Source organism: Primulina tabacum, chromosome 6 (assembly GCF_025594145.1).
Source record: "Primulina tabacum isolate GXHZ01 chromosome 6, ASM2559414v2, whole genome shotgun sequence".
Lineage (NCBI taxonomy): Eukaryota > Viridiplantae > Streptophyta > Magnoliopsida > Lamiales > Gesneriaceae > Primulina > Primulina tabacum.
The window spans coordinates 42,754,929-42,826,194 of NC_134555.1; the positions used below are offsets into that span (position 1 = coordinate 42,754,929).

At 32.4% G+C, this 71,266-nt stretch overlaps 8 protein-coding genes, 2 long non-coding RNA genes and 1 other non-coding gene across 16 annotated transcripts; 9 read left to right on the plus strand and 2 right to left on the minus strand.

Annotated features, from left to right (window-relative positions):
* The first annotated feature begins 11,250 nt into the window (after positions 1-11,250).
* On the plus strand, positions 11,251-14,655 carry LOC142549732 (protein DA1-related 1-like). 2 transcript variants are annotated; one of them, XM_075658836.1, is made up of 12 exons: positions 11,251-11,494; positions 12,069-12,197; positions 12,290-12,380; positions 12,460-12,631; positions 12,710-12,833; positions 12,927-13,010; positions 13,113-13,232; positions 13,355-13,567; positions 13,662-13,724; positions 13,800-13,915; positions 13,982-14,040; positions 14,116-14,655. In XM_075658836.1, exons 2-12 carry the CDS (start codon positions 12,087-12,089, stop codon positions 14,448-14,450), a joined length of 1,488 nt encoding a protein of 495 aa, XP_075514951.1. In that variant the 5' UTR covers positions 11,251-11,494; positions 12,069-12,086; the 3' UTR covers positions 14,451-14,655. The 2 variants fall into 2 exon arrangements, with proteins under 2 accessions (XP_075514951.1, XP_075514952.1); XM_075658837.1 differs by having other exon boundaries at positions 12,713-12,833.
* Positions 14,656-14,858: 203 nt separating this feature from the next.
* Positions 14,859-17,620, plus strand: LOC142549731 (serine/threonine receptor-like kinase NFP). Its single transcript, XM_075658835.1, has one exon. It carries the CDS (start codon positions 15,201-15,203, stop codon positions 17,046-17,048), a length of 1,848 nt encoding a protein of 615 aa, XP_075514950.1. The 5' UTR covers positions 14,859-15,200; the 3' UTR covers positions 17,049-17,620.
* On the plus strand, positions 17,504-19,032 carry LOC142549736 (UPF0603 protein At1g54780, chloroplastic-like). The gene is made up of 3 exons (XM_075658842.1): positions 17,504-17,920; positions 18,305-18,497; positions 18,657-19,032. Exons 1-3 carry the CDS (start codon positions 17,513-17,515, stop codon positions 18,902-18,904), a joined length of 849 nt encoding a protein of 282 aa, XP_075514957.1. The 5' UTR covers positions 17,504-17,512; the 3' UTR covers positions 18,905-19,032.
* A 987-nt stretch (positions 19,033-20,019) lies between these two features.
* Positions 20,020-22,615, plus strand: LOC142549734 (uncharacterized). 3 transcript variants are annotated; one of them, XM_075658840.1, is made up of 8 exons: positions 20,065-20,362; positions 20,436-20,528; positions 20,708-20,786; positions 21,106-21,184; positions 21,376-21,415; positions 21,500-21,634; positions 21,749-21,886; positions 22,061-22,615. In XM_075658840.1, the coding sequence occupies exons 1-8, from the start codon at positions 20,115-20,117 to the stop codon at positions 22,350-22,352; spliced, it is 1,104 nt and encodes a 367-aa protein (XP_075514955.1). In that variant the 5' UTR covers positions 20,065-20,114; the 3' UTR covers positions 22,353-22,615. The 3 variants fall into 3 exon arrangements, with proteins under 3 accessions (XP_075514956.1, XP_075514954.1, XP_075514955.1); XM_075658841.1 differs by having other exon boundaries at positions 20,020-20,362; positions 21,500-21,974; positions 22,061-22,298; XM_075658839.1 differs by having other exon boundaries at positions 20,041-20,362; positions 21,500-21,886.
* An 88-nt stretch (positions 22,616-22,703) lies between these two features.
* LOC142549733 (UPF0496 protein 1-like) lies at positions 22,704-24,312 on the minus strand. The gene has a single exon (XM_075658838.1). It carries the CDS (start codon positions 24,291-24,293, stop codon positions 22,923-22,925), a length of 1,371 nt encoding a protein of 456 aa, XP_075514953.1. The 5' UTR covers positions 24,294-24,312; the 3' UTR covers positions 22,704-22,922.
* A 3,554-nt stretch (positions 24,313-27,866) lies between these two features.
* Positions 27,867-27,938, plus strand: TRNAD-GUC (transfer RNA aspartic acid (anticodon GUC)). The gene has a single exon. It is a non-coding gene; the product is annotated as a tRNA-Asp (tRNA).
* A 994-nt stretch (positions 27,939-28,932) lies between these two features.
* Positions 28,933-31,980, plus strand: LOC142548268 (uncharacterized). Of its 3 annotated transcripts, none has more exons than XR_012820950.1 (3): positions 28,933-28,948; positions 31,346-31,630; positions 31,748-31,980. It is a non-coding gene; the product is annotated as an uncharacterized LOC142548268 (long non-coding RNA). The 3 variants fall into 3 exon arrangements; XR_012820949.1 differs by having other exon boundaries at positions 28,942-28,957; XR_012820948.1 differs by lacking the exon at positions 28,933-28,948 and having other exon boundaries at positions 31,312-31,630.
* A 5,700-nt stretch (positions 31,981-37,680) lies between these two features.
* On the plus strand, positions 37,681-38,151 carry LOC142549737 (small polypeptide DEVIL 4-like). The gene has a single exon (XM_075658843.1). It carries the CDS (start codon positions 37,850-37,852, stop codon positions 38,024-38,026), a length of 177 nt encoding a protein of 58 aa, XP_075514958.1. The 5' UTR covers positions 37,681-37,849; the 3' UTR covers positions 38,027-38,151.
* Positions 38,152-55,595: 17,444 nt separating this feature from the next.
* LOC142548270 (transcription factor CYCLOIDEA-like) lies at positions 55,596-58,301 on the plus strand. Its single transcript, XM_075656589.1, has 2 exons — positions 55,596-58,107; positions 58,209-58,301. The coding sequence occupies exons 1-2, from the start codon at positions 57,107-57,109 to the stop codon at positions 58,222-58,224; spliced, it is 1,017 nt and encodes a 338-aa protein (XP_075512704.1). The 5' UTR covers positions 55,596-57,106; the 3' UTR covers positions 58,225-58,301.
* LOC142548271 (uncharacterized) lies at positions 57,523-60,513 on the minus strand. Its single transcript, XR_012820951.1, has 3 exons — positions 60,422-60,513; positions 60,140-60,232; positions 57,523-57,647 (listed from the first exon to the last, which is right to left on the minus strand). It is a non-coding gene; the product is annotated as an uncharacterized LOC142548271 (long non-coding RNA).
* Positions 60,514-64,782: 4,269 nt separating this feature from the next.
* On the plus strand, positions 64,783-68,242 carry LOC142549738 (translation initiation factor eIF2B subunit delta-like). The gene is made up of 7 exons (XM_075658844.1): positions 64,783-65,358; positions 65,441-65,572; positions 65,838-66,187; positions 66,407-67,151; positions 67,240-67,336; positions 67,426-67,480; positions 67,795-68,242. The coding sequence occupies exons 1-7, from the start codon at positions 64,887-64,889 to the stop codon at positions 67,858-67,860; spliced, it is 1,917 nt and encodes a 638-aa protein (XP_075514959.1). The 5' UTR covers positions 64,783-64,886; the 3' UTR covers positions 67,861-68,242.
* Positions 68,243-71,266: the final 3,024 nt, after the last annotated feature.

Consider the following 71,266-nt stretch of genomic DNA (forward strand, 5'->3'; position numbering starts at 1 on the left):
GATGATAAATATAGATACAAGTGAGTTGAGTCGAGATGATTATTGTTTATATCTTTATTTTAAGCATTGATGTTGTTGAGTCAGATCGTATTGTGTCTGAAATTTGAAAAAGTGAATTATTTTGTTCCCGAGCTGGGCTTGAATTGGAGTTTGGATATGAGTTCTATAGAAGTTTTTTTTCCCTTGTTTTTAGAATGATTTGAGTTCTATGTTGTAAGGTTTGATTTATTTATGGTAAAAACTTGTGGGAAACGGTCTCATGGGTCGTATTTAGTGATATTGATATCTTATTTGGGTCATCCATGAAAAATATTATTTTATTATGCTAAGAGTATTACTTTTTATTGTGAATATCGGTAGAATTGACCCGTCTCACAGATAAATTAAGATCCGTGAGACTGTCTCACAAAAAACATACTCTTTATTATTAGCAACGGTTGATTCAATTTTTATAAAAATATTATTGGATATAGAGAAATGTGCATCTTATACTTACTATATACGACACTTGAGCCTTATAAAGACAAAAAATTCTTCGATGTCATGGTACATATTTTTATTCATTATCAAATTTATCTTTATAAAGTTTGATAATTATAATATTAGCCTATTTCATAACTTACAAAAAAAATATTAAACTCCAAAAAACTTTTTTGATAAAAAAAATGTATGAGCACGTAACTAGTACATCAGAGTACTAGTACGAATAACAACAATGATATTGATTTTATGACTACAATATTAAACGTGCAATAATCCTAGTTAATATTTGATTACTATGTCCACATTCACAATCTTCTTCCTCCAATGTCGCATTGGGATATATAATATTTGAATATGATATAACAATTTAATGTGCGAAATGCAAATATATATTTTATGATAATTTAAAAGTAAATACATTGATTTATAAAGAAACGTAAAATGGAGGGGGAGTAATTCCAGATTCATAAGATTGAAAATGACATGACACATGAGGAAAATAACAAAATTAATTATGTAAATCTGGAAATTTTTTATTTTGATATTTTGTGGGATCAAATACTTAACACTTTACAAGAATATATGATCGATAGTAATCGTGAATTCAAATATTTTAAACTAATATTATAGTGTCATGTTCAATCGATATCCAAACAAAAACATTTATTAATTTTCAACAATTTATTCATATAATTTCACTCTGATTCTTGAAATTTATACGTACCGAACATGTGATCTTTTCTGTAATACAATTATGTGATTGAACATTTGCAATTTTATCAGAAATTATAATCAATGATAAAAGAAACAATTTTAATATTTAAACATACAATAGCTCATACGTCATCTACCGCTCTCCCAGTTGAGACATTTCTTTTTTTTTTTTTCAACATACTCTAATAATTAAAAGCAAGTTTTAGTGCAATAATTTGGTTTTTTTTCCTTGCAATTTAAGCTATTTTTTTGGTTAGAAAGCTGACATTATCCACATATGTAACGTCATGTCATGACAATACTCAAACAAGAAAATGACTAGAAATGTAAAATAAACCATCCGATTAAGTCCGACTTCAGGATAAACATTGTTATTTTTCATTCATACAACGTGAAGGATTTAGATTATGGATTTAAAATCTTTTAATCTAAATGCTCCACAGAGATTTTATTCCAAGTTTGATTAATTTAATGTGATGTCACCGTATTATCCTTAACATCTTGTGTATCATTAGACATGGTATGCAGTCACCTAATACGATCCTTACACAAAAAATGTGAATGTTTTTTATTTTATTTTAAATGTAACTAAATTTGGAACGTCTTTACCTTCTTTTTTCCCCTTTTGACTTGACCAAATTGTTTCCTTTTCTTTTCGAGATGCTCCTTTTTCTTATAAATTTCAACACACACAATCCATATACCTAGCTTTATTTTTCTGTGATCATGCAGCCATTTGGGACCCTATTTGTTTACTTTAGATTTTTTTGTGTAATAAATTTTATGTTAGGATCGAAGATAACAGTTTAGGGATGAATAAACTGTTATACAAACTATGTCAAATAATGCTAATCTTAAGTTGTATTAACAGCTCAAATCAATATTCCAATCAGACTGAGTAATATAACCTACTAAAATCAATTTCTAAGGCAGAAACAACTAAAATTAATTAGTGAGTATGATATATATATATATATATATAAATAAATAAATAAATAAATAAATACAACAGCTCAATTTACGTTAGTTGACTTATCAATACATATAACAATCTCAACAACACAAGTAAGTAATTAAAGAGACAAGAATTTGTTTATGGAAGTTTGAAGGTTAAACTTCTATGTTTCCACTTTTTTTGTTTCTAGAAAGATTCCACTAAAAGATTTGATCAGTACAACAACTTGTACAAGCCTATTTCAGCTCGGTTCAACAACTTTAATGAGCTGAAACTCCTATTACTCTTTACTTCAACTTGATATGTTCAGAAAGATACTCTGATAGTTACAATTGATTCTCACATTACACAATGCTCATGTATAAAAGATAAGTGAGAATACAAAGTACAGAATATTTATCCATAATAGATCTGATGAAAACATGGTGTGTGTACAAGAACAACTTAAAGATGAATATTTTGAGAGATGCTGTATGATTTGAATGTTTGATGAAGTTTGATAAAATAGTAGTAGTTGCGATATATCATGTCTTCAATATTGATGCATTCCTTATTTATAGGTGTGTGTCAATTCCCAACATTAATAAATATATACAATATTCACATATATAATGGGTAACCGAAAATTATGCATACAATGTCACTTGTTCTCATCGTGTTGCTGAATATAGTAATGACCAATTCAAATTTCTTAGACACTAGCTGAAAGTGTTAACCAACAAATCTCCTCTTTTTTGTCCTTGCAGACAACTTTATTATAAATTTGGACATAGTATGTTTGTCTTCAGATAATGTTGACAGAATGTTACACGAGTTGATCTGTTTTGCTCGAACATCTTGGTTCAAATCATATTGATGAAGAAACTTTATTATATTAGATCAAAACAGTTGAGCAGCTCGATTTGCTTGTTCAATAAATCTTATAACAGTGTAGTTGATCAACACTTGTATTCTTGATCAATTTAGTTTAATGATCTACAATAATATAACCTTAAATCATATTAATTTAGTTTATGACCACCAAAACTTAAATATAAATTTTATCTTAACAATTTACAATCTCGCCAATGCAAATCAATAAAAATTATATATTTCGTTTTCTATACATTGGTGATTATAATTTATTTCAAATGATATTCGATTTCTCTGTCCTCATTTTCTAAATCAATTTTGCACAATTTTTACACAACCAATAGAAAATTATGTTTGAAAATAATTGTTTCTCAGAATGTTTATTTTAAACGTAGAACTAATTTTGAATGAAATGAGTGATTATATGAGGAGAAATTTATTTTTTTTAACATAGATAATATCGATATATTATGATTTGTGCCAGGAATACTTTTATATACTAAAACGATTCTAAAATTCTATGGGAATAAAGACTAGCATCTACGTACGTACAATTATTATGGAATATTGGGATAGATATTCTCCATGCATGTATTCTTCTATTCTATAAAATTATGACTGTAAGAGATATTATCCAGTGAACTGTTGATTTTTACATATATTTTTTAGTCGGGATATGTTTTTGTTACAATTGAGACCCGAGTCGAAACCTCATCTCAAAATATGAGATCTTAATCTCAGATGAACGATAGACGTGAATGATTGATTATTATGCTTCATAATTGGTGAAATATATCCAGCATCAATATCTGTGTGTCTACATCAGATATCCGAAATGTTAAGCTAAAATTGGACTTTCAAATAAACAACAGATTATTTGGATAAATTTTTTAAAAAATATAATATATGTGGTGGTGTAAACATATAATATTAAATTAAAATTGGGATTTCAAATAAATTCGGGAAGAAAAATTTATAAAATTATGTATCATTGAAAGAAGGTCTTTTTTTTGGCATTAGTTATAATTTTAAGTGGAGAAAGTGATAGAGAACTCTTACGTTGGCACGTCAATTTAAAATTTCTGTAAGCTGAAATTACATTATCATCCACATATCTATATATATATATATATATATATAGATATATATTACATGCATGATGGTCATCAAACTTGTCATACTTTATAATTGTATATATAAGAAAAATATACGTTAACGAGTTTACTCTTAAGTACTATTATTTTAACTTGAAATTTAAGAAAAACGACAATTTTAGTATTTTTGTATGTATCTGTATCTTTGCGATTTTGGTTATCTACGCAATCAAATTTCATCTTATGTTCGTCATCTTTGATTTGATTTATGGGGAAAAAAAAAATTCGTCACATTGATATATGCAGTGTCACGTCAACACTCACGATGATAAATGATCAGATCAGCCAGAAATCCAAATCTATACTAAGTATAAATTTAAAAAATATAGATGATCAAAATCGTAGTTTACATTTGAAATTTATAGATTCTTGAAATGTCATTTGAAGTAAAGATCTATATATATATGTATGTACATATATATGTACACAATTGAAATAAATTCATGATCGGTTGTACATTAAACGAAACTAATCGCAATTAAGTTCACTAAAGGTACATTCTACCTAATGATGTAAAATATTAACCGACAACTTTACAACAATTGAAGTCAGATCCCAAGATAAGATGTAATTTAAGCAACATAAACCCTTTTACTTAACTTAGTATTTCAGGCTCCCCATCTATTGGTCCAAAAAGTTGAAATTTGCACACGTTGGGAAGTATACCATGGGGAAAAAAGTACTAAAATAATGTCAAAATCAATTGATTTCAAAGGTGCCATTCGTGTCACACACGAGTTGATTAATTATTTTGTTATTTTATTGGGGAAAACCAAATTAAAGGCTACTGGTAATTTTATTATTTATTAATATTAATTATTGTGATCGGATAATCAGTCTGGGCCAGGATTACGTCTTAAATGACTTTGGGCTCGGAGCACCAAAATTTAAACAAAAAAAATTTGTGTAAGACGATCTTACAATTTAATCTGTGAGATATATCTTCTATTTGGTTCATCAATGAAAAATATTACTTTTTATGTCAAAAAAATTTTTTTTTATTGTAAACATGGACAAGATCCGTGAGTCTATCTCACAAGAGACATACTAAAATTTATTATAGTGTTACTGTAATATTTATCAAGTAAAACAATTAGCAGCTCGTAAGATGTTCGGGTTAGTAGAGTAAATAAATATTTAATCAATAGTTATGTATTTGGTTTTCTTGCCGATATTTTTTCGTGTTAGTATGTCACACAAAGTTTGCTTAATTCAATTTACCCGACTAACACGATTTGCATGCTACTTTATTAGCCTGAAAATTTATCCGTACATAGCGAAAATTATTAGTTGCATGTTTCATCGTCATAATAATAATAATAATAGTAAACTAAAACAATTAGTGCATTTATCTATTTCCAAATGTAAATTTATATTAGTACAATTTGATAGGATCGATTTGAGGATAATCGTTTATCTATTTCCAAATGGAAATTTAGATTAGTACAATTTGATAGGATTGATTTGAGGATAATCGTTGAGTTCTAATAGCTTAGTTCTTGAAATATTAAACATCGATAAATTAAATTGAGTTTGGTTTTCAAATCAAGTGGAAAACATTCGAAATAATCTCTCAAATTAAACATTTTGAAAAATATTTAAAAGATATGCAAGTTGAATGTGAAAATGTTTTTGCTAGAAATATTTTATCAAACACTTGATATGCCATATTTTTGTATTTGACTAACACGTAAAATGCTTCAACAATGCACATAAAAATAGTAGCAATAATTAAATGCAATAAATAAATAGATATGAATTTTATTATGAATGTTTGGAGATTAACAACTCTTACGTCACCACTTCTTCTCCCTAGGAAGAATTTACTTGATGATTTTGATTATACAACTCTTTGTACAAATCCATTTCAATTTATCTATTGCCTAATTGAAACTCCTAGCACACTCGATTGTAGGTCACAACATCACAATTCATATAATATATAATGTCTTTTATGCCAAAACTACAAACACAATATTTAATATCTTTGTGTGAAGACACATTCAACTAAACTTTGAAGGCTCAACTCTCATGTATGTGTGTGAGTGATTGTGTGTGACAAATTTTACAGTGCATGTAATATCAAATGTATCCTCACAGTTAAACTTGATCTCATTTTAGTTAATTTCTTTATGTAGGCTATCCATGCATTGAATCTCCTTCCAAAATTTGTATTTAATATTCAATATGTTGTATATATAACATCCACTAGTGGTATATACATTAGCTACAAGAATATGATCGTTTGAAAATGTTGTGTACAGATTCTATCATTGCAACGGTCAAATTCACGTTTCTGATAATTTTCTGAAACTGAGCTGTTATCAGATCGAGATGATCAAACAGTGCTAATCTAATGGTTTGATCTAGTCTGTTATGAGCTTGCTTGATCTGAGCTGTTCCCAGCAAGCTTTTGCCAAGCTAGTGCAAGTGGAGCTGTTGGCTTTGCTTTATTATGGCTCTTGATTCGTCGATTTTTGGACAACGTGATAAATAAAAAAGTTGTAGAAATTTGTCTTAGCTTTCCATGGAAAAAAAATCACTCAATTCCAAGTTCGTATGAGAAATATATAATTGACAGATCGGGCTGCTAGCAATCTAGAATTTGTTCTTTTATTATGTGCAGAACCAACAACTTTATCAAGATTTATCAACTTCTTCTGATCTGATTCAGATTTTGACCAGAACTGCTATATTCAAATCGATTGTTGTTTCTATTTCCATCAGCTCAATCTTGTAACTAATATTTTGGCTAGATAACATTCGAACCAACTGAGCTGTTACAAAATATGACTTGTGTAACATTGAGTTTTCTATTCATTCATTTTGATGATATGTCATTTGTATCATCGATATTGCTTATGTTTCTCAACCTAACACAATTTATCATGCTATATATGCTACTTCTTCATCCATCAATTTCGATTTATCGTGCACCCTCTCCATTGATATTTTTGCTCGACTTCAAGAGTTCAATTTTTTTTTAGAAAAGTTGTTTTATCATACATTGCTGGATCAAAAAATGGTAATTGTGAATAGTGAGAGAAATAAAAAGCCATCATCATCATCATCATCATCATCATCATCATCATCATCATCATCGTCGAAATCTATTACACAATTAACGGTAATAGTTAATTAAAATATCACGGGAAAATATATCTCTCCCAGTTATTAGAGTACATCACTTTATTGTCTACACATATTAAAAGTTGTCATCTTTATATTATACTTTATTCATAATCGCGTCATTTTATAAAATGGTGTCTATATATAAATTTTTAATATAATGTTTTAATAATCATAATTTCGAAGAATATACATCATATTGTAGAAATATAAAAAATACTAGTTAAATTGTTAATTTTGAAAAGAGTGGGACCGTACCATGAGAATGTTGGTCATTTCAGTTAAATGTAAACCTTCAAAATAGAAAGTGACCCCAATTGAGAAGGACGTTACTCTTTGGAAATAACAAAATGTCCCAAAATAAAATTCGGGCATGCGCTCTTCTTGGATTATGTGCAAATATTGGGATCAAATAATTACCACATAAATTAAAATTTTTCATTCACTTTTACCTGTGGATTGTGCGAAAATGCCAGATTTGATTTGGTTGGCCTCTGGAATCATCTTGAAAACGAAATTTACATAAATTATAACAATATCTAAAACTTTACTGTTGGTTATACGTGGTCTGAATTTTCCAAACCGAAATAAAATTAAAATAAAACCAGATCAAAGACTAAAGTTTTTGTTTTGTACACAAGATACTTGTTATTATATTGTTCTCTAACGAAAAATTGCGAAATCTATTTTTCGAGGTAAAATTCTTTAAATAATTGTGTTGGGTGTAATAATTGTCCATGTTTGGTAGAGCGATCGAACCGTAGTGCTTGAGCTGCTGTGCAGTTTAAAGGATTAGAGTTGCACCATTACCACCAGCTATAGCTTTTGGTAAAACGGTAAGCACTCGGTCCTACAATTGGTATCAGAGCCAATGTCACGGGTTCGATTCTCATTGATTGCAAGGAGTGCAATTATTGAGAGGGAGATTGTTGGGTGCAATAATTGTCCCTGCTTGGTAGAGCGATCGAATCGTGGTGCTTGAGCTGTTGTGCGGTTTAAAAGATTAAAGTTGCACCATTACCACTAGCTATAGTTTTTGGTAAAGCCGATAAGCACTCGATTCTACAAATTGAAACTGTTTAAAAGTCTTGAATGAATTTGGTTCAAAAAAATCAAATGAAATCGATGATTTCGATTCTAATGAAATGAGAATTGTTCGAATCGAACCGACGATCATCCGGATATGTGACGAATCAGAGGAAAAAAAGAAGAGAGGGATGGAAAGATTTAAAAAAAAAAATAAAAATAGGGAAGATGAAATATATGGATTGATAGGTGTTCAGGGGATTGGGGCCATGAAGACAAAGACATGAAATAATTGAAAGGAGGGGCACTTAAAATGACATGTGGTGGCCAATCGAGGTGGTCCTCCACCAATCGAGGTGGCTTGGCCGGCATGGGGTGGCCGGAGCCACATGGGAGCGGGGTGGTCCAAACAGGACGAGCCCGTTCGAAGCACGACACGTGTCGAAATAAAAAGATAAGTGCCAGACTGGGGATAATTAAAAGATAGCTTGGGGATGATGTGATCAAATTAATTATCAAAAGTGTTCATCTCATTTAATATAACCACACGTATTATTTTTACTAAATATAAACTTTGCTATTATTTTTCAAATTGGAATATTTAGCGAGTATAATATAATATAATATAAAATTTACATTAGATTCATAAATATCAAATTTATTTAGTTTTTTCCATGATAAGCATTGAATTCAACACCCCCAAGTAGAAAAAATCAAAGAAGTGATTTTAATTTAATTTTATTATAAAGTTGTTCAAAAAAAGTGATTGGAATATGGGCCTGGATTTAGTCAATTTCAGTCCAGGAAAACATCTACAATGGAGCTTAAATTGGATCCATTGTTGGGCTGGATATGGATGGAGAAGGGTCCATCATCAGCCCAATAAGTATTGTTGGGCCTATATTATATTTCCCACTCCCATTGGCATGAAGAAAACTGTCGAATGGTTCTAATATTCAATCCACCAATAGTTTTTTTTTTTTTTTTTTTTTTTTAAGTTTCTAAAATTTCACCTCTATTACCAGGGATTCAACGAAAGGGTTGAACGAAATTTCACAAAAAATATATTATACAATCAGCTTGATATTTCATCGAAAATATAATTGGAAATTAACTTAATGCTTATTAATTCGATAATACTCGACGTAACGTTTATCACAAAATATACCGATTTCAAGATCAATACTTTATTTAAGTAATCGTGTTTATTCGAATATCACATACCTCGTAAACAATACATTTATCAAATTAAAAGTGCATTTGATATCAGAAATGCATGTTTCAACGTGATGAGTTTTTTTTTATAGGAATATTAAATCATAATTGTTAAACGGTTCGGACAAGATAATCATAAAACCTTGATCATGTTTATATTGTTGCATTTTTCATGCAAGTGCTGTATATATTAACTTTTTTTTTAATTTAATTTAACCACATATACATTATATATATATATATATATATAATTGAATTGAATAATTTAAAATTATAGATTTATAAATTTCAAATATATTGTAGTTATTTGGATGAATTTAACTAAGGAGAATTTTAAATTCATTGCTATATTATATTGTTATAGATTTAGGCGACAACTTTATTTGGTTAGCTATTTGAAAATATGAATATGAAATAATATGTTGGATAGATTTAGATTTCATTATAATTATTGTTATAGTCGCCTAAATCTATTTCAATTCCCAAATATAATCTTAATCTCAAAGGAAGAAGAAAAAGCACCTTTTTTTTGAGTGAAATTGTCTTGTTTAGTGGGATAGATCTTTCTAGTAAAATCAATTTGATAGTTATAAGATTAGTCCCCAAAATCTTTATGAAAAAAGAGTAGGTCTCTTGTGAGACGGTCTGACGAATTTTTATCTGTGAGACGGATAAACCCTACCAATATTCACAATAAAAAGTAATATTTTTAGCATAAAAGTAATATTTTTAGCATAAAAAGTAATTTTTTCATGGATAACCCAAATAAGAGATTTGTCTTACAAAATACGACATGTGAGACCGTCTCACACAAGTTTTTGACATGAAAAAAATATTCAAATATAACAACTTTTATGTTATTTTGGACAATGTTTAAGAAATCACAATTTTTGGATTCTACTTGAACTTTTATTTAAAAAAAACCGAGAAACTATTTTTTAATGTATTAAAACACAAAACTACTTCTGCCCATGATAAAAATCCATGTGTATAAAAATCCATGAGACTGTTTCACATGTTAGTTATGCGGACACATATACTCAATCCGACCAAACTTATAAAAAATATTAGTTTTTTATCAATTAATATTTTTTATCAGGTCGACCCGTCTGATGGATACGAGAGACAACCAACTATTCATGTGACACCAATATACTAAATCTAAGACGAGCTTTCGGGTTTGAAATTTTAGTATCATGTCATGTCCTAACTCTTAGGTATAATTCGCAACAAATCCATGTCTTTTACCAACTAAAGCTAAGAAAATACAAAACTACTTCAACTTTATGGGGAAAAAAAAGATGAAGAAACGCAGAAACTTTAATGAAATAGATGAGACGATCCCATGTGAACTCAATCTTAAAAAACTGAGATGGGTAAAGAAAAGTCAACCAAGAAAATAAAAGAAACTATGTGGATGGCTGCCTTTCTGTTTCCTGACGACACTTTCTTACGTCAAGAAACAAATAAAATATTTAAATTGATTGAACATTATCACATATTTAAATATCCAAAGTTCGAGATTAAATTATATTCTGAATTAAATATTGCGATTAATTAACAAAATTAATCTTGAATTTTAGACTCAATTATAGTAAAATTTAGTCAGTTTTTAAAAAGTCAAATAATATAATTATTCGAGAAAGTTATGTGAAATCATGGCAACAAATATTTCTTTTTGTTATTATACATTAAACAATACAATAGTGGTCAGGAAAAAAGTTCACATATTTTGGCTTAAGATGCTTGACAAGTCGTACGCGTCGTCTCTGTTGTTCTTTTCTTTTTCTTTTTTTTGAATTTTTTTTTGAATCAAGAAAGCAAGTAATGATTTGTTTCTATTCATCTGTTCTTGTTCTTCCGTGAAATGGGATATATTTTTGGTCAAATCTCCAATTCAGATGATTAATTTGATCCGGGACTAATCAGGTTTCTTGAAAATTTTCAGACTGTTCAACAGTTTAAGGTAAGTAGCTTATGACACTGAAACACATTCTTGAGTTCATGTAAATGGTGTCGTCGAAAAGAATGAGTTCACCGGCCAATCTTGAATAATAAATCTCCATATTTAGATGATCAGATGATTAAAAAGTTTGAACTTTCACTGTGGGATTGCTGTATTATTGGAATGAGATATATTTTTGGCCAAGAATTACTGTAGATGGTTGGTTTATCTTTCTTGATGGATGAGACTGATGTTTAAATTCTTGAAGCAGCGATTTCGATTGATTAGGATTATACGTATGAATTTCTTTTCTTCTGTTTTTTTCCCAAGATCACGTTCACTTGATGTCTGGTTGACCGTTGAAGACTAAACTTTTACTCTCCGGCGTCTTCGAATCTACCTCATCGATTTCCGGATGCTAACTATGAAATTTGGGAATGAGAAAATAGCCGTGTTTGCATGAATGGGGTGGAGTCGGTTCCCCTCGAAAAGAAAATATGTCTATATTTTGTGTTTAATTTTTCAGAAAATTATAGGTTCGAATAAATTTATCATAAAGCCAGCTTGTTGAACTAAATTGTGGGTCGTTCTGTAGATATAAGTGCTATACACGATGGGTTGGCTAACCAAGATTTTCAAAGGTTCTACCCACAAAATATCAGGTGGCCAATATGCTGGGAGATATGAAGATGATACTATTTTGGAAGTTCCGACTACTTCAGAGGTATTCGTTACCCTGTCATCGTTGAGCGTTACTGGTTTGATCCCTTTCCAGCATTTGAAACTGAAAATTTTCATTATAAATCTGATATACAGGAGACAGGGTCAGATTTTGACAGAGAAGAAATCGATCGAGCCATAGCAATTTCCATTGCTGAAGAAGATGAGAAAGTGAAAAAAGCAATAGGTATAAATCAAGAACCAATGGCATGATAGTTCTTTAATGTGACATTCTTGCTAAATTATCGAACCGTGTTGATTGTTAGATAAAGAAGCTCATTTGGAAGAAGATGAGCAGCTAGCTAAGGCCATTCAAGAAAGTTTGAATGTGGAATCTCCACCTCAATCACCTCCTCGAGGCCCTCGAACTCGGCCATCTGGATATGATTCTGGCAGTTTCTTTCCCCATAATCTATTTCGATATCCTTTAGGACACAGGTAACTGGTGTACTGGTTGGGATTTTGTTCTCGTTTGCTTATTCTTTCTTTTTTCGAAACAACAGTTTCTGTTTTCAGCAGAATCTGTAGTGGTTGCAATAGTGAAATTGGCAATAGAAGATTTTTGAGTGGCATGGGGGCCTTTTGGCATCCAGAATGTTTCCGTTGTGATGCTTGTAATAAACCGATTTTGGATTATGAGGTTCTGAAATTATTGTTTTGTACTAATGTCTTTTCTGATTTTCAGTCACCTATGGTCCTGCAAAACTAAATTGTTCTCTTAATTTTGTTTCAGTTTTCGATGTCCGATGGTCGACCTTACCATAAATCCTGCTATAAGGATCTGTATCACCCCAAGTGCGATGTTTGCAAACAATTTGTAAGAGCTGAAGTGATTCCATAGAGCAATAGTACACTAAATATTTCTGAGACATTTCTCGTTCATTACCTTGAATTTGGTGTTTCTTCGTTTCTGATACAGATCCCAAGCAATGCCTCTGAAGAAATTGCATATAGAGAGCATCCTTTCTGGCATCAAAAATATTGCCCGTCTCATGAGAATGATGGGACGCCTCGATGCTGCAGCTGCGAAAGAATGGAGGTTAGGATAGATATACACATTACATAATCTGAATGATGTTGAACCTGTCTTGTTGGGGCCTAGTCAGGATTATGTACATACTTAACATGGTGTACTGATGAAGAAATATTTCGTTCTTGCAGCCCGTGGATTGTAGATATTTGATTCTAGATGATGGAAGGAAGCTATGTTTGGAGTGTTTAGACTCTTCGATAATGGACACACACGAGTGCCAACCTCTGTACCTCGAAATCCAAGAATTTTATGAAGGTTTAAACATGAAGGTGGAGCAGCAAATTACAATGCTCTTGGTCGAGAGACAGGCTCTAAATGAGGCCATGGAGGGAGAGAAAATCGTAAGGGGGTTACTTTTGGATGGCGTTAACTTTCCAAAGTTGAGAAGTTTTTATAAAATCAAGTCATTTTGGTATCATCTGTATTGTTATATAGGGTCACCACAACATGCCTGAGACTAGAGGTCTTTGTCTGTCAGAAGAGCGAACCATTCGCACGGTACTGACATCCATATTGATTTTTATTCATGATTGATATTGAAGTTTATTCTTACATTTATACCAAAATTTACAGATTTTGAAGCGACCACGAATTGGTGGGTATCGAATAATAGACTTGTTCACTGAACCTTATAGGCTGATTCGTCGATGTGAAGTGACTGCAATCCTTGTCTTGTTTGGGCTTCCTAGGTAAGATTTGTGTTTTCTTTCTGTTTCTGATTCGGCTAATGCATCGAATAATTAAGAAACATTCAGGTTATTGACTGGATCCATCCTTGCTCATGAAATGATGCATGCTTGGCTTCGACTCAAAGGTTCTCGCGTTCTTTTTCTGCGATGCTGCCAGTTTTTGTATTGATTTCCGTCTCTCAAAACCGGTTTTCTTTCAGGTTATCCGAGTCTGAGTCCAGACGTTGAAGAAGGTATCTGCCAAGTGCTGGCTCATATGTGGTTAGATTCTGAAATAATTCCTGGTTCAAGTAATGATGAAGCTTCCACTTCATTTTCATCTTCTGAAGTGTCAACAGCATTACCACCTGGTTCTTCGAAGAAGGGGAAACGATCCCTGTTCGAGAAAAAACTTGGTGAATTTTTCAAACACCAGATTGAATCGAACCCTTCGGTAGCATACGGAGATGGTTTCAGACAAGGCAACAAGGCGGTCTTGGAGTTGGGCCTAAAGAGTACTCTTGACCACATTAGGCTTACAGGAAGTTTTCCCTGATAACTTTAAGTGAAATTCTTGTCATACATAAGAAAGAAAGAAGAAAAGTTAAAAGTATAGAAATAAAAAATGAAAACACAATGTAATGTACTGATCTGAGTCTTACATATATTATCACATACATGTTTATGAAATCTGAAATTGTTGTTGATTTAGAATATTACCTACAAACTTGGAAATATATGAACAAAATGGATCTTATGTTTGCCTGTTCTACTAGATTCTCATGCAGGACGATTAAACCGACAATGACTGTCCTAATTCCCAGTTGCCAGAATCCTGGAAACCTTCGGATTTCTGTAATAAAAAAAACTAACGACAACCCCGAATTCGCAAGAAAATGATATCATGATCAAATAGGCTTATGATTTTGTCCACATCTAATTAGGCCATCAACTCTGGTTTTTTAAAACCCTTGTGCTTATTTTTGTATATATAACTCAGAAGCAAGGACAAATTTGTGCCGCCTGAACTTGGATTCTTTGTTAAACTAATCTTAAAGGCTTCAAATAAAAATATCAGAACTTAACAAATATTGACGTATCAGGCAGACTATGACAGATGAGGGCTACTGTAGGCAAAGCTGGGGACAAAGCTCTCTGAGATTTTGCTTAAATAATTCTTAAACAATTCATTTATGCATCAAATAGCAACCCTTCTTCGTTTTTTATATGAACTTTTCACAAGCTGAGATTATCCTGCTTATATTATTTATACACCTTGCCTTCTTACAAATGAATCTCGAAAAAAATGTCAGTCCCTCATAATACCTTTCTGTCAATCTCTTCTCTGTTCCTCATTTTTGCAGCTTCCCTTGTTTCTGCGCAACTGCCTAATAATACAGCAGATACTGATTTTACATGGTCCGCAGAGACATCAATGTCTTGTGAAACGTATGTTACATACCGTGTTCGGGCACCTTATTCAGATCTTGCAAGTATATCTGATCTATTCGGAGTCAGCAGTATGGATATAGCGACAGCCTCTAGTTTACCATCAGAGCATCCTGTTCTGATTCCTAATCAATTGTTACTGATACCGATCAAATGTACTTGCAACGGAACATATTATTTCTCCAATGTCACCTATAGAATCACGAAAGGGGACAACTTTTACTCGGTTTCAATCAAGCCGTTTCAGAATCTAACAAAATACCATTTTGTCGAAGATATGAATCCCATGTTGGATCCTTACAACTTGACTATCGGAGTGGAAGCCGTCTTTCCATTGCTCTGTAAGTGCCCAAGAAAATCATACAAAGAAAATAAAATTCGACATCTGATTACTTACGTATGGCAGCCAAGTGATGATGTATTTTCTGTGAGTACGATGTTTCGGGCATCAGCATCAGATATTGTCATGGAGAATAATAACAGAAACTTCACAGGTGCAATATGCCTTCACGTGTTGATACCAGTAAAGTCAACGATTAAATTGCAGATGTTTCCTTCTCCGGAAACTCATGTTAAATCCAAACACCACTTGATTCTCATCACAATATTGAGCCTTGTTATGGCTCTCGTGATCGTGTTATCGGGTTTTGCAGCATACTTCAACCTCTTGTACAAGAAGAATAAAATGTTGGTTCGTAATAATTCTTCTTTAGAAACTTCTGATCTTATCCCTGCTTTCAGAGTCTCCAAAGAGGAAGCTTTTTCACCGAAGATCATACAGGATAAGCTGCTTCCAGGAGTGTCAGGCTATCTTGGAAAACCAATAATGTATGACCTGCATGTGATCACGAAAGCAGCTATGAACTTCACTGAACACTACAGAATTGGTGGGTCAGTTTACAAGGCCATAATAAATGATCAAGTTTTTGCTGTGAAGAAAACAAGAGATGCAACAGAGGAACTCCAAATATTACAGAGAGTGAATCATGCGAATTTAGTCAAGTTAATGGGAATTTCATCAGACAATGATGAGAATTTTTTCATCGTGTATGAATACGTTGAGAACGGATCATTGGAAAAGTGGTTGTTCCCAAAAGTGTCGTCTTCTTCAGACAAAGTTGAGTCCCTTAGTTGGAGGCAGAGGTTACTTATCGCCTTGGAAGTTGCAAACGGTCTCCAATACATGCACGAGCACACTCAACCAAGTGTCGCCCACAAAGATATCAGAACAAGCAATATACTTCTTGATTCTAATTTCAAGCCCAAGATTTCCAATTTCTCTGCAGCTACAGCAACTAATTGTTCCACGGTGCTAAAAGTTGATGTTTTTTCTTTTGGGGTCGTTCTTTTAGAGTTACTTTCGGGAAGGAAAGTTATCGAGATGAAGGACAATGGTGAAGTTGTAATGTTGTGGAAAGAAATAAAGGGTATCTTAGAAGTTGAAGATCAAAGGAAAGAGAGGCTAAGGAGGTGGATGGATCCAAGGCTGAAGGGTTGCTTCTGCATTGATGATGCTCTAAGCTTGGCGAATTTGGCAAGAGCATGTACTTCGGAAAAGTCATCGGACAGACCACGAATGGCGGAAATAGTGTTCAACCTCTGTGTTCTAACTGAATCATCTCCTCAGATGTATGAAAAGTCTGGGATTTCGATTTTGGAAGCCATTGGAGTTTATCCGGTTATTAGCCCGATTATGGCTCGTTGAAATGCACATAAACAAACCATGGTTTAGCGAATTATGGCTCTTTTCCTCATCATCACTCTAGTTATATGTAATGTACATAAACAAACCATGTGTACATTTTCTTGTAGAGGAAGCAGACCTTATTCTGATCAATAGTTTGTTCGCAGCAGATGTTTGATTTGTAAAAATTGTGTAATCATGCGGGGTTGAAAGGAAATTCATGGACAATTATATCCATTATTTACCAAGAAAAAACCTGTAAGCCACATAGATCGTCTGGACAAAAAAGTCCTTCGATAGCTTCATATCGAGCCCACTTGTTTCCACAACTGATAAACATTATCCTCCATCAAAATCCAGCCAACCATCCAAATTAAAGAATCCAAAAAACCCAAAAAAAAGGCACTAAATCGAAGACTAACCAGTGACAAACTCTTCTTCAACACATGACAGTTTCCACCACATTTAGTTTCTGATATTCTTCAATGGAAACCATTCTTTCTGCTAATTCCTTCTGCCCTCTTTTCAAGACACTTCTTTTCCAACCCAAACCGGCTTTCGGGCTCAAACCCATTTCTTGCACCCTCAGAAAACAGATTTCTCAATCAATCAAACAATCTTTCCGCAATCCCAGTTGGTTTTCTCATGTGAACCAGGGAACAGCAGCGCTCGCCATTTCTTTAGCACTAAACTTCTCCTGCCCGATTTTGACCGACTCTGCATTGGCCTCTGAATTTGATGTTTTGAGCGACGGCCCTCCGGCAGAATCATTCGTTGTTGATGATGCTGGTGTGCTTAGCCGTGTCACCAAATCTGATTTGAAGAGATTATTGTCGGATTTGGAGTCCAGAAAAGGCTACCACATTAACGTTGTGACTGTCCGCAAGCTCACTGTAAGTCGATTCCTTCTTGTTTTTCTTTGCGTTTTAATTAATGTAGTTGGTTATAAGTAAAACTCTGAGCTTGGAAGGCGTAGATCTGTCGAGTCTTTCCGATGATAAGTGAGGCAAAATTTTTGAAGTATGCGTAGTTTTCGAATAAAATATTTAAAGTCACGGCCTCAGATTAATTGATAGCTCAATCCCATGCGAAACTGCATGAGGAAAATCTAAAAATTTTCGTAGAAAAGAACGAATAATCACCATGGGATTGAGATGAAGTTTCTTCAGATTGAGACGGGTAGAATGTAACATTCAAGGAGATTTTTTTTACTCCAGATTCAAGGAGACTATAGCTTTTCTTTTACATTTTGAATTGTGGGTTTTCTTGGGCCCAAGAGCAAAGCCGATGCATTCGAGTATGCTGATCAAGTACTGGAACGCTGGTACCCAACTGTGGAGGATGGCAACAACAAAGGCATAATTGTGCTAGTTACCAGCCAAAAAGAAGGTGCAATTACAGGTGGACCTGAATTCATCAAGGCTGTTGGTGATTCTGTTCTTGATGCCACAGTATCAGAGAATCTTCCGGGTATCATTTGAATATTTGGCTTTTTTTTTCATTCTTGCAAGATTAGCCCATTTTTGTGTACTGCTGGTAGATTGAATATAATGGTTGACTAGATTGGATATTATTAAGATAATTCTTCAGCAGGAACTTGATTTTTTTGAGCTGATTGGATATTTGCAGTGCTAGCAGTGGAGGAAAAGTATAATGAAGCTTTGTTTAGTGCTGCAAAACGTCTAGTTGCAGCGATAGATGGCCTCCCTGATCCTGGTGGCCCTAAGGCTAAAGATAATAAAAGAGAGTCTAACTTCAAAACCAAAGAGGAGACAGAAGAGAAACGAGGTCAGTTCTCACTTGTAGTTGGAGGCTTGTTAGTGATTGCTTTTGTCGTTCCAATGGCACAGTACTATGCGTATGTCTCCAAGAAATGAAAATGGATCAATCTTTTTGCGTTTCGGAATTTTTTATTGGCTTTAGAGTTGAGAAAATGTATAAATTATTTACAGAAGTTTTCGTGGATTGATCAATCCATAGAAATGCAATGAGCTTCTGTCTCCTGTTTCCTCGATCTTTTCGGTCAAATATAATTATTACTATATTAAAAACTTTATCAAGAATGCGAAAAATCATCAGCTATAAGCAAAAATCAAATCACACAGACTAACAAATACATGTCTGAAAGCAAAAGACAGCTACAAAAGATCTGCAACAGCTTATCTAGGCCTGGTATGGTGTTCTGAGACGTAAATCGCCCATTCACCGGATACCCTGGAATTCGAAATTCTTGAAAGAGACCGGAAAATTTCATCTGTGCTGGGGCGATCTGATGGATCCTTCTTGAGGCAATTATCAATCAATCTGAATATTAAAAGGCCAAGCTCCGGAGGGTAATTTCCTTGCAACAAAGGGTCCATCAACAGCTTGAGATTCTCTAGTCCATTTTCTTGATCTAGAACTGGATCCAGGACATCTGATAACTGCAGATTCCCCTCGTACAGCTGGGAAACTTCTGATCCTGTAAGAATCTCCAGCTTGTAGTATAGGTCATTGACCATGATTTCCTATTCAAATTCAAAATAATCAAATCATATCATACCAAACATGTATTGTGCTAATTTTTGGACAAATAATAATAAACTATCAGTTAAACTCCATAGATTACTTGAAGTTTTTAAGATTAGCGAAATTTAGTATTTTTATATCTTTTAGAATAAAATTAAATAGATTTATTTATTTATAACATTTATTTTTTAAAAATCAAACATAATTTCAAATTTGATGAAATTATCAAATGAGTATTGGGACTTAACCATTACACTAAAATTTTTTTATCTGATGCACTTGAATTTATGCATGTGAAAATTCAATTTGTAATGTAAAAATTATAGCACGAACATTCTCAATCCATTCCAAAATTCCAAATTCAATGCTCGATGTACAGTTTAATGTTAAAAGCCGGATTACTCCTTCGCGTTCGTTCATTGTTTAAAATTAAAATTGGCAATTTGGAATATAATTTATTGATTTGTCATATTCCGATTTCATTCGAAATTTTGAAATAATTCGAAAATGTATAAAAAAAATTAATAATTCGAAAATTTCGAATAATAAAATGAACACAAAAATTTCAACTTTCCAGAAATGCAGCGATCAGAAAGAATTCCAGTTTCTGAAAGATTTGGTCCAACCCGCTGCAAGATGGAGATTTGCGGCCAAGTCCCGTCAATTAATCTCCGATTTCACCAAATGGAAGCCTTTAAACCCCTTACTGTCAGATGCAATCTATCCCAAAACCCTATATCGCCGGAACATTTGGGTCGTAACATGTTCATTCTCGGAATGGGTTTCGTCGGACGCTTCTTCGCTTCCGATTTGAAGAGCAGAGGCTGGTAAGACTTCTAATTGTGAACTGTGTTGTGATTTCGAATTGTTTTCAGTTGTGGGTGCTTGTTGATCGTGAAGGGCGGTGAGTGGGAGCTGCACAAGCGTCGCCAAGAAGAATGAACTCGAAAAAATGGGATATGCTTCTCATGTCTTTGATGCAAATGACCCACGGTAATATTTTGTGTTTATGATATTTGAAATTGGTTTGATGGCTTAGTTCACTTCTAGTCGAGGATTCAAGATTTACAATGTCCTGTTTTCCTTTTTTGATGGTTGGATTATTTTACAATTTTATTGTGCAATTATTGGTATTTGGCTAATGTAACAAGTTTTATGCTTGCATTGTTCAGACCTGAAATTCTAGAGATTGTTAAAAGTCATACACATCTCGTCGTATCCATACCCCCAGTGGCGGGCGTTGGTGATCCGGTAAAGTTTACTTCTGATAATAAATCTTTCAGATTGTGATTAGATTAATGGATATGTATTTAATGGTAGAATTTGACGGAAAAATATTGAACTCCTTATTTTAGGAGAATTTAGGATTATTATTACATACAAGGGACAAGAATATGATTTCTGCGGAATTCATATATATTTGAAACAAGCAAAAGAGATTCAGCATTTAGATTTCAAATGCTTCAATCTGCAAGCATTCCTCAAAGAACATACACTCAATTTCATGAATAATGATCACACCATTCTTGTGATGTCATCCGGGTTGCTAATCTGGCTTGCCTTTTGACAGATGCTGCGTGATAAAGAATTTGTGGAGAACATTTTAGAGGATGGGAGACTCCAATGGCTAGTATATTTATCAACCACAAGTATGTGAATGTCTAACAAACTATTAGTCATACACGAAAGGAAGTATAAAAATTGTCATCAGCATGCACAAGGAGAGACCTCTAGGCACACTGTCTGTTAATGTGGTTCCCTTTGTTTGCCTTTCTTTCACTCAAGTTTCCCTATTTTTTTTCGATCCAAGATTTAAGTGATTATTTATTTTGATGTATAGGTGTGTATGGAGATTGTGGCGGTGCTTGGGTAGACGAAGAGTAAGCTTCCGTCCACATTTTATTTACTCGGGTTCCAGTCAAGCTTAAATTCTGTTAAAAATTACACAAATAATCTTGTGACAGATATACTATAAGAACTACGAGTGAGCGGGTGATAGATAGGTTATCTGCTGAGGAAGAATGGCTGAGCTTGGGTCGTAATCTCGGGATTGCAGCTCATGTATTTCGCCTTGGTGGTATATATGGCCCTGGTAGAAGGTTTATAGTAATATTCAAATATTTTAACATTTTACTAACTTCGTGGCTTTTATTCAGTTGGATTAGAGTTCAATCTCTGTCGAGGATTATATCCTGTCTTTTCTTGTTTGACAGTGCTATTGATACCATGCTGAAACAGAAGCCTCTATCATTTAGTCAGAAAACAAGAATGTATAAAAACTACACATCTCGTATTCATGTGGCCGATGTATGCCAAGCTCTCAATGCCAGTGTTCTGAGACCGTCTCCGGGGCAAGTAAAAACATGCAATGTGTTCTATTTCCAGATTCGGTGAAAAAGTTGAAACACCAGTGGGAAATATAAGGAAGGATTATGAATGGTGTATATTTATTGTGATAGAATACTGATTTTACCTGCACTCCAAACATCAAAAGTAATCCTCTTCATATGTTCTGATGTATTTAGGAAAATATATAACATCGTGGATGATGATCCTGCTCCAAGAATGGAAGTTTTTGAGTACGCCCAGGATTTGGTTGAGGAGAAATTTTCTGAACATGGAGAACAATATGTTTCTATAGACAGAGATGAATCCCTTGTCAAGAGGTTAGGTTCCAGGGGCGAGAAACGAGTTTCCAATTCTCGTATGAAGAAAGAACTGGAAGTGAAGTTGCTTCATCCCACTTTTAGGTCTGGATTGCGGGCCATCATTGATGACATGGACCTTTCAGTTCTACAAAAACCTACAGGTTCTTGATGTAATTATTCAGTATTATAAGCATAGCAAGCCTGCCTGAGATCCCTCAAACATACAGAGGCAGTTCATATTTTGGGGGAGGAAGGTCGAACACAAACAGTGTACCATGTTGTCAATTGTTGTACTGATTAGACATGCTTGCTTAATGGGTACGAGTCTCATCTTGAAAGGGAGTTAGGAGAAACAATTTTTGTACCCTATATTGATTGACGTGTGAATTGCATCATGTAGTGCTAAACATGGAATTGAATTCTTTTTCTGATGCAATTCTGCGTCAGTCTCTTAATCTAAAGGCTAGCATTTACTTTGAGTACTTTATTCTACTACATTATTCAACAAGATAGCATTGAATGGTAGGAATCAGCAGGGTCACGGCATGACATAGCAGGTTAAGATCATAAATTCCACTTTGTTTTACAGTGATAGTTTGATTATAACATAATTAATCCTCAAGAAAAATAACAAAATATTTGATCATAAAGTTCCTTCATGTCAATTAAAAATGGGAGAGAGAACTCCTCTATTATTCATTCATAATGATTCCATCCTGCATCTATTTCTAGCTGCCATTTAACAGGAATACATACCGATGTCCTGATTTGAACTGCTAGTAATCATCCTCCTCAATATCACAGTCCTTGCCATCCTCGTTTCTTCGCTGCACTTATTGGCGCGTTCACTCAAATCATGGATAGTCTTGATAAAGTCATCGGCTTTTGTTTTAATCTCTTCTACCACAATCTCCACTGACTCAGCGTCTCTCATTGCAAAATCTGTGTAAGTTGACAACTCCTCGATTTTAATTTGAAACCTATCAACCAGTTTTCCGATGCTCTCCAAATCCGTAAGAACAATGGTACCAAAAATCTCCATTGAACTAATAAGCTTCCTTTGCCCCATCAAATCTTTCTCACATTTCTTCCAAAACGAGTTAAGCCAGTTCCCCATTGATCCTAAAGGGATGGCTGCTGCAGCGGCCAGAGCCGTCACGACTGGAGGTGCGGTGACTGCAGCTGCCACCACCGAGCAGATCAAAACAGAAGCAAATGTCGCTATGAATATCGCATTGGAAACCTTCCTCCACACTTCTAATCTCCGCAGCTTCTTATCCAATTTCTTATCCTTTGCTTGCAGCTTCTTCAACATCAAAACCTGCCGAGATCGAATGGAATTAAATACCTCGATGAACTCTGCGGCGAACGGATCCCCAGCCGCCCTAAAATTCCTCAGTTCCTCCAATGTTCTTGAATAACTCTTCACAGGCCCGTCTCCCGAATGACGTTCTTCCTCAAATTTCTTGAGGGCAACCTTGATAATAGACTCGATAATCTCAGCACGTTTAAGGCAGGTATCAAGGTATTTGCAGAAATCTAGAGTTAAAAGGCTATTCTCGAAGTAATCATCCACGAGCTTCAACAATTCAGGATCTTTCCATATATCTTTCTTGTCCCTGAGGATGATTTCGACCACCTCTTTATTCATTTCGAGTAAGAATCCCGTGGCTTCACCGAGCGAGTCGAGAGAAATGGCGCGAACCTCGAGCTCTACGGCCATGGAGTTGACAGTCCGGCGCGTGCGAAGCTGGAGGTTCTCGTCTAACTTCCGGAGATCAGGATCCTCGCGGCAAGCGTCTTCATATGAGTTCAGATCGGGGACCGTGGGCTCCTCTTGTCCGCTGGTGTTGAAGTTGGAATCTGAGGCTGCTCGAGGCGGAGGCGGAGGCGGAGGCGGAGGCGGAGGCGGTGGCGGGTAGCGACTGCTGCTGCTGCTGCTTCGATCATTTCTGCTGATTTGGCTGCCCATTTGAGAGAAATTTTCAAGAATCGTAAGACAGGGTCTGTCTGTATAATCCGCGTGAAGTAGCAGAAGATGAGTCGCAGAGAAGAAGGTAGCAGCCGGGAGAAGTCTTGGTCTTCTTCCTTGCAATTTCGAGGATTTCATTTAAGAATGTTTGCGACCTTAAGTATACGGCCCAAATGCAATATCTACAATCAAATCGGGCCATTTTCCTGTTACCCAACGAATTGCAATTTGTAGAACAACTTTGTATACACTGTCGAAAACAATTTTAAACTTGATCTCTCGCCCCTGATCGTAATAATAACTAGCAAACTTTTGCATGCTTACATACAATTAAATTTTAAATTTACACAAAATTTATCTCTTTAAATGTAAATTCCCGATTTTGGGCATGAATCGAGAAGAGAAAAAAACCTGATAATATAATGAACAACAATCATTCTGACTATTGGACTCTCACAACAACTTGATTTCGAATTATTTTTTCAAACTAGAATCATTAATCTAGCTAGTTTCAACTTGTACATCAAACAGGTATTCGTGTCGAGCGAAAATCACGAAGGAAGCACGGACAGTTTTTGCTACCACCTATCTCGAGAATGACTTGAGCTAAATCTTGGTGAAGAATACAAAGAGCTTGTTTGTGATGGCCAAGCAAGACAATTCAATTATTTTTGAAGAATTATACGAAAAACTTCTTGACTTCCAAGCCCCTATGCTAGGTACCCTCTTCACCTAAAATAATAATTTTGGCCCAAACTAAGACCGGACAAAAATTGGTGGAAAACCCGAGTTAATTTAAATGCTATGGAGAAAAGGGATTTGGCACATTTTAATAAAAAAATGAATTTGTGGTAATAGGAGGATCGACCAAGTCGTGGCCGTGAGGACACATCAAGCGATAGATTATTAAATTAACTTTTTTTATGGTGCGAATTTTTTTTGGTATTATGTAGGTAAATTTTCGGACTAGAGTAATAGTCTGTAAATCACATTAGTCAGATAAACTAACTACGTTGGACATGTCCTATGTGAAAAGCTCGCCCGAGAAAATTTCATTAGGGAGAATCGAACTTCTGATAAATGATTAAACATTTCGTACAAAGAGGAACAAAATAAGTGTAGAAGGTCATCAATCCCCCAAGCAAATTTCAATCAATCTATATATATATAAAAGCAGAGTTTTTGCCAAAAATAGTAATTTCCCGCCAAAATGTCATTTCTAAAAAAGGAAAGTTATATCAAGAATATTGAAATACGTGTATTGCAATAAATGATAACTTCAATTATTGCTTGCATTGATTATATCAATTCATTTAATTCAAATTCGAATTTAATTCATTTTTATATTAATTCAAATATAATTTATGTGTTCTATGTTTTTTGTTTTTTAATCAAATTGATATTAAACTCTATTGAAAACATAAATTACATTAAAAAATTTGCATTGATTATATCAATCAATTTAATTTGTGGTATGATTTTGTGTTACTATGATATATTTGATCCTAAATGCATATTATTTCGAGATTACCTTAATTTGAAAGAATTAATGCATTGTAGTTTTCTTCAAAAACCATATGTATATTATATCTCTTGAATTGTCTTCTTAAAAATTCAAATAAGAAAGCTCAAGAAAATTAAAAGAGATATATTCAAAAGAATTTCAAATGGACATTAAATTATCCTCAATAAACATGTATACTACCTTCAATAATCAAAGATGTTTGAAATCCAATGCATGTATTATATGTTTTTTTTTTTACTCGAATTCAAACTAAAATATATTGAAAACGTAAAATATATTAAAATATTTGTATTGATTATATCAATCAATTTAACTAAAAACATTATAAATAAATTTAAAATACAAATGATTGCAATGTTCAGTATCACTCATGAGGTAAATCATTCAAAAACACATTTTGCTATTTTAAGTATTTCCTGTCCAAATTACTTACTAAAAAAAGAAATATAATATTTAATTATTTTATTTAATTTTTCTAAATAAAAATTGGTTGAATGTTAAAAGTTATCACCATAACAAATTTTTCCAATGAAAAATTAAATTACCATTTAATAATCATAAATTTTTTTTAATCTCAAATGCATATTATTTCGAAATTACTTTAATTTGAAATAATTAATGCATTGTATTTTTCTTCCAAAACTATATGTATATTGTATATTTTGAATTGTCTTCTTAAAAATTCAAATAAGAGAGCATAAGAAAAATTAAAAAGATATATTCAAATGAATTTCAAATGGACATTGAATTACTCTCAATAAACATGTATATTACCCTCAATAATCATAAATGTTTAACACCCAATGCATGCAATTCGAGATTTACATAGTTTGAAAGAGTTAATGTATGATATAATTTTGTCAAAAATATCCAATGTATAATTTTTATCTTTTGGGATGTCTTATTTGAATTTTAAATTATAAATAACGTAATATTGCATATTATATTATAAACCAATTTTATTCTATTTATCTTACTGAATATATCTACTCCGAATTTGAATTCTAAAATGACTTCTCTTTCAGCATCATATATGAGTTGAATCCTTACAAGATGTAATGTTCGTTTAAATTTAGATTTGTTCGTTTTTATGAACTGCCTACATATGGAAACAACGAGACATCAAGTTTGAAATATGTCTTTCATGATCGAGAAGTAAAAAATATTATTCTTCTATTTGTACAAAATTTTAATTATTACATATTACTAATGTGATAATTTTCTTCTATATTACAAAATTTACAGATACATGATAGTATAAAATGTCCCGTAATAGAAATGATTAAACCAATTCTAAAGAAAGTACGCATCTTATTAGAAGACACCTTATAAAATTTATTGACGTTGTTTTGGAATATACATAGTAAATGTTAATACAATAACTTTTCTGATTTATACATAATTTACTTATATCACATTTTCATTTTTCTTTCGGAATAATAGGCTGTTGTGTATATTATGAAGTGATTTTGTAGATAAAATCACAACTCATTTGGATAAAGATATTGATGAAACAATTATTGTTATCATTCAAATATATCAAACATGTGTCATGTCACAAAATTGTTTGTGAATGTGAATTTAGACGAAATTATTAAAAAAGTATTTCTCATTAATTTTATTTGAATGTGATTTAAAAAAAATTATCACATGTTAAAAAATAATAATATATAGCTTTTCGAAAAATTAAAGAATTAAATATGTATTAAGGTTGGTAGTCGACATCAATACACTAAATACGATAAGCATCATGTCATTGCCTTTGGCTAACACAATCTAAAATTTTGATATATGATAGTGATTATTAGCCAAAATATTAATCTATGTATTTAAGAAAGTTTTTTAAAATTAGCGAAATTATTTTTTTTATTTTTTTATAATTATATTATTTTTTTCAATTTAAATATATATTCATTTTTTTTACTAATTTTTAATAATATCATCCCGTGCATCGCACGGGTTAAATACTAGTTTTCGGTAAAATTCCAGATCTCATTTTCTTTCATACGCATATTTCTTTTCATTTAATTCAGAGACTAGATTATTTTATGTATCATTTGTTGCCTTGCATCAATTTAATCCTTATTCAGTTTCTTTTCATTTTTATTATAAAATTGCCGGTCAGCATTCAAAGTGACATAAAAAATATTAATAATATATTTACGTTGAACCTATGTTTCAACAAAGTCGTTGTAGTATAGTGGTGAGTATTCCCGCCTGTCACGCGGGTGACCCGGGTTCGATCCCCGGCAACGGCGTCTTTACTGAAGATTATTATTATTATTATTATTATTTTAGAAAAAAAAATTAATTTAATTTGCTATTCGATTATCACCACGCATGAAATTTTTGATGAAATTTTATTTTTAAAATTATAAGATTTCAAAATTTTTTTAACAAAAAACATAGTGTATTGTGCTATAAATAATACAAGGAAATGGGGATTTTGAAATGGAATGAAGTTTTGAATTTAAAAAATAATGATATTATTGAATTAAACGAATTAATTTCTGTTTACCCCACATTATTCTGGCTTATTTTTTTTCCAGCTTTTTGTATTTCAAACACAATTCGATGAAGTAATTTTGCAAAGATAAGATAATTTAAAAATAGTATACAAATTCACGCTCACCGATTCACACATATACATAATAAAGTCAAAATTAAAAACAATAAATTTGTTTTAATTTAAGAAAATGAATTAATGTTTTAATGAAAAAATGGAACTATCATGCGGCTCGGCTCGACTCATATATATATAGACACAAATTTATCACGTGGCATAAATAATTTTAGTACACAAACATTATTTATATATAATAGCTACCGATAATTTACAATATTTGATAAAATACAACACTACAAAAAAACGGAAGTAGTAGCCGACGGGTTTTAAGACAACAATCGCTAATCAAAATAAGCGCGGTATAATGACAACCGTCGCGTTTAACGACGGTTTTTAATAGCCGTCGCCGATTTGAATCGGCGACGGTGTTTTTAGGCTGTCGCTATTGGCGACGGTTAATTATCTTTCCGTCGCTAATAGCGACTATTTTTTCAAAGATCGTCGCTATGATTCTAATTATACCGAGGTTCGCGAACATTTTCCTTATATTCGTCTCTCTCTGGTAGTAGCGAAACTCTATAAATTTTTCGAAGTTTTGGTTTTTTATTTTGTACTAACATTTTTTCGTATTTATTTCGTAGATTTGCTAGTCGGTGCGATCTACCAGCGTTACGTGGAACTGCATATTTTTGCGCACATCAGGTTTTCAAGGTTTTTTTTACAGAAAATTTAATACATTATTTTAATTTTTGCGTAGTAGTTTATTTGTGAATTTTATGGCAAATTTTATATACAACCATCGCTTCATTAAACGACGGTTTATTTAAAAAACCACCGATTAATATAACGACGGTTTTAACATAACCGTCGCTTAATAAAACCATCTGTAAGGAATGTTGCTCATAAACGTTCATGAAATTAAAATATTATAATGTGTGTATCAGAAGTTAGTGTTGTGCCCGGTGTTGGCAACACGACACACAACACGGCAGCGGAAATTAATTATCGACATACAAATATAATGGCAAAAAATTCACTAGAAAAATTATGTAAATCGTTTATACCAAAACAATACTAGTGAGAATAACAAAATCAAATTCCTTGACACTCTAAAGAATTAAAAATGCATCAAAATAAACCACATAAAATAAAATCGTATTGCTTAAAACCAAAGAGACCACTTTTCGATCAACACTCTGCGTCAGTGTTGTTCTTGAGTGTTGGCAACACCAATCAACAACGCGGTATATGTGAATCAATCACACCAGTGTGTGTTCAGAAAAATCCAGCAGCTCTCATACGTTGTAAAGTGATCACCCGATCACACAAAAACTGTAGAGCAAATATATGTTGGACTCTTGTGATTTCTTCTATGTGAAAAGACCTTCTATGTGAAAAGACCTATGTCCAACACACTTGAAAAGCTTCTCTCCACAAAAAACCTCCTCTCTCTAAAGCCCTTCTTCTCTCTCTCTACAAAGCACTCTCAGAACCCCCAGTACGGCTGTAAGACAATTCATCTTTATATCTATGTCTTGACCTAAAAGTTATTCAATAGAAGAGTCCTACAAAATATGGAAACAAGTTTTTAAACAAGAGCAAAATATATTAGAGATAAAAATTATATTAAAAACAAATCCTATAATATCTAGATATAAATCAATCAAAATCTTATAATCTAGAAATAAATCAAACAAGATTTCATAATCTAGAAAGGCAAAATCATAAAATTATCAATTTATCAAAATAATAATAGAATAAAATATTCCTTTCAAAGTTAATAATCATTTAATTTCTTTTAATTAGTTTGGCCTAACTTTGATTATGCATGAACACACAATATTTCGTCGCTATTACACTTCAATTGATAAATTTGATTTTGACGAATTAATTTGATTTGACGAAATATTTCACATAATACTCATATTATCTGTATTTGAAATCAAATACAATTATAATTGATATAGAATTTTGTCAATCCAAAAAAGTCAACGAAAAGTTACTTTAATTTATGATAGCATATGAAATACCATTTTAACTTGGTGGAGAGTAGTTATTTGTTAAGTTTTTTATTTTATAAATTAGTTAATTAATTAAAATATTATTATTTTGGGTCGTCACTCGCCTTTTTCATAAAATTTATTTCAAATGTATAGGCCGAACATTTGTCTTTCCACTAGTTTCTAAGTTATTTAATATGACTACTTTCAAGGAAGTAGAAAATTGAACTTGAGACCTAACATTTGTGGGTTCGCTTGTTTCTAAGTCATTTATTTAAGTTTTGACTAGAGTTATCATTTTAAGTTCTATTTTAACTTTAAAGTTCCAACTACGTCGAGATTAATATTGTATTTGGATTGAACGATTTGACTCGAGTAATCATTTTAAGTTCTATCTTAATTTTAAAGTTCCAATTACACTGATAGTGTGCTTGGATCGAGAGATTTTGAAACCATGTATTTTAAATACATAAATTTCATTTTCATTTGATTGTTTGGATTAATTTTATGTCTGGTGTATTTTAAATCCGTTACTCTTTAAATTTATATAGTTGTAACGACGATTGTGATGAATTACAAAAACACACAAAATATGTGTCGTTTCAAATTTATTGTTCAAACGTCTTCCCAAATCAAATATCTCTATTTAAATCAAATCATCACATCTTAGTTCAACATAATATCATTTTTATTTTATATTTACTGCTATTAGATTTTTTAAATAAAAAAATCTTTTTTTAACCCAAATATTTGGTTGATTTGGATACAAATTGTTACGATTCTTTTTTTTTTTTCAATATTGTTAGGTTATTTTAATTAAATAATGGAAAATACTAATATTCGTCAAAATATGGGGAAAAAATGATAAATAAAGGGCCGAGGTTTGAAAGCCCGGCTCTTATCTTACACAAAAACTCATGTGAGACGGTCTCGAGTCAATTTTGTGAAACTGATATTTTATATGGGCCATCCACGAATATTTTTTATTTTTTATATCAAAAATATTAATTTTTATTATAAATATGAACATGATTGATATGTTTCACTGATACAAAATTTTATAATGCGTGACGTGATGATTCTTGTCACCGTAACACAGTCGGCGGTGGGAAATCACCGAAGCCACAGTAGAGGTTAGCTCTAAAATTCAGCTCCCAAGCTCGTCGAATCGCTGCTCTTGGACGCGAATCGGGTATAAATAAATCACTCTCGCTCTAAGTTGTTACTCTGCTTGCATATCTCCGCTGTATCCGGAGAGATGGATCGCAGATTTGGTGGGAAACAACCGACAGGAACGCCGTCATTTGCATGGTCGTGCGCTGTCGTCGTTGTGTCGCTCCTTTGCGGCGCTTCCGTAGTTCATAATATCTACAAGCCTGATCTGGTATGCCTCTCGTCTCTCAAAAACTCTTCTTCACGGTTTTTTTTAGTTGTCACACGACCTGTTCGATAAAATGCCCCAAAGAGCTTTCTATTTGATTGTTGTGCTATTTTATTGCAGAGGCTGCCTCCGTCTGACACCAATAATGAGATTCAGCAGGAACAAGTGGAGAAGATTTGACCCATAGTTCTAGCTTGCAAGTGAATTTGGCAATTATGGTTTTTTTTTTTTTAGCTGGATTACATAGCTCGATTCTTGATTTTGTTTTGTTTGAGGATGTTTCTTTTTCCATGACCAAAATCTTGAACCCAATTTCACAATTTTATAGTGGATGGTGATTCTTGTTCAAATAACTGACTAAATTGATGTTTTTTTAAAAAAATTAAGGATCAATCACTACAAAAATATTATTTAGCATATATACATGTGTATTTTCTTATTGTATATGAGAATATACAAATCATGGATGCATGTATTTACCAGCATACCGGGAAATTAGCATATCGCTGCTCAAAAACTAGTGGGAACTCCGATGAGATCGGTAGTACGCTCCGTTGGCCTACGGATGTCGTCAATACCAGCCGTATTATGATATGATCATGCTCCGCCACTGCATCCAACGCCGCCCTTGGGAGGTAGCTCAATAGAGACTCCAATTAGAAGATGCAAGATCATGACTAGTATCTTTATTAACAGACGAAGAAAGTGACAAAAAAAGATTTAGATAATAACGATTAAACATGATATCAAACATAAAAAAGTACTATAATTTGACAAAATAAGTTTTTTCGACATTCAAACCTTAAAAAATCCTCAATCCTACTACCCTCAAGATGAACGAGTAGGTTACCTAATAATATCATCTTTTTATTCATTCTTATTTCTAAATTTATATAAACTTTAATCTTATTACATATAAATATTATTTAATTTAACCCAAATATAAAACCTGCATTATTAAACAACATTGAAGTCGGACAAATTTAAATAAACATGAAAACCAACAATGTGGCAGCAAAATAGAAAGAAATGATAAAACTTCATCCCCTTTTTACACTACAAAAAAAAAACAAAACAAAACAAAATTAGGGACGGTCAAACCGTTGCTAAAACCGTTGCTAAAAGGGTAAAGCGACGATTTTAACGACGGATTAACGGTCCGTAACTGGAACTAGCGTCGGTTTATATGTTAACCGTCGCTAAATGAAGCGACAGAAATATACATACCGTCGCTATGTTAACAACTCCCGTCGTTCGTAGCGACGGTTATGTTGATGAACACCGTCGCCATTTAGCGACGGATTATATGTTAACCGTCGCTAAATGAAGCGACAGAAATATACGTTTCGTCGCTATATTAAGCGGCGGTTATGTTAAAACCGTCGCTATATTAAGCGACGGTTTATGACAAAATCGTCGCTATATTAAGCGACGGTTGTTTAAAAACCGTCGCTATTTTTGTGCGGCAGTTTTAAATAAATTGTCGCTAATATTGCGACAGTGTGACTATAACGTTGCATTTTTGTGCGACAGTTTTTAATAATATCGTCGCTAATCAAACGAAGCGACGGTTTTTAGCCACAGTTTATCGTCAACCGTCGCTATTGCAGCGACCGTTTTTGTGCGAGTCGCCAATATCGGCAGTTGTCCACCAACCGTCGCCGATCTGAATCGGCGACGGTTTTTTAAACCATCGCCAATTGCCGTCGCGAATAGCGACTATTTAATAATCATTTAAATATAGCGACGGTTGTCTTATAACCCGTCGCTATAGAGCGACGGTTAAAGGAAAACTGTCGCTATTATAGCGACGGATTGAACAAAATCGTCGCTAATCCATCCGTTTTTTCGTAGTGATTGATCCTTAATTTTTTTAAAAAAACATCAATTTAGTCAGTTATTTGAACAAGAATCACCATCCACTATAAAATTGTGAAATTGGGTTGAAGATTTTGGTCATGGAAAAAGAAACATCCTCAAACAAAACAAAATCAAGAATCGAGCTATGTAATCCAGCTAAAAAAAACCATAATTGCCAAATTCACTTGCAAGCTAGAACTATGGGTCAAATCTTCTCCACTTGTTCCTGCTGAATCTCATCATTGGTGTCAGACTGAGGCAGCCTCTGCAATAAAATAGCACAACAATCAACTAGAAAGCTCTTTGGGGCATTTTATCGAATAGGTCGTGTGACAACTAAAAAAAAACCGTGAAGAAGAGTTTTTGAGAGACGAGAGGCATACCAGATCAGGCTTGTAGATATTATGAACTACGAAAGCGCCGCAAAGGAGCGACACAACGACGACAGCGCACGACCATGCAAACGACGGCGTTCTTGTCGGTTGTTTCCCACCAAATCTGCGATCCATCTCTCCGGATACAGCGGAGATATGCAAGCAGAGTAACAACTTAGAGCGAGAGTGATTTATTTATACCCGATTCGCGTCCAAGAGCAGCGATTCGACGAGCTTGGGAGCTGAATTTTAGAGCTAACCTCTACTGTGGCTTCGGTGATTTCCCACCACCGACTGTGTTATGGTGATCAAGAATCATCACGTCACGCATTATAAAATTTTGTATTAGTGAAACAGATCAATCATGATCATATTTATAATAAAAATTAATATTTTTGATATAAAAAATAAAAAATATTCGTGGATGGCCCATATAAAATATCAGTTTCACAAAATTGACTCGAGACCGTCTCACATGAGTTTTTGTGTAAGATAAGAGCCGGGCTTTCAAACCTTGGCCCTTTATTTATCATTTTTTTCCCATATTTTGACGAATATTAGTATTTTCCATTATTTAATTAAAATAGCCTAACAATATTGAAAAAAAAAAAAAATCGTAACAATTTGTATCCAAATCAACCAAATATTTGGGGAAAAAAAGATTTTTTTATTTAAAAAATCTAATAGCAGTGAATATAAAATATAAATGATATTAGGCTGAACTAGGATGTGATGATTTGATTTAAATAGAGATATTTGATTTGGGAAGACGTTTGAACAATAAATTTGAAACGACACATATTTTGTGTGTTTTTGTAATTCATCACAATCGTCGTTACAACTATATAAATTTAAAGTGTTACGGATTTAAAATACACCAGACATAAAATTAATCCAAACAATCAAATGAAAATGAAATTTATGTATTTAAAATACATGGTTTCAAAATCTCTCGATCCAAGCACACTATCAGTGTAATTGGATCTTTAAAATTAAGATAGAACTTAAAATGATTACTCGAGTCAAATCGTTCAATCCAAATACAATATTAATCTCGACGTAGTTGGAACTTTAAAGTTAAAATAGAACTTAAAATGATAACTCTAGTCAAAACTTAAATAAATGACTTAGAAACAAGCGAACCCACAAATGTTAGGTCTCAAGTTCAATTTTCTACTTCCTTGAAAGTAGTCATATTAAATAACTTAGAAACTAGTGGAAAGACAAATGTTCGGCCTATACATTTGAAATAAATTTTATGAAAAAGGCGAGTGACGACCCAAAATAATAATATTTTAATTAGTTAACTAATTTATAAAATAAAAAACTTAACAAATAACTACTCTCCACCAAGTTAAAATGGTATTTCATATGCTATCATAAATTAAAGTAACTTTTCGTTGACTTGTTTGGATTGACAAAATTATATATCAAGTTAAATAATTTCAATTATAATTGTATTTGATTTCAAATACAGATAATATGAGTATTATGTGAAATATTTCGTCAAATCAAATTAATTCGTCAAAATCAAATTCATCAATTGAAGTGTAATAGCGACAAAATATTGTGTGTTCATGCATAATCAAAGTTAGGCCAAACTAATTAAAAGAAATTAAATGATTATTAACTTTGAAAGGAATATTTTATTCCATTATTATTTTGATATGATTTTGCCTTTCTAGATTATGAAATCTTGTTTGATTTATTTCTAGATTATAAGATCTTGATTGATTTATATCTAGATATTATAGGATTTGTTTTTAATATGATTTTTATCTCTAATATATTTTGCTCTTGTTTAAAATCTTGTTTTCATATTTTGTAGGACTCTTCTATTGAATAACTTTTAGGTCAAGACATAGATATAAAGATGAATTGTCTTACAGCCGTACTGGGGGTTCTGAGAGTGCTTTGTAGAGAGAGAGAGAGAGAACAAGGGCTTTAGAGAGAGAAGATGCTTTTTGTGGAGAGAAGCTTTTCAAGTGTGTTGGACATAGTTCTTTTCACATAGAAGAAATCACAAGAGTCCAACATATATTCGCTCTACAGTTTTTGTGTGATCGGGTGATCACTTTACAGCGTATGAGAGCTGCTGGATTTTTCTGAACACACACAGAGTTCAGATGTTGAAGATTTTCGTGTTGAAGATTTTGTGTGATTGATTCACATATACCGTGTTGCTGATTGGTGTTGCCAACACTCAAGAACAACACTGACGCAGAGTGTTGATCGAAGAGTGATTTCTTTGGTTTTAAGCAATACGGATTTATTTTATGCATCTAGTTTTTATGTGGTTTATTTTGATGCATTTTTAATTCCTTGGAGTGTCAAGGAATTTGGTTTTGTTATTCTCACTAGTATTGTTTTGGTGTAAACGATTTACATAATTTTTCTAGTGAATTTTTTGACATGACGCATCGCACAAGTATTCGTACTTGTGCATAATTTAAAACTGATGTTTATTTATTAAAATTATATTTGTGTGTCGATAATTAATTTCCGCTGTCGTGTTGTGTGCCGTGTTGCCAACACCGGGCACAACACTAACTTCTGATACACACATTATAATATTTTAATTTCATGTACGTTTATGAATAACATTCCTTACAGATGATTTTATTTTTAACATAACCGTCGCTATATTAATCGGTGGTTTTTTAAAAAAACCGTCGTTTAATGAAGCGACGGTTTGTATATAAACACTGCCATAAAATTCACAAATAAACTACTACGCAAAAATTAAAATCATGTATTAAATTTTCTGTAAAAAAAACCTTGAAAACCTGATGTGCGCAAAAATATGCAGTTCCACGTAACGCTGGTAGATCGCACCGACTAGCAAATCTACGAAATAAATACGAAAAAATGTTAGTACAAAATAAAAAACCGAAACTTCGAAAAATTTATAGAGTTTCGCTACTACCAGAGACAGGCGAATATCGCTTAAGAAAAATGTTCGCGAACCTCGGTATATATAGAATCATAGCGACGATCTTTGAAAAAATAGTCGCTATTCGCGACGGAAAGATAATAAATCGTCGCCAATAGCGACGGTCTGAAAACACTGTCGCCGATTCAGATCGGCGACGGTTAAACGTCGACAAACCGTCGCCGATCTAGATCAGGCAACGGTTGGTGGACAACTGCCGATATTGGCGACTCGCACAAAAACAGGTCGCTGCAATAGCGACGGTTAACGATAAACCGTGGCTAAAAAAGCGACGGTTTTATATTAAACCGTCGCTTCGTTTGATTAGCGACGGTATTATTAAAAACTTTCGCACAAAAATGCGACGGTATAGTCACACTGTCGCAATATTAGCGACAATTTATTAAAAACTGCCGCTATAATAGCGACGGTTGCAAATAAACCGTGGCTAAAAAAGCGACGGTATTCATTAAACCATCGCTTATTTTGGGAGCGACGGTTGTTTTAAAAACAGTCGCATAAAATTGAGACGGCTTGTTTACATCGTCGCAATATTAGCGACAGTTTATTAAAAACTGTCGCCACAATTGCGATGGTTGATGATAAACCGTGGCTAAAAAAGCGACGGTTTTCATTATACCGTCGCTTATTTTGATTAGCGACGGTTGTCTTAGAACCCGTCGCTATATAGCGACGGTTAAAGGAAAACCGTCGCTATAGCGACGGATTGAACAAAATCGTCGCTAATCCATCTGCTTTTTTTTTAGTGTTACCCCTTGGGACAGACCCAAGTATACTGGATGATGACCCTTGCACTATTTTCCCTGTAGATAATGATGTCTCCCACAAAAGAAATGGGGCATTCATGGCTTTTTAGCCACTCTTTTCCTCATTATAAGAACCCCTTTTGCCCATCGTTTCTAACTCAACAAACATCAATTAATTTCACGCCATTTCCCCCTCTCTGCATCATGTTTTTTCATGCAAACATATATATAAAAAATAGACCTAAATAAATATTATTTCATACTACCACTCTTTACTTTCTTGTTAGTTATGATTTGGTGCATTAATTTTGAAGAAATGGGAAGTAGTACTCCATCTTCATCGGATTTGAGAAGATCCAAGAAAAGATTGTCAAGTAGAAGATTGGGAAGATCTCTTGAGGAACAAAGAGGGAGGCTCTACATTATAAGAAGGTGTGTGGTGATGCTTATTTGCTGGCACGACTGATCGTTCCTGCGTCGAAGATTCTATACTACACTGACGCTGGCTAATTTCCCGTTGGATCTTTAGAATTTTGTTCTTTCTTTGTATATATACTTAATGATTTAACTAGCTATATTAATCTATATATATATACTTATATGTATAAATTGAGAAAGGGTTTTTCCCTTAATAATGTCATTTTTAAATAGTAATGATTTCCTATTTGCAATCATTTTTTAAGGTGTGTTACTAACCAAGTGAAGAACTCAATTGCAATCGAAATGAATCAATCATTGGTGAAGAAAATTAAGTGGACGAGAGCCATTTTCAAATGATGAAAATGGCATTAAAAATATACTACGATTTATTAGTTATAATAAATCAAGTTTTTTTTTCCCCTGAAATTGCTGAAATAATTTATTGGAAAGTTACTTTTTACAGAAGAGTAAATCTTTTGTGAAACGATCTCACGAATCTTTGTCTATGAAACGGGTCAACCCTACCCATATTCACAATAAAAAGTAATATTTTTAGCATAAAAAGTAATACTTTTTCATGGATAACCCAAATAAGAGATCCGTCTCACAAAATACGACCCGTGAGACTGTCTCACACAAGTTTTTGCCTTTACAGAAAGAGTGTGACTCATGTGAGACCGTCTCACGGATCTTAATATGTGAGACGGGTCAACCCTACCCATATTCACAATAAAAAATAATACTCTTAGCATAAAAAGTAATATTTTTTCATGGATGACCCAAATAAGATATCCGTCTCACAAATATGACTCGTGAGACCGTCTCACACAAGTTTTTGCCTTACATAAAAACCGGTCAAAAAAATAAGCTCCCTAGGAAAGGACATTAGTGCGTGTGAAAACTTACCCAAATAGTCGGCAACCAAATGAACCATACAATTCCTCATTTTCACATTATTTGGTACATATAGTTCATATATAATTATAATTAAATAAGAAAATTTTGATCCGTGAGTAATCACAGATTTTTCTATTTTTTTATAGTTAAAATACATATTTTCTTTTGTACTTGAGAGGGGGGCAGATTCTAAAATTGGATGTTGCAAGTAATAAATTTGTTTTATTTCTCATCTCCTCTAATTTTTGCTGGAGTTCACAATTTCAACAATGTTTTCGTCCTCTCAGCTATATCTGGTGTCATGTTAGTATTTTATCGAAAATCGAAACTACACTGTAAAAATAATCTATCGCGTTAAATCAAGTTTCAATTTTCACACATGTAGTACTAATTTATAGGTCGTAAATTTATTTTATAATGATAATCTAAGTCGAAATATGTGATACACTAAATAGGAATTTTAATTTTAAAACTGATGATTTTTACTAATTTTTAGATTCTCTTTTGAATATATGTTTCAATTGGTGACACATGAATCATATCATGGTACAATCAAAATAGAACAGTGTCCCACCCTATAATTAGCACAATTGATGCCTAACTCTTGTGAAAATGCGTTTGTCTAACCGTATAGATGCTAAGCAGGGCAGTGGAAGATTTCATGGACTTCCAACAATTTGGCCACGAATTGATGAATCAGTAGCAAATACATGTGACCCTTTACTTAAGTTTGTACTTTTTGCTAGCTCACACTATGAATTATAACTAGTTAGCCATATTCTAAAAGCTAGGGCGAAATGGACACTTAGTTGGGTCAGAAAAAGTCTATAAGGTTGAGATGAGTGACTTTTGTGATTTTTCGTACGTCAAGCTGCTGACGTCACATTATATCATTTAGTTGGTCAGATACCGTAAAATAGGGACATCAAATCTTAACGAGTAAGATTATTCTCTATCGGTGACAATACCAAAAACAAAAAAATAATAAACATAATCTCTGAGATGATATGAAACAATATCCTGACACACAACTCTCCAGATATTCGTGCTCAACAACTCGACCAATTGAACCCAAGTAGGTGTAACTCCTCATGGACGCACGTCCACCGTCGCTTAAGGTATATAGAGCTCTACGCCACCAAAAATATAAGAAAACAAAGTTGTTCATGGGCTAACATCTAATTTTTGGTTTAATGATGAACTTTTGATCTTAACTTATTAATTTGTGGTATTGATAACACATGCAAAATTTATAAATTACATATTAACTCATTTATGTTAGATTTAGTTAAAACTTTTATTCCAATGTGTTGGGTAAAATATTTTTCGCCAGTGCTAGGAAATCGATCGACACGGTAGTTTTTGTGCATCAACACAATTTAAAATATCAAAGTTACACATTTATTATCAACTACAACTTTAATATATAATATTATTCAATATATACTACCTAGCTAAGACATGCTACCCTCCAAATTTGAATCGGAAAACAATATTTGCAATTGGACCCTGGGGGACAACCTTTTCAAATTAGCCCCTATGGAGTGACAAATCTAGTGAGTGATGGTGGTAGAGGGGCCCCTAAACTTATCACGAGCAGTGTACACGTGTTAGTATGATTGGTGAGCAGAATCCAGCTTTCATTTGCTACCTACTTGTTTTGGGATCGATAGGACGCATCACTAGCACACACACGTTTTTACGTGCGATTAAACATGGACCTCTCACATGTTTAAAACATTATTATTTGTTTTGGTCGTATATTCACTGAGAATGTAAATCATCGTGATATAGATCTAATGATCATCATTGTTCTATAAATTTTTATTTTATTTTTTGTATTGGATCAAATATAAACTGTAAATTTGAGTCGAATGTTGTCGTTTGGACGTGCATTGAAGATATTATCCACCATTACATTAAATTTGTTTTGCATGTGCCACAAATACAATTGGATATAGTCCCCTCCTCAGTATTGTAGGTGTATAGTTTTGGTCCCACTTTCATTGGGACTACAAGACATGACCTAAACTCAGTTAACTCTCCAAGTTCCTTTTGAATGAGTTAACTCTTAAAATATTGGTATTAGTTGAGCTATTCTTAAAAATCTAGGTACTTAAGTTTGGAGGTTCTGAGTTCAAGTGTTGGAAGATGCAAAATAAATCACTTTTCAGGGGTGAGATATTCTATGAGTGACGGTACATGGCTCATGCTGGACCATCCTAACAACCCATGATCAGTAGTGATGTATAGGTATGAGCCGATGCCCATGTTGTTTCAGTTTAATGGCCCACGATCGTTACGGGTTTAATGTTTTATTGGAATATTTCATGTTCACAATCTATATTTTGATGTTAATAAAACTTTTTATTGTACTTCTAACATATTTATTCACGTGTGAAGTTGTAAACACAAGAAGGAAAACTGAAACTGAGTTAACTAAACTGAATTTCTGGCGAGCTTTGGTATTTTAATGATATCTCTCTGTTGGGATGATTCAAATAACAATTCGCCAACTTGACTGTTAAAAAATGCAATTTGGAACAAGTCGATGTTAATTAAGAAAATCAGATGTTATCTAGGCCTAAATGATCGCTGAATTACCAAATTGATTGCACGAAAACAGCAATCAGTTGGGTATGATCATTTGTGATATTTTGGCTATATCTCTCAGCTCGGTTATTGGAGTAAAGCGATTCAAGTATGCGTTGAAAAGATAAGACGATGATCTACAAATCATCTACATAAGTAAAAGTCTGAATCAAAGCTTAAGATGATGATAAATGACAATGAAACTACTGGTTCTGTACAAACTGAAATCTGTAAAGGTGATTTAAGCACAACAGCTGAAACTGAACCAGTAGAGTAGTTGACCAGTTGAACTAACGACCGGTTGAAGTTGACCAGTTGACTAGTTTAGGCTTGGAAAAATGTGAAGCAAGACGAATTTGATCATTGCAATTTCAGAAACAATACAGTAACTTTTCAAACAGTCATTCTTATATCTATTGTATATATCATTGTTGAGGCATATAAATACAACATCTTGAAGATCAAACAAGAGCTTTTAAAAGGGATTCAAAGCGTGAGAAGTTAGAATGAAGAAATCTGCTAGTTGAGAGCAAAACTCCTTGTGTGAGAATACATTTGAGATGAACACTATAAAAGATAAATTCTCAAACACAATCACTCACGCATTTACAAGAGAGTTGAACTTCAAAGATTAGATAAATGAGTCTTCACACTGAGACGTAAAACAATGTATTTGTAGTATTTGCATATGAGACATTAAACAATATGTTGATTGTGAGATGCTACCTAGAATCTTGAGTGCTAGGAATTCTAGTTGGGTGTTGTCCTTCTAGATTGGGTTTGTAAAAAGACTTGTATAAATCAAAGTCTTCTAGTGAATCATTCCCAAGGAGAAGAAGAGCTTGTGTAGGAGCAATGGAAGTCTCCGAACATCCATAAACAAATTTGTTTCTATTTATTTATTGCATTTACTTATCATTTCTATTGTTTTAAAGATGCATTGTTGAATCATTTTATGTGTTCTTCAAATTACCAAAATATTGCATACCAACTGTTTGATAAAATGTTTCAACTAAAATATTTTTACTCATTCAACTTGCATATATTTTAATACTTTATAAAAAATTTAATCAGTTTCTACTAAAAATTATTTCGAGTGTATTCCGCTTGGTTTGAAAACCAAACTCGATTTAATTCATCAGTGTTCAATATTTCAAGAACCGAACTACTCATCAATGACTCCCCCAAACCGATCCTATCATGTTTTAAAATATATGTTTATGTTTTGAAAGATCCTATCATTCATGCTTCTTTTGTTTAGTTTTTGTATAAGAAATAATTTCAAGCATTGTTATTATTCAAGTTTGACATGGAGAAGAATTCTTGAAATATCATGTGGCCCCTACGCAGTTGGTATAAAATTGTTGTCTCACCCCTTAGAATATTAAGAACTAGGGATTGATCATTACACCGTCGACAATAAGAAATATCATTGCTTTTTATTTGTGATTTTTTATGATATTCTTGATTTTCAAAAAGTATGTACTTTTATTTATTGTACATCGATCATCTGTTGAATATTTTTCCCAAACACTCACTCTTTACCTTCCCTCTCTAGATAAAGGCAAAAACTTGTGTGAGACGGTCTTACGGGTCGTATTTTGTGAGACGGATCTTTTATTTGGGTCATCTATGAAAATTATTACTTTTTATGCTAAGAATATTACTTTTTATTGTGAATATCTGTAGGATTGACCCGTCTCACATATAAAGATTCGTGAGACCGTCTCACAAGAGACATACTCTTAGATAAAAACGAAGAGCAAATCGAAGATGATGAACAAAATATGTTTTGGAATTGGTGAAGAAGAATTGAGATTTTAGTCTTGTCTTAAATTCTATTTTTGTAATTTAATTTAATTTGTTAAATACTACCGCAATGCTCAGTTTAGAATCGAATTCGATCCACTGATCTTAACATAAATAAATTATATTTTTGGTGGCACATAAAAAAGCTAACTCACTCTAAAATGTTAAAATTGTTGTGAATAGTAGAGAATATAGAGAAGAGAGAATGATTTTTTTGTGTGCTTTATTCATCATTGGAGACCTCTATTTATAGAGTAGATTTACAGAACTTGAATAGGTAACAATATCAATAATCATCTATAATATCTTTTCTATAGTACTCCCCCTTAGATGATTATCGACTCATTAAATCACTTCTAAGAGATGTGGGAGTTCAAATGCTACCTCGTTAAAACCTTGTCAGTAAAAACCCAATTGAAAAATCTGAACGAAGGAAAAAGAGTACAACAATAGATACTCCCCCTGATCTCAATCATCTGTGATCCTTCAACTGATGCATCCCTATCTTGTGCACCAATTTCTTGAATGTTGAAGTGGATAATGCCTTTGTAAATAAGTCAGCTACATTGTCGCTTGAGCGAATTTGATGGACGTCAATATCACCATTTTCTTGAAGCTCATGTGTATAGAAAAACTTTGGTGAAATATGCTTTGTTCTATCACCTTTGATGTAGCCTCCTTTTAACTGCGCAATGCAAGCAGTATTATCTTCGAATATTACTGTTGGGTCATCTTTGGCTGTTGGGAGTCCACATGATTCTTGTATATGTTGTGTCATAGATCTCAACCACACACACTCCCGACTTGCTTCATGCATTGCAATGATCTCAGAGTGATTTGAAGACGTCGCTGTTAAGGATTGCTTCACCGACTTCCATGATATAGCAGTGTCTCCTCGTGTAAACACATAACCTGTCTGGGATTTAGCTTTATGTGGATCAGAAAGATATCCTGCATCTGCATATCCGACTAAAGGAGACTTTGATTTTGTCGAATAAAATAATCCCATATCAATTGTACCCCGAAGGTAACGAAATATGTGTTTTACACCATTCCAATGTCTTCGGGTTGGACATGAGTTATATCTCGCTAAAATATTAACAGAAAATGATATATCTGGGCGAGTACAATTTGCGAGATATGACAGTGCACCAATGACACTTAGATATTGTACTTCTGGACCAACGATTTTTTCTCCATTTTCAGGTGGTCGAAAAGGATCTTTGTTAGCATCAAGTGATCGAACAAACATTGGTGATGCTAATGGGTGTGCCTTGTCCATGTAAAAGCGCTTTAATATTTTTTCTGTATATGATGATTGATGAACAAATATTCCCTCTTGCAAATGTTCAATCTGCAATCCGATGCAAAATTTTGTCTTTCCTAAATCTTTCATCTCAAACTCATTTTTCAAGTAATTAGCAGTTTTAGTAAGTTCTTTTGGAGTGCCAATAAGATTTAGATCATCAACATATACTGTCACAATTGCAAAACCTTCATCTGTTCTTTTTATAAAAGCGCATTGACAAATAGCATTATTTGTGTATCCTTCTTTTAACAAATATTCACTAAGACGATTATACCACATGCGACCAGATTACTTTAATCCATATAAGGATTTATGCAGTTTTATTGATAACATAGCCTTGGGCGCTTCACCATTTTCTTTCGATAGTTTGAATCCTTCAGGCACTTTCATATATATATCACTATCAAGTGAACCATAAAGATAAGCAGTTACAACATCCATAAGTCGCATATCAAGAGTTTCTGATACTGCTAAACTGATTAGGAATCGAAAAGTAGTGGCATCCATCACAGGTGAATATGTTTCCTCATAGTCAATTCCAGGTCTCTGCGAGAAACCTTGGGCTACGAGTCGGGCCTTGTATCTTACAATTTCACCATTTTCATTCCTCTTTCGTACAAAAACCCATCTGTATCCTACTGGGATTACATTTTCAGGTGTTCATACTACAGGTCCAAACACTTTATGTTTTTCTAGTGAGTCTAATTCAGTTTGTATGGCCTTCTTCCACTTTGGCCAATCATCTCTTTGTTGACAATCCTTAACGGATTGTGGTTCTGGGTCTTCATTATGTATGATGTCAAGGGCGACATTTAGGACAAAGACATTGTCAACAATTGTGTTATTTCGATCCCACAATTTTCGAGATGATATATAATTTATTGAAATCTCATTATTTTCATGAGAATTTGATTATTCAGGAATAATATTATCCAAGTTTGGTTCATTGATCTCTCTTACTATATCATCCAAGATTTCTTCTTCGGGAGCTTTTGAATTTTCTTTCTCTTGTACCTTTCTTTTTCGAGGTACAATATCCTTTGAACCAATTGGTCGACCACGCTTCTGGCGTATTTTAGATTCATTTGCAGGTTGAATAATAGCTAGGTCCTACGGGGACATCAATTTTTACAGGGGTATTTTCTGCATGTATATGTGACTTTGTCACATTCTTTGTATTAACAAAAGCATCGGGCAATTGATTTGCAATTCTTTGCAAGTGAATGATTCTTTCAACTTCTTGCTCACATTGATTATTTCGAGGATCATAATGAGATAGTGTTTTCTCATTCCAACAAATCTTTTGTTGTTCTTCGGGACACAACTTTATTTCTCCTAGATTTGAAAATTCCAATTCATCGAAGTGGCAATCTGCAAATCTCGCAGTAAACAAATCTCCTGTTAAAGGTTCCAAAAATCTAATAATAGATGGTGAATCATATCCCACATAAACCCCAAGTCTACGTTGTGGGCCCATTTTGGTTCGCTGTGTAGGTGGGAGAGGGACTTGTACTGCACAACCAAATAATCGAAGGTGAGAAACATCAGGCTCTCGACCATAAGCAAGTTGTAAGGGTGAGTATTGGTGATAATTAGTTGGCCTTATACGAATCAATGATGCAGCATGTAATATGGCATGTCCCCACACAGATGATGGAAGTTTGGTTCTCATCAATAATGGTCTAGCAATTAATTGCAAACGCTTAATAAATGACTCTAGTAAGCCATTTTGTGTATGGACATGGGCAGCCGAATGCTCAACTGAAATCCCTATTGACATACAATAGTCATTAAATGTCTGCGATTTAAATTCAGCAACATTATCAAGACGAATTGTCTTGATTGAGTGATCTGGGAATTGAGCTCGTAATTTAATAATTTGCGCAAGTAATCTAGCAAAAGCTATATTTCGAGTTGAAAGCAAACTAACATGTGACCATCTAGTAGACGCATCAATCAATACCATGAAGTATCGAAATGGTCCACATGGTGGGTGTATAGGTCCACAAATATCCCCATGAATTCTCTCCAAGAAGGTTGGGATTTCAACATCAATCTTTGTAGGGGAAGGTCTTATAATTAGTTTGCCTTGTGAACAAGCTACACATGGATAATCATTGTGTAAAAGAATCTTCTGGTTCTTTAGAGGGTGTCCATGTGAGTTAATTATTATTCTGCGCATCATTGTTGTCCCAGGGTGACCAAGTCGATCATGCCATAATTTGAAGCTCTGTTGGTCAACAAACTTCTGGTTTGTGACAATGTTTGCTTCGACTGTTTTTATTGTTGTAAAATACATTCCAGAAGGAAGTGCACATAATTTTTCTTTTATCTGCTTCTGGCCAGATATAATAGATGTTATGCAAAGGTATTCGAAATTATTTTCATTTAATGTTTCAATATGGTATCCATTTCGGCGGATGTCTTTAAAGTTAAGCAAATTTCTACTGGATTTGCTCGCATATAGGGCATTTTCAATATATAGGCTTGTATTATTTGGTAAAATGATTTTTGCCTTTCCATAACCTTCAATAATTTTTGATGCACCCGATATTGTTGTAACATTATTCTCAGCTAATGTTAACTCCAAAAAATACCTTTTATTTTGAAGAATGGTATGTGTTGTACCACTATCCACTAAGCATTCATCCTGACATTTCATCGTTAATCTAAAATAAAAATATAATTCAATAAGCTAAATTCAATAAATAATGTGTAAAGCTTTCAAAGAAAATATTTTATTGAATAATGAAAACATTTATTGAATAACAAAATAAACCTCCATGACAAATCCTAAACATGAACTGAACATCAAAATAAAAACGAGACCACGATAACCTAATAAGCAATAGAAATTCAAAGTAGGAACAAGAGCAATGAAAGTAATTACTTATTATTTTCTAACACACCACCACCAATCAAATTATCTATATTTCCATCTGGATTAGCAAAGAAATCAGAGACGTCCAAGTGAGTTATATCAATTGGATCATCATTGTCCACAAAATTTATCTCCATTTTTCCATTTTCCTTGATTGATTTTTGGTATAGATCCACAATATGTTTTGCCGTACGACAGGTACGAGACCAATGCCCTTCCATTCCACATCTATAACATTTTTCTTCATATACTTTGGAACTCTTCTCCTTTGCTTCTTCATTATTGGAATTCCACTGCTGGTGGCTTGTTTTATGTTTCTTTCCATTTTGTTGCTGATAGTATCTTCTTTGGCCACGCCCACGCCCACGCCCACGCCCACGCCCACGTCCATTGTTATGATTTTGAGTGGAATTAGCATTCGCTTCACGAAATGCAATTTCATATTCTTCAAGAAATGTAGTTCCATTTGCTTCAGAAAATGGTGTGGATCCAGTTGGGCGCATTTGGTGATTTTTCATGAGCAGCTCATTGTTTTGTTCAGCAACTAGTAAGCATGAGATGAGTTCAGAGTACATTTGAAATCCACGTTCACGATATTGCTGCTTCAGGAGCACGTTTGATGCATGAAAAGTGGAGAATGTTTTTTCTAACATGTCTTGATCAGTGACTTTCTCTCCACAAAGTATCAGTGTGGAACTAGTCTTGAATAATGCAGAGTTATAGTCACTTACGGACTTAAAATCTTGTAATCGTAGGTACATCCATTCATATCGGGCTCTTGGGAGAATTACAGTTCGTTGATGGTCAAATCTTTCTTTTAGATTTTTCCAAAGCTCTCGTGGTTCTTTCACAGTGAGATATTCGACTTTCAACCCATCATTGAGGTGGTGACGGAGAAAAATAAGTGTCTTTGCACGGTCCTGCTGGGACATTTCATTTCCTTCTTTTATTGTATCTCCTAAATTCGTAGAGATAAGGTAGACCTCGGCATCCAAAATCCATGATAAATAATTTTTTCCAGTCAAGTCAAGTGCTTCAAATTCAAGTTTGGTGATGTTCGCCATTGCAACTTTAAAAAAAAATTATATAATTAGAATCATGACATAAATAGAGTAAAATTGCATTACTATTATTGAAAATAAATGTTATAACAAATTATGCATGCTACTACTTTTACTATGCAATTTTGAAATTTTGTTATTCTATTTGTTAAACTAACATCGATGCAGGTGTACATTGAGATGTGCTCAATTAATAATTTATGTATCTATTACAAATTGCACTAAGTACAAATTGTAGCATTATAAACTAAAGAAAAAAATAAAACTCTTTTATGCACAATTATTCTAAATACGTAAAACAAATATCACAGAATCATGTCCAACTTCGTAAACAAGCCATATATTTCTTGAAAAGGAAAAAATCCAATACTTTGGACTTAAAGAAATTATAATAAAATTTATGTCTTAAAAAAAATTACTCCCACACCTAGAATATCTCACATCACTGCTGCGGTTGTGAAGAATTATTATTATTATTATTTTTTTGTCCAATTGATATCAAAAATAGTGTTGTGATTGACTCAAAAATTATCATAAAACTAGTAAATACTAGTATTCACACAATATTTTAGCGACAATTTAAATCATCAAAATCCAAATAATATAAATCTTAAATAAGCAATCCAAGATATGAAAAAAAAAAACTTAAATCAAAACAACAGTACATTTATAATCAATATTCTTCAAGAATATTGTCGAAACATATGATAGTTATCTAAATTCTTCAGGAATATGATAACATTATATTTTATATCAATATTATTCATAGATATTGATAGATCTTTATGATTTTAGATCAAGATTCTTCGGGAATATTGATAAATCTTATTCATCTATATTTTATTCATAGATCTATCAATATCTTCAACATAAAGTTGTGTTGTGCTACTTCAGGAGCATCAACATAAAATTAAAAGTTGTGTTTCTTCAGGAGCATCAATATAAATCTATAATTTGTGCTGCTTCGGGAGCATCAATATTAAATCTAAATATTGTTCTTCTTCAAGAGCATTCATACAAGAATAAGAATAAATTATTTATAAATTTTACCTTGAAGAGCACTCGTGCTGATAACGTGTTATGAATAGTAGAGAATATAGAGAAGAGAGAATGATTTTTTTGTGTGCTTTATTCATCATTAGAGACCTCTATTTATAGAGTAGATTTACAGAACTTGAATAACTAACAATATCAATAATAATCTATAATATCTTTTATATAATAAAAATAACTTTTATACACAAGCCTCCTTTGGAAGCGCTGCATTCATACATATTTAAATCTCTTGACCATTCACACAAACATTATGTAATAAAAAAATGTTAGTATTTATACAACCATCACGTGTCAGCTGCAAAAGGACGCTGGAGATTATATTAAAAATAGCAACATTTAAAAAAATTATAATATTTTTTTATTGTGGTGGTATGATAATTTAAAAATTCAAAAATTTAGATAAATATAAATAAATACTTTTATTAAGATATATATTAGTTCTAGATAAATTTCAAATATACTCAAATAATTTTTTACGATATTTTTAAAATAAATTAATATGTATTTTTGTAATTTTATAAGGGTATTTTTGGTTCATAAAAAATTACACGACGACTCCAAAAATAATTATATTTTAAAATTATGTTATTGAAAAATCAGGCGTAAAACCTCTTGCAAATGTTGTAAATAATGCACCTGATTTTATAAAATACGGGGTTTCAAAAGACTTTAAATTTTATATAAGGTGTTTTATGTTTTCTAAATATTTCATAGAGATGATAAATATAATTGGAAAAAACTTGTGTGAGACGGTCTCACATGTCGTATTTTGTGAGACATATATCTTATTTGGGTCATCCATGAAAAAGTATTACTTTTTATGCTAAGAGTATTACTTTTTATTGTGAATATCGGTAGGATTGACACGTCTCATAGATAAAGATTCGTGAGATCGTCTCACAAAAGACATACTCAATATAATTTGCCCATATATATTTTAATAATCAATATTAAAAAAAGTCTCAAATTTTTTTCCAGCATTAAGATATCATTTAAAATTAAATATTAATTACATGGAATGTTTCTGAATTTAATAACGTAAATAATTTACATGTAAAATGAATGCATTGCATGCTCACTTTTTCTTATTGGCCCCTCGACTAACTCCATAAGGATTTATCTCTTCAGAAAAGAATAGCATAATAAACAAGCATATACCAATCGGTTCGGTTACCCGATCGATCCAGCCAAGTTTTATAAAACCACATAAACCGATTTTTTTTCCCGCTGGCGAATCAAATCAAATCGAATTTTCATCAAAATTGAATTAACATTCCGATCTGAGTTAAAAATAACATTTTTCAATCCATAACCATATAAATCGAAATTTTAGAAAATTTGATTATCGGTTTGCATGGAGGAAAATAAATTGAATTTAACGCTGTCGAATAAAAATTTAAAAAAAATAAACATGTTGCACCTAATTCACTACTCTCGCTAACTTGAATTGAATCGAATCGAATTAAATCAACTGAAGTAACCAACATTTTAAAATAAAATTAACATTTTAATTTAATCGAATGGACTCTTTGAATTAACCAAATTTTGCTTAGCCCTAAGCCTCAGTATAAGTCAAAGTCTTTTTAATTTGTCTAATAAAGTCTGTTAAAACCAGACAATCTAATCAAGACTTTAAAAAATGGGATTTAATTTGGGTAAAAAAACTAGAAAAAGAATGAACAGGAATGATCTACAATGAGTTGGGCCTCGTGAACTTGTCTAAAAATGACTTAAATTTAACTAGCTATGAAATTTTTGCACTGTTTTTGTAGAAATTTTAAAAAATTTCCACACACACGATCAAAATTTTAATCATCCAGATTGTTGTATCATATCAAATGAGTTTGGTTTGCGTTAAGATTAGTATTTGAGTCTAACTCCAACTTAAAAGCTAGCTCAAATAAGAAAATCGTTCAAGTTCATATAAACAACTTTCAATAATTTAATTCAGTCGATGTGAGAAATTTAACACACTTCTCACGTCCATGAATAAACAATTGAAGCGTAAATTTTACAAGACATTAGCGGGTGACACATAGCAGAGCCCAATATTAAGATTGAGGCTATGACCCAACTCTACCCCAAATAATAGCTCAAAAGGTGAGAATTGTATCCATCCTTATGCCATATACCAACTGTATATATCTATAACATCTTTTATAGCGTCTAGTTACATATATATCATCAATTTTTAGGTCTAAATGATTTCAAAATTCGAAATTTTACGATGGAAGTATTATACAAATTTAAATATTTGAATTATGTATATTTAACACAGTAACCGTAGTTTTTGATATAGTTGTGCACGATCAATTCAAAACTTAGAAAGAACGAAGAGTGAATTGCATATCCAACAATATAACATTTATGTTATGCTAAATCTCTTTTAAAAAATGAGAGAACAAAAACCCTAGTATGGTTTTAAATTAAAAGTCGCGAAGAAGTGTAATCGCCGACATGGTGGTCGAAGGTGGCTCTTGGATTGTTGTATGATTTTAAAAAAAAAATAAAATTGTGGTACATTGATACTACTAACTATAACTTTTGATAAAAATGCAATCGCTCGATACTATTAAATTTAATCTGATTCATAGTTAATTGGGTTCCAATTAAATGACCCCCTCCTCATGTATACATGACTAGCCCCCCCAATAAATTATATCAGATTCTCTGTCTTCTTCGAAAGTTTAAACTTGGAAGTGATAGCCATTGATCTGGCTATTACCTATTAAATATAGTGTTACAAATGACTTATTGGGCAAGTGTATTTTCCATGTCTCGTTGCTTCCTAGTGACCACCCAACAAAAATAAGACATGAACTACACTGCCATGCATGTGGGGTGCAGAGGTGATCAATAGTAATTTTTCTTTAATTTTACATGGAAACGAATGTTTATGTTTTTTTTTTATTATAAATTTTTGTGTGGAAATGAATTTTAAAATACTATCACCTTCTATATTGTGTAAAAAAAACATTGAATTTTTTGATTTTGAAATCGAAAGACTTGTGTTGATGTTGTTCTCCACATGGTAGAGTCGATAAATAGAATGGAATGGGCAATAGGAATGAAGTACGCTTCAGGCAGCGATGACTGCTTACATGTTCCAAGTCAAAATTATTTGAAACTGTAAAAGTCGAGGACAACCAAGAAATATAAATTTGAGGCTTGTATGGACGTCCATTTTTCCCAGGATGTATATAAATTTAAAACCACTAGTATCAAAGCACAACGAAGCAGGGACTTCTGAGGTGTGGCGGATTTTTTTAAAGATAATTGCTCGTCAAATTAAGAAATATAGATTTATTTTTATGGCTACCGACCTCCAAGTTTGTTGGGGCATGCATATGAAAAGGCAAAAACTTGTATGAGACGATCTCACTGGTCGTATTTTGTGAGACATATCTCTTATTTGGGTCATCTATCAAAAAAGTATTACTTTTTATGCTAAGAATATTACTTTTTATTGTGAATATCGGTAGGTTTGACCCGTCTCACAGATAAAAATTCGTGAGACCGTCTCACAAGAAACCTATTCATATGAAATAGAACAAAAATGGGAAATTTCAATTATATCCTGAAAAAATCATTAAAAAATTATATGATTAATTTAATATATGAAATCATGATGGTTTTTTCATTATTTTAATTCGATTATATACTTTAATTGAAATACAATAATTTTTTTCGAATATTAAAAATTTATATTTAATCCAAATAATTAAGAAAACTCTTAAAAAATATGAAAGCATTAAAAATTACAACCAAAGGCATTTTGGTCAAGTTGTAATAAGTAATATTAATAAAAGGGTAAATTTGAAATGTAGTAGAAATTTTTGAATGATAATATTTTTTTATTAAATTTTTTTAATGGAGGTGGAAATATGTAAGGTAAGTAAAAATGTTAATGGGTAGTTATTATTTTCAAATTTCTTTGGATTTCTTTTCAATTATGATAAACCTCAAGCGAGGTAAACATTATTAATCATAAAGAATAATGATAAGAGTCGTACGTCCAACTACTTTGAGATTTAAAAATCCAAATAAAAACACTACATTGAACTAGCTGATCGATTATGAGAGGCAAAAAATCATGATAAAAACTTGTGTGAGACGGTCTCACGGGTCATATTTCGTTAGAGGGATCTCTTAATTGAGTCATCCAAAAAAAATATTACTTTTTATGCTAAAAATATTATTTTTTATTATGAATATCGGTAGTGTTGAGATGTCTAACAGATAAAGATTCGTGAGACCGTCTCACAAGAGGCTTACTCAAAAATCATATAAGAATTGGGATTTGGAAATGTATGAATATTAAGAAAAAAGTGGGATTAGGAAATAATAAAAAACAAGTTTAGATATATATTTTAATTATTTTTTTAATTTTTATATGAAAAATTTGTAAAGGGATTTTTTTAAAAAAAAAAAAAGTGGGGCAGAGTATGCATTCCGTATATTTTTTTTTTTACACCGTTATCTTCTAATGGAATTTGTGTATGCTTTCTAAAAAAATCAATTCTTTAGCTATTCAAAGAATTCTTATTTTTAAGTTTTAAATTAATCAATAATTAATCTTTTCCCGTTGGCTTTTAATGAAATATAAATATAATTAAGATACTACTATTGAATAGTACTTATTAATCTATATTATATATTAAAACGCAACCCTCTCTTGATATTATCAAATTACACCAAAGTACTTTTTATTAGTTAATAATTATAAATATCAGATACATTTATTTAGTAGACTGTATATGCACGCAATGAATGAGTGTGCACCAATTAAGATTAATTCTCATCCCAGAATAATAGTTTCACACTTCATCAAAAAGACAAAAACTTCTATGAGACGATCTCACGGGTCGTATTTTGTGAGACAGATCTCTTATTTGGGTCATTCATGAAAATATTACTTTTTATGCTAAGAATATTATTTTTTATTGTGAATATCATTAGGGTTGACTCATCTCACAAATAAAGATTCGTGAATCCATCTCACAAGAGACCTGCTCCACCAAAATTTTTGAAAAAAAAAAAAAGTGACATAAAGGGACATCACATGAAAAAGACCAAAAACACTATGTATCGATTTACTTTGAACTCGCTTAACCCGGTTTATGTATTATGATATGTTTCTAGCTTTACGGATTGAATAATCCATTTTTATAATTCTACATAATATGCAAGTGAAGATAACGTTTAAATTGTCATGTTTTGAATTTTCGTCTTATAACTTGTCAAAAATAAATATCGGTGTAGTAACTTTGTTTCTTTTGGTCTTATTTCGCTAGAAATCTGACATGACATCGCCAAACTCAACAATATATGACGTCACAATGTTAATATCTAGTGTAGGTCGTGACTCAAGCAAAATAAGACTAAAAATAAATTTTAAAAAGTTTACTTTCCAACTTTGAGTAACAAATCCAAATATAAACCAAATTGTAAGATGAATTTGACTATTTTTCAAAAAAAATAATGTTAAATTTTTTTATTATTATAAAAGACATAAAATCATTTCAGTTTTATCCAAGTTTAACTGTGAGGATATTTTCCTTTAATCAAATATATAAAATCTACATTCTCAATCATCAAATCTATTTTTCAAATTCATGAAATCCAAAAATATTCAAATAATTGTGGTGTCTTTAAATAATATATTTGGGAAATAATAATAAAAAGATAATTAATTTAAAGTGCCTCTAGTGGCATGAAATTACAGGAAAAACTAAGAGGATAAATATTATTAGATGTAAAAAAATTCAGGAAAAATAATTTTCTTAAACTAATCAGCACAAGCCACCAAGTAAATCCTCGCTCTTTGAAAAAAGTCTAAAATTTGTTTACATTTTTTAAGCCAATAATTTTAAGAAATTAAACTAACACATAAAACACAAATAAAATTCAAGAAATATCCTCAGTAACATTTTCAAATAATAATTATTATAGTTTTAATAATAATAAGAACAGAGCTAAGCTACCAAGTAAAATTTTTCAAAATTAAAAAGACAAATACTCTAATTAGAGTTCATAATTTATTCATAATATTCAAAGTTTTATTTCAATAAATCAAGATTCAATATATATAAGCTTACCATTACCAATCAGCATGCCCTCTTCCCCGAATGCAAAAACCAACTTTTCTACCAAGCTGAAGCTTCCGTTCATGTCTTCTTTGGATCCTAATCCGCTTCAACCAACAGTTCAACAAGAACCCAGAAACGTAGACAAACCCATTGAAAATTTACAGATAAAACAAATCAGAAAGGAAAAAAATGCAGCAAGAAGACGACAATTCAAGAATTAGGGTTTGCACAAGTTCTTTAAAAACCCCAGTCATTCCTCGACCTCGATTCACACCGTAAAATGACAGGGAAAAAAGCCCAAGAATCACAAGAGGAAAAGGCCTCTGAAGAAAAATTTATTGTGCTTTTTCAAACTGAAAACAAAACAAAAGAATTTTGCACAATATTTTTTAACCATTACAGAGAAGGGAAAAAAAGCTATAAAACGAACAGAAGAAAATCGTGAGTTCACTGGCATACCAGAAATGGAGAGGTGGATGGTGGACATGACACGATGCTAATGGGCCCCCCCCTTATACAGCAAGAATTGAAGTTAAATTTGTCCATTGCGTAGTGTTGTAGGCAAAGGTACGTACGTATTTAGTGTCTTAAATCTGCTCTAATCTCAGCTTTTTTTACACATTCATGCAAAGGTCACACCTACAAAAAGCTCACGGCCCTTTGAAAACCTAAGGCTTGGATCTAAGTCACACACCAAAACTGTAACATGACTAAAGTTTCCAAGGCCCAGTTCGTCAATAGTGTTTGTATACTATATCTATCTGTTTGTATGTCTAAAATGTTAGGTTTTATGATGGTTGAAGCAACTTTATGTCAATCTTAAATTTTGCTATTCTTGCGTTTTAACTAAATAATGAACAAATCATGGGTTTGAGATTTGTTGCTGAAGTGGAGGATCTGTAGTTGCAGAACTGTAGATTACATTTGAAATCGACTAATAAATTTGTACTTCTAAAGTTGAAGAAGAAAAGTTAAAAAAAATGTTTTTTTTTTATCACAATTAATACCTTATCTGGCGCATCCGAGTATTCTTGTTGGAAGTTTAAAGAAAAAGGGTCTAGCACTTTTACACCCAGAGAACCTACACTCTCCCGTTTCATCATTTCTTCATCCACCATTTTTTTTACCTACTCGCTAGCCTCGGACTCGGTTCTTTCTCAGGCAAAGTCGTTTTCCAGATTGCAAATAATTAAAGCCAAGACAAAAATTTCTAATCTTAGATCAATACGTAACATCATGTTAAAAGGGGTGGTTCTCTCCAAGAACCCTTTCTATTCAGATCGAAGGTCGACAGTAAAAAGCATTTGCTTATGTTTCGAGGACTACAAGGGTTTTTTTCTACAGTTTTTTGATTAAGATACAGCTTCGTGTCAGAAAATTGACTAGGGTTTACCATTTGAATCTTTGACTCCCCACCCCCCACAGGAGAACAATGTTTGGCAAGAGCTCATACCTTCATCCTCCTCAGGTTTCACAGTCTCTTCAATCTCGTGGGTCTACTTCTGCCGTAGACATCGTTAAAGGAGATGAAATTCTACTTCATGACCACCACCAGCAGCAAGACATGCTTCCCGGCCATTATTTAGCCACAAATGAGCCGTTTATTGAGACTTCAACCTTGTATAATCAAGATGTTGGTGGGAGTAATGAAGATCCTTCTGCCTTGGCCAACACATTTTCAATAAAGCAAACGGTGAAAAAAGATCGGCACAGTAAAATCGTGACGTCTCAGGGGCCGAGGGATCGCAGAGTCAGGTTGTCCATTGGCATAGCGCGAAAGTTCTTTGATCTTCAAGAGATGCTCGGTTTTGACAAGCCAAGTAAAACACTTGAGTGGTTGTTAACGAAATCGAAAGTAGCAATTAAAGATCTGGTTCATACAAAGAAGAGTTCTAGTGCTAAGAGCGCTTCTCCTTCTGAATGCGAAGTAGTGTTAAATGGTGAAGCTTTTGAATATGGGAGTTGTTTATTACCTGCGGATTCAAAGACAAAATCAGTGTTGATGAATGCTAACCAATGTAAAGGAGCTAAAGATCCAACACAGAGTGCGTCATCTCTAGCTAAAGAATCGAGGGCTAAGGCAAGAGCAAGGGCTAGGGAAAGAACGAAGGAGAAAATGAGCATCAAGAAGCTAAATGAATCAAGAAACATGAACAATTTGTTTGAAGTTTGCAGACCATCGGCATCTAATAGCCAACCTATTCTTCATTGTCCCATAACCAATGAAGCTACTGCTGCCACAGTAGCAGCAACTGAACACATAATTCAAGAATCAAATGTCGTTAAAAGGATGCTGAGGCACCATCCTTCGTTTTTCGGGTTTCATTGCAGTCTCCCATCTCCTAATATCAATGAGAATTGGGATGTTAGCAGTTTAACCTCACAATCCAACTTTTGTGACATTTTGGATCAGCAGCACAAGTTCATCAATAGGTAAATCTATTTTCTAAACAGTTAATTCTGTTCGGTAAAGATAATGTGTATATATATATCAGATCACAAGTGATTTCTAACGTCAATTTGTTTATATACAGATCTTCAAACATATAAGAATCTTCTGGCATCTGTGCTGATTAAGATCAGAATTGTGTAGTTCGCCCGTGCTACAAATGAATGTAAGATTTACGACATGAACTTCAATGATTAATCTTGAATCTTTACGATAATTAAAATTGTAAAATATTTTGTCTGGATTAATATATATATATATATATTTATATATATAATCTGCTGTCTTTTATTGGTCACTAATCTCTTCTTACTTCAAATATCATTAATGGTGTCTACCCCATACGTGAATATGGCTAGAACATGATAATCAATGCCCAAACTGAAACACTTTCAGCTGTCTTCGTCACTGCAATTCTCAATTTTGTACAGGTGAGATGCCATTTTTTGAGATTGAATAAATGACAATTTTTGTCGTTATTTTAAGAAATAAAAGCAGACAATGACTTAAAAACATCAAAATTATCTATGTTACAACTAATTAAAAATCATAAGTTCGCTGAAAATCATGTCAAGAATATATAAAATCAATTTCGTTATTTTGGACAACTCTTTGACCAAAGTGTGAATATTTCAAAGTTAACTATGAAAAACACTGACGCTTGCATTCTGATAAGATTGGTCAATCTAGAGTACAACATCAGAATCCACATGCTTAAAGATATTCATTTTTTCCATGATAAGATGTTCATTTCAAAAAGTTAATTTAGTTATATATTGATTGATAAAGTCATGTTGACAGTTTAAAAGTTAATGTAACATAATGCACATTTTTATTTATTTAATCCCACTATCATTTTTGGAATTAAAGGAAGATAATTATAACATTAATATTGTAAACCACTGGTTTACTTCTATATATTTATACATGTTCAAGAAGTTCAACAAAACAAAAATCTTGGTTTTCTTTTTCAGATATACAATATGAAAATCATGACGATCTTCACAAAAACTTTTAATTTATGAACATATTTAGGGAGTGTTTGCAACAACTTCTGCTTTTAAAAAATTGACTAAATTTATAGATTACAAAGAAATTGAGAAAAAACAGAAGTTTGTAGTATTTGAAAACAAAAGTGAAAAGCTGAAAATATAAAGTGAATATATAGAGTTTGATAAGTGATTATATACTAACTTTTTACCAAATCTTTTTGTAGAAGCATAACCGCTATCTCACTAGTGTATAGTGTATTTCAATTAAATTAAACAGAAGCTAACACATTATCTGGTTTTAAAATATACTCAAAATTGACTTTTTTAAAGTCAAAAGCTAATAATCACTTTTTCAGTGATTCCCTTAGTTTCGAAGTAAATATGATTTTTCAAAAAACTGAGACATGCCCGCAAATTTTTCCAGTCTTGTAAATCTATCTGAAGTGTATTATAAACGAAGAGCTGCTTACCGAAAAATTCGGCATGTTACATAGTTTTGATAATTTTGTTATGTTATTTAGGGTTGCACGTCGTGATTCTTGACGATATGCAATATTGTTCCATTCTTGGTCTTCTAGTTAACGTACTTTTCCGGTGTTAGCATTCTACACAAATCACTTATGATTCTACGCAAAACACTTTGAATACGAAATCCGACCAAGTAGTTTTAAATTCTTCGTTTGGAAGACAGGAGAACAATTTTCACTGAAGATTCTTTATCATATATGCTTCAAAACCATGGATGCACCAAAATAAAGATTTAAGACATACTCTGGCTAGCTCCAATCATTATGTTTCTGCGGTAAATATATTTCGGATATCGGCGAAACAACCTGGTAATGAAACAAGATGTATACTATATAGCTACATGTTTGATCACTTCTCGAGGAGGGTATATGTCCAAGAACTGCTTCAAATGTTTTGACCATAGGATAGGATAGTGTTAGAAATTATGAGATTTGTACCTTAAAAATTACAAATAGATAGGACCAGGAAATTTGTCGAGGGTGTCGAATTGTAGTACCTTTTCTATTGCCTCCCATGATTCCAAGTGACAGAATATAGAGGGCGGTTGGGTAAGTTTTCTTCAAAACTTTCTGAATAAGGTGTGTCATAACTAGTTAAGCGCAAAAGATCAAGAAATCGAATTTAGACCTAATTTTAACAAGTCAGAGAACGGAAATATAAAATAATGACAACTTATATGATTAAATCGACATTTTTCTCATATCTATGCGTGGATACTTCATGATCTCAGTGATTAATTAATTTAAATTTCCCCTTTAAAGATATGTAATCAAACTACCTGGAGCATGGAAACTGAGCCTTCGTTTGATGCAGATCGCTCTTCATCTTGCTGAATATACCAGTAGCTCTTCGGGCCTAAAGATAAAAAAACCAGTCCGTTTATAATAAATTTAGACTTTAATATATGAAGAGATATATTTACATTATCTTTTCCTAAAAGTAAAATAAATTCAGATAATGGAATGCTGTGATGCAAAAAGGGTAAATGAAATCTAAAGCAAAAGGTACAAAATCTGACCCAAGAATTTCACGGAATAATACAATACATGCTCAATAACAAAATTCTCCCACCCCGTAAAGGTAATTATTCCAGTAATAGTAGCTGTGTTTAGAAGGCCTCAAACCTTTCTTTTTCTTGGGTTTGTATATATGATCTGAAGAGACGTGATTGCAGGATAGGAGAGGGGAATGCTACAAAAAGTACTACGATGAAATCGAATGATCTATCTACCTTTCGATCATTAAATTCTTGAATGACAATTTATTTTATTTCTTGAAATTTGTGTATATATATATATTGTGTACATGGAGCCATGTGTCAAAGATTGACTCGAAATTTTAATGATGATAATGAGGTTTTTTAATGTTTGTAGACTGATAATTCTACGAATGTTTGTTTCAAGGAATGGGGTGCGTGAAATCTGGAAGATCGGGGATTGTTGGTAGGTGAAAAGATATACGACCGCCCAAAAGATCTTTAAGTTCTCCATTTCAGTTATAAAATTAAATATGACTTTATAGCTATGAGATATGAAAATCTAAGCACGCTCAATTATACAAAATAAAAATATAAATAAATAATAATTTAATAAATAAAAAACGATAAATTTTATTTTTTTGAAAATCCAAGGACAAAATTATATGTTAGAGCCAAATGTGTGAGAGGTAATTTTGAAAATTAGAATATTTTTTTTTACCTAATTTAGTTAGAGATTAGGAACTTTTGATTTATTAAATAATATATCACAAAAATTATTATGAGATCATCTCAAGAGTCAATTTTATGATATATATCTAACCTGACTCAACTCATGAAAAAATATTACTTTTTGATGTCAAAATTATTAATTTCATGATAAGTATATATCGGGTTGACTCATCTAACGGATATAGATTTATGAAATCATCTTACAAGAGGCTAACTCATAATATAATGTGTATATATTAACAAATTACTAAAATCATTATATGAATCGATAAATTCTGGTGGCAAAAACTTGTGTGAGACGGTCTCACGGGTCGTATTTTGTGAGATTGATATCTTATTTTGGTCGTCCATGAAAAAGTATTACTTTTATGCTAAGAGCATTACTTTTTATTGTGAATATCGGTAGGGTTGATCCGTCTCACAGATAAATATTTGTGACACTATTTCACAAGAAACTTACTCATTCTGATTTCATTTTTAATTAATCTAAATATATTTTTAATTAATAAATTGATGTTTATGCATTGTTGTTCATTTTTCACCATACGTTTAGCAAACCCAAAATATACTAATTTAAGAATATGTATCATGTGCAATAGTCTTACACATGAATGGCCGATCCGGTCCATACTAACGGTGAAAATTATTATCTATGATATAAAAATTAATATTTTCACTCAAAACACATGTATTGCACAATATGTATTCATAACATAACTAAAAAAATTGATACATTTGCAATAAAAATAATATTTTGGACATAAAAATTAAAAAAATTCATTAGTTATGTCGGAGATCTGTATCATAAAGTTGATAGTAAAACCACTTTAGACATAAGCAGTGTTGTTAAAGTCCGCTCAAAGACAAGAGAAAAAAACCGATGTTTTTTCTGTCAAAGACAAAGACAACAGTTTTCTATTTTACGATATCTCTGTCAAAGACAACGGTTTTACAACAGAAAACCGTTGTCTTTGATCCGAAAAAGACAACGATTTTTATCCGTTGACTTTGAACTAGTTTTTAACAACACTGCTTACGAAAACATTTTTTTTACATATAGACAACGGATAAAAAATGTTGTCTTTTGAGTCAAAGACAAATCTTTTGAAACATATTAAAAACGTTGTATTTTTAAAATTTCAGATTTTTTTTTTCTTTTTTTACCAATTAATTAAATTATAATTACAAATCTATTTTGAATATAAAGTAGAAACATGTAAAAAATATTCTAAAAATTACAATTATTATAACAAAAAAATCTATATAATAACTATCTTAAATATCAATCAACATTTAACCAACTTACAAATGCTACGTATACATGATGAACAAAATACAGTAAAAAAATAAATATAACAAAAAAAGTAATCCTGTAACATATTCTCTTACTTTACTATTTCCAAATATCGTACTTTTTCTTTTCCAACATTTACTCATAAAGTTTATTATATATGTAATACCGCATATTCAACTGTTGTCTCCACTATATCAACACAAGTTTTTCCAATGTACTTATGTTCTTATTTACACGCATCATGAAAAACTTTCCAGAAAGTTACATATCTCATATATAATTGTCCCATGTCAAGCAAACACACTTAACTTTTGAGTTTTTAAGTGATGGAATTTCGAAATGAATATGCACCTTGTTGGTATGAGCAATATTTATCAAATCTATAATTATTCCTCAACTGTACAATCTCTTACAGTACACAATTTTGGAATCTCGTTCAATATTGGACGGGGCATTGCAATATACACCATTTATATAATTTGGGGAGTTCACCTTGTTTAGAGCTTTGTCAAATCAATTAACAAATGTCGATGACTTGTATTTTATATGACACTAAAATCCTAAATTTGAGACAAATCCTTGAGCTCGTGATCCCCTCCAATAACTGAAATAAATCAATTAATAAGTATATCTATACTACTTTATTATGTTTGAGGCACTTAAAGTAACTAACTTTGGTGTCATGGTCTGTTTTATTAATTATATATATTAATAAAATGTTAAAATTTTAATGTAAGTTATATGTAGTTCATTGGATATAATCATTGATTCTTGGGGTTTAGATTATATGTTCTAATTCTTACTGAGGTCATTTTTTTATTCTTTTATTTTTCAATTTATTTTTTGATTTTTATATCAAAATTACTGTGTAGTCCCTCACTATTTCTTATAAGTATATTTTGATTCTCATTTAAATATAAATCAAATGAATTATAAAAAATATTATACAAGCACGCAACGCGTGCGTCGGTGCACTAGTTTTAAGAAAGCGTGGATATCTGATTAATATATATCAATTTTTTTTTAAAAAAAATTCTTTAGTTATTAACTCCCATCAGTTTGATTGGTAGACTACCATGCTTGACAGACCTAGTGATTCTAATTGAATAATTTCCATGTCCTCTCTCCCTAAAATATATAGACTTATTTATGTTTTCAAAAATTAGTGGAAAACCAAAATGTACAAAGAAAATTTCCATTTTACTATTATTTAGTTAGTGTTTTAATATAATATAAAAAAATCGTTGGAGTAACCAATGTGTTTGATTAGTAGGATGAAATCGATAAAAGGATAAAGAAAATAATATACTGGTTTAGATACTAAGCTATATATTTGCGAAGTAGGTCTTTTGTGAGGCGGTTTCACGAACCTTTATCTATGAGACGGGTCAACCCTACCGATATTCACAATAAAAAGTAATACTCTTAGAAAAACTTTATCTATGGATGACCCAAATAAGAGATCTGTATCACAAAATACGATCCGTGAGACCGTCTCACACAAGTTTTTGTCATATTTGCGATGAATGAAAAAAAATAACATTTTATATTTGGAACGGATGAAGTGCGAAATGTAATGAAAGTGTTATTTGATTTATAATAAAAATATGTTTTTATTTATAGTCTCTCTCGTTTTTATTCTTAAAATAATGGATTTTTTTATTCATCTTATTAACACATTACATTTTTTTAGTATGTGATTCAAATAAAATGACAAATATTCAATCATACGAAATATCTTCTATTCAAATGATAGGTTAACATTACTTTTAAATGGAACTTAGCTTTGATATTTAATTTCGAAAGGTGTTTTTTTCTCTCAAATGAACAGTAATTGATATTTTTTTTAGTACAATGGGGAGAGATGATCGAACACTACACCGACACAAACGATGAGACAAACTGGACTATAAGATATTCCAATTACTATATGCGGGATATGGAACTCTCTCGGCCCACTGGGTCAACATTTAGACTTTAAAGCCCAAAATAGAAGTTGGACCGGCCACAGAAATATCTAATGGGCACAATGGTATGATAAAACCTGGCCCAAAATTATTATTAAATTTATTTTTATATGTATTATTCCTAAAACCACTTCTATAAAGTTAAAAATGTTCCAAGTAAAAGGTTATTTATAGTTTTAGGGATGTAAGTTACAGTTAAAATCTTGTGCGTGACTGCGGTTTCTCGAGAAATACAACCGCTCTCAATTCTCCGAACCCCAATCCAGCGGCGGGGATGGACCCTCGCCGCGTTCCACGGGCCGCCAGCGACCCTAAAGTTCGGCACGTCGGTTTCTTCGCTCCGGGGGCTGCACCCGATCGATCTCGTTCGGGTCCACCCGACCCGACATCCTCGTCGCCACCTGTCTCCAACATCTCACCCTCCAGCAACTCCTTGTCACCGGTCATGATCCCGCCGCCGCGCCTTCTATCTGCGGATCTCTCCCGCCGCTTCCCTCAAGGGACGCCTTTATCTCATCTACACGCCGCTCGAGCTAGGGATTATTCTTCGATTCCGGTTGGAAGTTATAATCCGTCCGAGTTTATATCTCCGACGGCGACTACGGAGTTCTCGGAGGACTTCATGTCTCCTAAACGGGGCCTCAGGAGTGGTTCTGGGAAATTCGCTACTTCATTGCCTGCTGGGGGATTTGATATGGCGGCTGTGAAGCAGAGGAGTGTAGCGAACTTGACTACTGATGTTATAGGTTTGTTGTGTTTTCTGAATTTCATACTTATTCTGATAATCATTAATTTGAGTTTATGGTTTGAGTTCTGTGGTGAAAATAGATGGAGAGTCAAATGTGGAAGTTCGGAAAGAGCTGGGGCCTGCTAATGGAAAGACATCGAAGGAGAAGACTACAAAGGCTGAGAGACGTGCTATTCAAGAGGCTCAACGAGCGAAAAAGGCTTCTGATAAAGGTGAATGGTCAATATTTATATTGGAGATTAGTAGTTAGTTGATGATCAGTTTGGTTGATATATTGAATTCTGAGCCAGTGGTGCGATTTAATGTTTTGGTTTGTTTCTGTAGTTTTCCTAGCCATATTCTGTTGCTTTACCATTTTTATTTTTTATTTTTTGGTGAGTAGTGGTCTGTTTTAGGTCAATTTTGTCAAACATATGAACCATCCAGAAATGTTTCCTTTATATGCTTATTGTATCTCCGAATGCTATATTTTTCCAGGTGGAGGAGGTGAGGCATCTGGGGTCAATTCTGCAAATGCCAATAAGGCATTGAAGGTTGTTCCACTGAAGAAAGATGGCTCTCTGGTTGCATCTTCTGATAAAAAACGTGGTGATCGTCAGCCAGATAAAGATAGGAAGAAAGATGTCACTCATCCAAGGACAAGGATGCAGTTTGATGATGAAAATAGAGTCGAGAAGGCAAAGAAGCGTTCAGTAGTAAAACAGATAGAGGCAAAAAACAGAGTTGAACTATTTAGGCATCTACCACAGTACGAACATGGAACACGGCTTCCTGATCTCGAAGCCAAGTTCTTTCAATTAGGTCCAGTTCATCCTTCCGTTTACAAGGTAACTCTTTAAGTTAATTGTATTAATTTACCCGTCTGGACATTGCTCGAAGGAAGTACCTTGGAGAACAAGAGTGTGGATTATATTTTCACGTGATCTTGTTTGACAACAAACATTACTAGGAAGAAAGAAATTTAACTATTTTTCCATGATATAAAGTAAAAGAATCAAATACAATTCTTGATGCACTTTACCCTGTTCTGACTTTGTGCTTGTAAGGTTGGTCTGAGATATCTAGCTGGGGAAATATCTGGCGGCAATGCACGTTGTATTGCTATGCTTCAAGCATTTCAAGAATCTATCAAAGACTACACTACGCCACCCGAGAAAACCCTTATCCGGGACTTGACTACAAAAATAAATGGTTATGTCTCTTTTCTGATTGAATGCAGACCCCTTTCAATCAGCATGGGGAATGCTATTAGGTTTCTTAAAACTCGAATTGCAAAAATATCTTTGACCCTCTCAGAGTCAGAGGCAAAAGAGAATCTTATTTCCGATATCGACCGTTTTATTAGTGAGAAGATAACTCTAGCAGACAAGGTAATTGTGAAGCATGCTGTGACAAAAATTAGGGATGGTGATGTTCTTCTCACTTATGCATCGTCATCTGTTGTCGAGATGATATTGTCACATGCCCAAGAACTTGGTAAACAGTTCCGAGTTGTAGTGGTGGATTCTCGTCCAAAGCTCGAAGGCCAGAAGTTACTTCGTAGGCTTGTGGAAAAGGGTATTAGTTGTACATATACTCACATAAATGCGGTTTCTTATATCATGCATGAAGTAACTAGAGTACTTTTGGGTGCTTCATCGGTGTTGTCTAATGGGACGGTTTACTCGAGGGTTGGCACTGCATCTGTTGCTATGGTTGCTCATCAATTCCGGGTCCCGGTCTTGATTTGTTGTGAAGCATACAAGTTTCACGAAAGGGTTCAACTTGATTCGATTTGCTCTAATGAACTTGGTAAGGAGACATATTGGATGGCCTACTAAAGTGATGGTGGCATACCCAATTTCTAACTTAATTCTAATGATATCACGTTCCATCACAGGTGATCCTGATGCTATTGCTAGGGTTTCTGGCAGAAAGGAAATCAGTTACTTGAATGGCTGGGTGAAGAGTGAGAATCTACAGATTCTGAATCTGATGTGAGTGATTTTGTTCTTGAATCTTGACTCTATTTTTTCGCTGTGCTGTTGATTGTTGCTGTGCTGACCTTTTGATTTTATTGTTCTAGCTATGATGCGACACCTTCAGATTATGTTTCAATGATTATCACGGACTATGGCATGGTAAAGTTGTTGCTTTGCTGCCTGTAGGTTGAGTTATAAATTATGTGATTATACTGTCAGGTTTCACCAGAAAATTGCTTTCCCCTACAAGAGTTCAGATTATAGTTGCATCATATAGATAGTCGCTTCACCGTGATGACTATATATCTTTGATTATCTATCATATCATTTAGTCCAAAAATGTTGGCCGCGAGTTCCCTGTCTTTAGGCTTCACGACATCATGGAATAGAGTGTGGCTCATGGACTAATTTATGCAATATTTACTGTGATATGTGCCATTTATGCTAATAAGCTGTTGATGTTTATAATTTAGATCCCACCCACGAGTGTTCCTGTTGTTGTGCGCGAATACGGCAGAGAAAACTTATGGATGCAGTGAGTGTTCTGGCTTTCAGATGAGAAGCAGTTTTAATCCCCCAAGCAGCAGCTTCACATTTTCAGTTCTTGTTATATTCCCTTTTGGAATAATAACCTTGCAATGTCTCAGGCCAAGAATTGATATTTTTTGGGTTACTGATTCAATTTTCCGCCCGACTCCGTGAAGAGTGCAAATGATCCGCCTCTCCGAGCAGTTTTTGGATATCTCGACTAGCTCCGTAGAAATGCTTAAGAGTGTGTTTAACTTCCCTGTATTGTCCTAATTTTGTTACATTGGTTTTTTTTTTTTTTTTTTGGTTGAAAAATTGGTGTCTGGGTGGGCTAGAATCGTAGAATGCTCTTTATTTATTAATAAATGATCAATTTCAATTGTCAATGGATACCTTGACACGCGTTGTTTTTATGATTGTAATTAAATAGAAGATAGTTGTTTACGGCCCAAAAAAAAATTAAAGAATACTCGAAACTCGAGAACAGTCTGCCTTAACTTTTTAATTTATTATTTACTACCTTTATATATGTGTGTGTTTTATAAAACTTTGATTCACCTCCAATAAGATGTTAACGATTAAAAAAGTTATATTTAAATAATGAGTAGGTTTCTTGTGAGATGATATCACGAATCTTTACCTGTGAGACGGGTTAATCCTACCGATATTCACAATAAAAAGTAATACTCTTAGTATAAAAAGTAATACTCTTAGTATAAAAAGTAATACTTTTTCATGGATGACTCAAATAAGAGATCCGTCTCACAAAAACATGAACAACATGAGTACCTTGAGTGAAACAGTCTCATGGATCGTATTTTATGAAATAGATATCTTATTTGGGTAATCTATGAAAAATATTACTTTTTATACTAAGATTATTACTTTTTATTGTGAATATCGGTAGGATTCACCCGTCTCACAAGAGACCTACTCATATTTTTTTAGTGTATTGACAATTTTTTTCCAATAAATATGAAGTCTGAGTGTGAATCCACGTTGGAAAAAAAATACTTTCCTAATTATTATAATATATATATATATATATATATATATATATATATATATATATATGGGAATTAATTTTTAAAGTTCAATAAACAAAAATATTTTTTTATATAAAGAATAAGCTAACTTTGGTTTGAAGATAATTTGGTGTTTGGCGGTGAAGTAATTTTATAATATAAATAATGGAAATTAATTTTTAAAGTACAATAAGCAAACAAAAAAATAAATGAATAAGCAAACAAAAAAAAAAATAAATGAATAAGCAAACATTTCGAAGATAAATTGGTTTTTGTTTCCCTATTAAAAAAGATAATTTGGTGTTAGGCGGTGAAGTAATTTCATATATATTTGGGAATTAATTTTAAATTGTAATAAGCAAACAAAAAAAATAATGAATAAGCAAACATTTCTTATCTATAATATATATAATAAGCAAGAATTTCGAAGATAAAATTACATGTTTCTTGCCAATTCATTGGCATTATCAAAATTACAAATTCGATCAGTATTCAATTGTTCTCTAGAAACTTGACGGTTTGATCCAATGTCGAAAATCTACTGGTTACTTGAAAATTCTCGATACGACTTCTTATCTCTACGAAAATGTAAACGACTCAAGGTACTCATGTTGTTCATGTTTTGCCCCATAAATCATAATCTACCTGAAAACACACTGTATTATCAATTTTTCTCAAGAGTTTATTATGATCGTGAGACTTGATTGTTAAAAGATTTCAAGGAGTTTTATTTTATCTTTACATGATATTATCTTCTTTTTTTTAATAAATTTGAGATTATTTATAGATTGAGTTTTATTTTATTTGATATGATATATTTATCTTTTTTTTGGTTTGTTGATTTAATTTGATATTATCTATAGATTTGAACAAAAGATAAAAAAATGTTTATCTTGGATTTGTTATTTGGGTCATTCTTGTTATTAATAAATAAATAATAAGTATGTTTTGGTTTTATTATTATTATTATTATTTAATATATATATTTCAACGATATATATATACACACACACACATGTCATGGAAGATCTATTAATTATCACTTAAATATCAATCACACCATTTATTCAAAAATTATAAAATATATCTCATTAGTAAACTTTATTAGTAGTGATGACGGTTTTTGTAAGACGATATCATATATTTATACATGAAACGAGTAGACATGATCTCTATTTATCATGAAAAATAACGTTTTTGACATAAAAAATAATAATTTTTCATGAGTGGAATCGAATTGAAAATACATCTCGTTTTTTGTGTTAGTAACATGTTATTACACACCATCGACCCCTTTCAAATTTAAATTTTCGTACACTTGAGTAAAAATATAATTATATGTAAATATATCATAAATATGGTCTGTCACCGACTCACCATGCTACAATTTTTTTTAAAAAAAAAGGTTTAAAATTTCGTGAATTTTTGTTTTTTAAATATTTATTTTTATGTGGATTTCCTCTCTGCGAATTGATGTGAGAAGTTGAAGTGTTAATTTGAATGAAAATTTTAAACCAGATAGCGCAAACGTCATCAACTATAACTTCTCCTACAAATTGCAAAACTTACATGCCTCTTGCCAATTCATTGGCATTATCAAAATTACAGATTTGTTTTTATGATTATAATTAAGTACTCTAATTTTTATTAGAAGTTAGTTGTTCACGGGCCAAAAAAAATAGAGAATACTCGAAACTCGATAACACTCTGCCTTAACTTTTTAATTTATTATTTATTACCTTCATATATATATATATATATATATATATATATTATGTATGTGTTCGTGTGTGTTTTATAAAACTTTGATTCACCTCCAATAAGATGTTAACAGTTAAAAAAGTTATATTTAAATAATTTATCAACATTTTTATATAAATATTATTTTAAATTTTAAAATTTAAATTATTTATATTTTATCATGTTTTATTGGTATAGAATACCTAAAAAAATTAGGCGCACAAATATAACTTGGTAATTATATAATGATTAAATAGGGTGATAGAATCAACTCATGGTCACTCCGTGACACCATCTTTTATCGCCAACATTTTCACCTCTATTATTCCCAAATATATGTAGGACAATATTTTTTTCCATGAAGCATCTATATAAACTTACCAATAAAAATAAAAATTAATATAAATTGAGAATGAATTAGAACAAGAAACATCTCATATAAAAAATGCTTCCCTCTATGGCCATGTCCTCTTGACGCAATAACAATGAAATTCGTTCAAGTTTGCAAGAGCAACCACAACTTAAATATTTCTTCCAGATGTTTCTGGACACATTCCTCCACATCATCAATCAAATATCTCACACTACACTATCATTTAATCGCTTTTCATTTAATTTTTTATTTAAATTAAATGATTTGTATTTTTAAAGT

Excerpts from the sequence above, each read along its gene's own strand:
- LOC142549732 (XM_075658836.1), top strand. The coding sequence starts at position 12,087 with ATGGGTTGGCTAACCAAGATTTTCAAAGGTTCTACCCACAAAATATCA. Across the intron at positions 12,632-12,709 it reads CGATATCCTTTAGGACACAG|CAGAATCTGTAGTGGTTGCA; the intron begins GTAACTGGTGTA and ends TTCTGTTTTCAG. Across the intron at positions 13,568-13,661 it reads CCATGGAGGGAGAGAAAATC|GGTCACCACAACATGCCTGA; the intron begins GTAAGGGGGTTA and ends ATTGTTATATAG.
- LOC142549731 (XM_075658835.1), top strand. The coding sequence starts at position 15,201 with ATGTCAGTCCCTCATAATACCTTTCTGTCAATCTCTTCTCTGTTCCTC.
- LOC142549736 (XM_075658842.1), top strand. The coding sequence starts at position 17,513 with ATGGAAACCATTCTTTCTGCTAATTCCTTCTGCCCTCTTTTCAAGACA. Across the intron at positions 17,921-18,304 it reads TGACTGTCCGCAAGCTCACT|AGCAAAGCCGATGCATTCGA; the intron begins GTAAGTCGATTC and ends CTTGGGCCCAAG. Across the intron at positions 18,498-18,656 it reads AGTATCAGAGAATCTTCCGG|TGCTAGCAGTGGAGGAAAAG; the intron begins GTATCATTTGAA and ends GGATATTTGCAG.
- LOC142549734 (XM_075658839.1), top strand. The coding sequence starts at position 20,115 with ATGCAGCGATCAGAAAGAATTCCAGTTTCTGAAAGATTTGGTCCAACC. Across the intron at positions 20,363-20,435 it reads GATTTGAAGAGCAGAGGCTG|GGCGGTGAGTGGGAGCTGCA; the intron begins GTAAGACTTCTA and ends TTGATCGTGAAG. Across the intron at positions 21,185-21,375 it reads AGTATATTTATCAACCACAA|GTGTGTATGGAGATTGTGGC; the intron begins GTATGTGAATGT and ends TTTGATGTATAG.
- LOC142549733 (XM_075658838.1), bottom strand. The coding sequence starts at position 24,293 with ATGAAATCCTCGAAATTGCAAGGAAGAAGACCAAGACTTCTCCCGGCT.
- LOC142549737 (XM_075658843.1), top strand. The coding sequence starts at position 37,850 with ATGATTTGGTGCATTAATTTTGAAGAAATGGGAAGTAGTACTCCATCT.
- LOC142548270 (XM_075656589.1), top strand. The coding sequence starts at position 57,107 with ATGTTTGGCAAGAGCTCATACCTTCATCCTCCTCAGGTTTCACAGTCT.
- LOC142549738 (XM_075658844.1), top strand. The coding sequence starts at position 64,887 with ATGGACCCTCGCCGCGTTCCACGGGCCGCCAGCGACCCTAAAGTTCGG. Across the intron at positions 65,573-65,837 it reads GAAAAAGGCTTCTGATAAAG|GTGGAGGAGGTGAGGCATCT; the intron begins GTGAATGGTCAA and ends ATATTTTTCCAG. Across the intron at positions 67,337-67,425 it reads CTACAGATTCTGAATCTGAT|CTATGATGCGACACCTTCAG; the intron begins GTGAGTGATTTT and ends TTATTGTTCTAG.